We start from the raw sequence: 72089 nt of genomic DNA on the forward strand, positions 1-72089 counted from the left end.
TCTCTACTCCTTCTCTCTCTTGGCGGTGATTCTTCTCTTCTACTTCTTCTCTTGGGATAATCTTCTCTTCTTTTGTAGGGTGTCGTACACTCATTGGAATAGTGTCCGGGTCTTCCACAATTTTAGCAATTACACTCTCGACTAGAAGATCTTTTGTCATTGTAGGACCTTGACTTAGAGCTTCTCTCTTTGCTTCTACTCTTGTAGAATTTGTTGAAGTTCTTCACCATTAAGCTCAATTCTTCATTGAAGGTTTGTTTCTCACTTGATGATGTGGGGGCTTCATATGAGGCTTTGTAAGCACCACTTGACTTGTTGTGAAGTTCCTCCTTTTCCTTGAGTGACATCTCATGAGCAACAATTCTTCCAATGACTTCCGTTGGCTTGAGATTCTTGTAGTTGGGCATAATTTGGATCAATGTGCACACGGTATCATATTTTCCATCCAATGCTCTTAGGATCTTCTTGATGATGAATCTGTCGGTCGTCTCTTCACTTCCTAAGCCCGCAATCTCATTTGTGATAAGAGCAAGCCTAGGGTACATTTCAGCGACACCTTCACCATCCTTCATTTTGAACTTGTCAAGTTGACTTTGGAGCACATCCAATTTGGATTCCTTGACGGACTCGGTACCTTCGTGCATATCAATCAAAGTATCCCAAATTTCCTTTGCATTCTCAAGATGGCTGATTTTGTTGAATTCTTCGGGGCACAATCCGTTGAAGAGGATATCACAAGCTTGAGAGTTGTATTGCAGCATCTTCAACTCATCCGCGTTAGCTTCACGGTTCGGTTCTCTCCCATCAAAGAATTCACCTTGCAAGCCAATACACACAATAGCCCAAACGACGGGGTTATGTCTGAGAATATGCATTTTCATCTTATTGTTCCAACTAGCAAAATTAGTACCATCAAAGTAAGGACCTCTACGGTGATAATTTCCCTCGCTAGATGCCATACTCTCCTAGGTTGTGAAACCAAGGCTCTGACCACCAAAAGCTTTGGAAATCAAAGCGAATGGAGACCAAAGCTCTAATACCACTTGTAGGATCTTGAAGTATGTCTAGAGGGGGGTGATTAGACTACTTGACCAATTAAACACTTAACATTTTACTAATTTTAGTCTTTGGCAGATTTTAACTATCTTAGCACAAGTCAAGCAATCTTCACACAATTCAAGCAAGCATGCAAAGAGTATATGGGCAGCGGAAAGTAAAGCATGCAACTTGCAAGAATGTAAAGGGAAGGGTTTGGAGGATTCAAATGCAATTGGAGACACGGATGTTTTTGTCGTGGTTCCGATAGGTGGTGCTATCGTACATCCACGTTGATGGAGACTTCAACCCACAAAGGGTAACGGTTGCGCGAGTCCACGGAGGGCTCCACCCACGAAGGGTCCACGAAGAAGCAACCTTGTCTATCCCACCATGGCCATCACCCACGAAGGACTTGCCTCACTAGCGGTAAAACTTCACGAAGTAGGCGATCTCCTTGCCCTTACAAACTCCTTGGTTCAACTCCACAATCTTGTCGGAGGCTCCCAAGTGACCTAGCCAATCTAGGAGACACCACTCTCCAATAAGTAACAAATGGTGCGTTGATGATGAAGTCCTTGCTCTTGTGCTTCAAACGATAGTCTCCCCAACACTCAACTCTCTCTCACAGGATTTGGATTTGGTGGAAAGAAGATTTGAGTGGAAAGCAACTTGGGGAAGGCTAGATATCAAGATTCATATGGTAGGAATGGAATATCTTGGCCTCAACACATGAGTAGGTGGTTCTCTCTCAGAAATGGTAAGTTGGAAGTGTAGGTTTGTTCTAATGGCTCTCTCCATGAATGAAGAGGAGGTGGAGGGGTATATATAGCCTCCACACAAAATCTAACTGTTACACACAATTTACCAATCTCGGTGGGACCGAATCAACAAACTCGGTCGGACCGATTTAGTAAACCTAGTGACCGTTAGGGTTTTCGGTGGGACCGACATGCAACTCGGTAGGACCGATATGGTTAGGGTTAGGGCATAGCGTAATCTCGGTGAGACCGATTACACAAACTCGGTGAGACCGATTTTGGTAATAAGCTAACTAGAGAGTTGGTCAGGTAAACTCGGTGGGACCGATTCGCTCATTTCGGTGAGACCGAAATGTTACAAAAAGGAAACAGAGAGTTTACATTGCAATCTCGGTGGGACCGATCGCTCACTTCGGTTAGACCGAAATGTTACGAAGGGAAACAGAGAGATTACAATCCCATCTCGGTGAGACCGAGATCCCTATCAGTGAAACCGATTTGCCTAGGGTTTGTGGCAGTGGCTATGACATCTGAACTCGGTGGCGCCGGATAGAAAGAATCGGTGGGGCCGAGGACTTTAGGTTTAGGTCATATGTGGATATGAGAAAGTAGTTGAGGGTTTTGGAGCATATCACTAAGCACTATGAAGCAAGAAACTCATTAAGCAACACCTCATCCCTCCTTGATAGTATTGGCTTTTCCTATAGACTCAATGTGATCTTGGATCACTAAAATATAAAATGTAGAGTCTTGAGCTTTTGAGCTTGAGCCAATCCTTTTGTCCTTAGTATTTTGAGGGATCCACTTTCCTCATCCATGTCATGCCATTCATTGAGCTTTCCTGAAATATTTGTCTTGGAATAGTATTAGCCCAATGAGCTATATGTTGTTAGGAATTACCAAAACCACCTAGGGATATTTGCACTTTCAGGGCACCGAGATGAGCAATGGGAGATGATCAGCACCAGGAAGGATAGATCAATTGCAGCTTTCATCCAGGAGTTAAACCAGCACATTCGTTGCCAGGAGAACCAGATGTGCGCAGGCATGATAGATCTGAAGAAGGCATTGACCAAGATCACGGAGTTGGAGGAAGAACTCAAGTCTACGCGCGATGGATATAAGGAGGAAATAGCGACACTCGTGGAGAGGAATGATGATCTGAAGAAGAAGCTAAAAGTATTCATGGGATTCCCCGCGACTGGAGAAGAAGACGGTGATTGCACTTGCCCGGAGAACTACATCATCATCAACGACACCGACTTGGACCCAGACGATAGCGATGTGACTTTGCTGATGAAGCTGGAGCAGATATCACGGAGTCTTCGACCGAGCAGTTTTTCTAGTCGACCACCATAACAGTAGTAGTATTTCCCCCTCTATATAGTATAGTCCGAGCACTTTTGCAACGATAGTTAGACCGTTGTGTGCCCTTATTTGATTGATTGAAGTGATATTGTTTGTGTTTGTCTCATGTGCACATGGGTAGTGTTTTTCTCTCTAGACCTCATTCTATCCTATTTTCTCATATTTTCTAAAACCCTCATATGCCTCCGAGACGTGACAATGGATTTGCTTTCCTAGCGGAGCTCACCCAGTTGATCCAGCAGCAGAATGCATTGATGTAGATGCTAGTCCAGAATCAGAATCAGGTGAACAACAACAACAACAACAACAACAACCCACCACCACCACCACCTGTTGATCACTTAGCCCGTTTCTTAAGGCTGAATCCGCCGGTGTTCTCCAGTAGCACCGAGCCGATAGTTGCATATGATTGGCTCTGCAAGATGGGAAGGGAGTTGACCACTGTAGGATGGACAAATGCGGAGAAGGTGCATTTTGCCGCACATCAGCTTGATGGACCCGCAGCATCATGGTGGGAGAATTTCACAGCCACTTATCCTATCGACACTCTCACATGGGATCAGTTCCAGTAGGCTTTCCATATTGCCCATGCTTCAGCGGGAGCTATGGCCATGAAGAAGCGTGAGTTTCGCAACTTGCGCCAAGGAGGACATACAGTTGGCCAGTATGTGGATGACTTTAGCAAGCTAGCACGTTATGCCCCAGATGACGTTGCTACGGATGCAGCTAAGCAGGAGAAGTTTCTGGAAGGACTGAATGATGAGCTGAGCATGCAGTTGATGGTAGCAACATTCAACAATTACCAGGAGTTGGCAGATAGAGCTCTTATGATCGAAGGGAAGCAGCAGCAGATTGACAGCCGCAAGAGGAAGTATGGACAAGGGAAGTACAATTCTGGAGCTCAGCAGAAGCCTCGTTTTACCTCAAACTCGGGAGGACATTTTCAGCATACCCATGGAGGAGGTAGTTTGCACAACCATAGTGGCCCCAAGAATGGTAATGGGAATGGAGGACGCAACGGATAGAACCGCGCCAACCCATCAACACTAGCCAAGAGGGATCTGAGCCACATCACCTGTTACAAATGCCAGAAGACCGGACATTATGCCACTGAATGTCCTGAAGCGAAGAATGGAAACGGCAATGGAAGCTCTGGGAAGAAGCCCAACCCTTTCAACAAAGGATAGGTGAACCACGTTAGCGTGGAGGAGGTTGAAGCCCAGCCAGATGCAGTAATAGGTAAGTTTTTGGTTAAGACATTTACTGCAATCGTTCTTTTGGATACTGGTGCATCGCATTCATACATATCAAGGGGATTTGTGGATAAGTATAAACTGCCAACCCAAGCCCTTAGGTCACCAATGTTAGTAACCTCGCCAGGAGCAGAGTATATGGCTAGTCTATGGTGTGATCGGTTACCATTAAGGATTGGTAACTATGTGTTTCCCTCAGACCTAATAGTATTGGAGTCACAAGGACTGGATGTGATATTAGGCATGGATTGGTTATCTAAGTATGGAAGGAACATTGAAATGCGCTAGTAAGTCAATTTTGCTTACCACGCCAGAAGGAAGAAGGATCAAGTATGTATCCCGCCATGTGCCGAAGAGGACTCAAGTAAATTCCTTATCAGGAGTTGTACAGGAGGAAGTACCAGTGGTGAAGGATTTTCCTGACGTATTTCCAGAGGAGTTGCCAGGCATGCCACCGGATAGAGATGTTGAGTTTTTTGATTGAGCTTTTGCCAGGCACAGGGCCGATATCTAAGAGACCGTACAGGATGCCCACAAAAGATTTGGAGGAAATTAAGAAGCAGATTAAGGAGTGACTGGATAAAGGCTATATTCGTCCAAGTTCTTCACCTTGGGGATCGCCAGTGCTTCTAGTGGAGAAGAAGGATGGATCATTAAGGATGGTTGTTGATTATCGAGGATTGAATGAAGTGACAATCAAGAACAAGTACCCACTACCGATGATCAATGATTTGTTTGACCGATTGCAAGGAGCTAAGGTATTCTCCAAGATCGATTTGCGATCAGGATACCATTAGTTGAAGATTCGAGAGTAGGATATACCCAAGGCGGCTTTTACCACCAGGTACGGGCTATATGAGTATACCATTATGTCATTTGGTCTGACTAACACACCCACCTATTTCATGAACATGATGAACAAGGTGTTTATGGAGTTTCTGGATAAGTTCGTCATAGTGTTCATTGATGATATTTTGGTCTACTCGAAGAATGAAGAAGAGCATAAGGAGCATTTGTGTTTGGTACTGGAGAAGCTTAGAGAACATCAGTTATACGCCAAGTTTAGCAAATGTGAGTTCTGGTTGAAGGAAGTTGGATTTCTCGGACATGTGATATCCAGAGAAGGAATAGCGGTAGACCCCACCAAAGTTGTCACCGTGACAAACTGGGAAGCCCCAACAACAGTTGGAGAGATCCAGAGTTTTCTTGGACTCGCAGGATACTACCGGAGGTTCATTGAGAATTTCTCGAAGATTGCAAAGCCCATGACGGAGTTGTTGAAGAAGGACACCAAGTTCAAATGGACTAAGGAATGTGAGGCAAGTTTCCAGGAGTTGAAGAAATGTTTGGTTACATCGCCAGTTTTGATTCTGCCCGATCAGTGCAAGGATTATGAAGTATATTGCGACGCTTCTCGTCGAGGACTTGGAGCAGTGCTTATGCAGGAGAGAAGAGTTGTTTCGTATGCCTCACGACAGCTTAAACCTCATGAGTTAAATTATGCTATACATGATTTGGAGTTAGCAGCCGTAGTGCATGCATTGAAGACATGGAGACATTTTCTCATCGGAAACCATTGTGAGGTGTACACGGATCATAAGAGTTTGAAGTACATCTTCACGCAGGAGTTAAATCTTAGGCAAAGGAGATGGTTGGAGCTCATCAAGGATTATGATATGAGATTGCATTATCATCCAGGAAAGGCTAATGTAGTAGCCGATGCATTGAGCCGCAAGAGCCATGTCAACACACTCATGACCGGGGAGTTACCAAAGGAGTTAGCCGAGGATCTTCGTGAGCTATGTTTGGAGATAGTTCTGAGAGGCTATGTAGTAGCATTGGAGATTCGGTCTACTTTGATGGATAAGATCAGAGAAGCTCAGAAGACTGACAAGGAGATTGCTGAGATAAAGGAGAAGATGAGCAAAGGAAAAGCTAAAGGTTTTCGTGAGGATGAGCATGATACCTTATGGTTTGAGGACCGCGTTTATGTGCCTAATGATCCGAAGATCAGGAAGTTGATTCTGCAAGAGGCCCATGATTCGCCGTACTCGATTCACCCAGGAAATACCAAAATATACCTGGATTTGAAGGACACTTTCTGGTGGACCGGAATGAAGAAGGATATTGCGGAGTATGTAGTAGTATGTGATGTATGTCAAAGAGTGAAGGTAGAGCATCAGAAGCCAGCAGGATTACTACAGCCATTGCCGATACCCGAATGGAAGTGGGATAAGCTAGACATGGATTTTATCATGGGATTTCCCATGACTCGTTCAAGCTATGACTCGATATGGGTTGTAGTCGATCGTTTGATGAAGGTAGCTCATTTCATCCCAGTGAAGACCACTTACACCAGTGCTAAGTTGGCAAAGATATATAGGACCAGGATCGTATGTCTGCATGGAGTTCCGAGGAGCATTATATCAGATAGAGGAACCGAGTTTACCTCAAAGTTCTGGAATCAGTTGCACAAAACTTTGGGTACCAGGCTAGAGTTCAGTACAGCCTTTCATCCACAGACAGATGGACAGACCGAGAGAGTCAATCAGATTCTGGAGGACATGCTGAGAGCTTATGCGCTAGATTATGGATCTAGTTGGGATGACAATTTTCCATATGCGGAGTTCTCTTACAACAACAGTTATCAATCTAGTTTGAAGATGGCCCCTTTTGAAGCTCTGTACGGAAGGAGGTGCAGGACACCGTTGTTGTGGGACGAAGTTGGAGACCGTTAGTTGTTTGGACCAGACTTAATTAAAGAGTCTGAGGAGAAGGTGAAGTTGATTCGCGATAGACTCAAGGTAGCCCAGTCCAGGTAGAAGAGCTACGCTGATTCTAAACGCAAGGAGACAGTCTACGAAGTTGGAGACAGAGTTTATCTATGTGTATCTCCGCTTCGAGGAGTTAAGCGCTTTGGAGTTAAGGGGAAGTTAGTGCCACGTTTTGTTGGACCATATAAAGTTTTGGAGCGTATGAGAGAAGTTGCTTACAAATTGGAATTGCCCGAAGGTTTGCCGGGAGTTCATGATGTGTTCCATGTTTCCCAGTTGAAGAAGTGCCACACAGAGATGGCTGATATACCGCTAAGAGATACCGTGCCACTGGAAGCGATTCAGTTGGATAGTGATTTGACCTATGAGGAGAACCCACTCAAGATTCTCGAATATGCAAGCCGAGTCACCCGCATCAAGGTTATCAAGTTTTGCAAAGTTCAATGGAACCACCATACCGAGGATGAAGCCACCTGGGAGCGAGAGGAAGATCTACTGAAGGACCACCCTCACCTATTTTCTAGCCAACCCGAATCTCGAGGGCGAGATTCATCTTAAGGGGGGGTAGGTTTGTAACATCCCAAATTTTCAATTTGGAATGTTATACATTAGATCATCTTTGCATATCATTTTTTTTGTTGCATTTTGGTTTGATCCTAGAAATTCTACGCAACTCAAGGACCCACAAAGAGAGTTGGGGATTTCGTTATTTTCATATTTGAGTTTTCTCAAATTTTGAAAATAGGATCATTTGATTTTATTATTTTATCTTCAGTTATTTCTATGATAAAAATATGAGAGAGGGAATAAAATGAGGAAAAATGCTATCTCCAAAATAAAGAAATATTGAGGATTTGATAATAAAATCAAATAAGATTTTTATTTTGGAGTTTATTGCTATTTTATTTGAATTTAGGAAAAATGCGCGTTTTTCAAAATTGCATTTAGGCAACAAATAAATGTTCATCTTGTCCGTCTTGATTTTAGAACTCGGGGAAAATTTATTTCAGGATTTTTGGAGTCCGTTTAGTATTTCTTTTATTTTTTTTCTGCCCGTAATGATTTAAAAAAAACTAACCGACCTACCGGGTTGTGTCCGCCTAGGACTCTAGGCCCGGCCGGCCTTTAGAAGCCGGGGGAGCCACCCCGCAGCCCACCCAAACCCTAGCCCCAGCCCACCGCCGCCGCTGCCGGATGCCGCCGACTGCCGGACCCCCGCCGAAGTAACCCGCCGCCGCCGCCACTGTCACGCACCCCGAGGTAGCCGCCGGTTTTTCTTATAAACCCGTTCGGGTTTTTTTTCGAAACCCTAGATCCGTTTTTTTATTAGATCTGGTTCGGTTTATTTTATTTGCGGTTTAGTCTATTTAGCGGACGTTCGTCCGTACGTTCGTTTTAACGAACGATTTTCGTCATTTAGTCACAGACAGCGAACGTTCGTTCGTTAGCCTGTTTGTCCGTTTTTCTTTTTGTCGGATTTTTCGCGATTATTTCTGATCGCGATTTCTGATCCGATTTTTGTTTTTAGTATAACTTTTCGCTCGTTTATCGGAATTGGGCGATTCAAGCGCCTAGAGTTTCATCTCGAAACCCTCTTTCCATTTAACCTACTCAAACAAGTTTTTGCTACTGTAAAATTTGACTTAGGTCCAGATCAGTAAATGAAGCTTATTTCTTTCGCCGTTTGAGTTTCGTTGCTTCGTTTGATTTGATTCTTTTTGCAAACCAGAGTTCTTAAGTTGGAATTTCTGGTTAGATGTCTTAGTTGAGTTTTACCTGTGCATTAGATGAGTGCTTATTGTATGCTTGTTTGTTCGCGATAGAGTACCGGAGTGCACCGCTTGCTACTTCGAATCTCTAGGTTTCACGGATCATCAGCAAGGCAAGTACCACTTTGATCATACCTCTTTACTACCCAGTTTTATTGCAGTAGATCAATCCTCAAACAATTGCATGATTAGGATCTTATTAACATGTGGGTTTTGGGAAGTAGATGAGGTAGAACCTATTACCTGTTTTATTATCAAGCCCTTGGGAGTTACTTCTACGTTTGCTTATATTGCCATGCTATGCTAGTAGACGTGGATTGGGTGAGTGTATCCATGACAGATGTGAGATTGTTAAATTAATGGTTTACTTAAGGTGGCAACTTAAATTCACATCTGGTTGGATTGAGGCACCTGGGGAATCCAGTGTTGCCTGTATTTTTGGAAATCCCGGGGTACCGTGTGATTCTCCTATGGACCGCCACCCAGGCTCAAAGGGATCATGAGATTATTCTTGCTAGAAACTTCCGTGTGCAGCCGCAAGCTACTATGGGCTCTAGCATAGTTGATTAAGTTGCGTGAGCTCTTGAAGAGGTAGACAAGCAGATGTAGGGGATGTAGGTTGGTACTGTCTACCCGGAGTAGAGAGTTAATGCTTCTGAAAGACTGTGTCTCGGTCATCCGTTTCTCAAACACCATGTAGTGCGAGAAAACAAGCGGAGGAGATCGAGTCTTGCGGGGAAAAGTGCACAAACCTCTGCAGAGTGTATAAACTAATCATGGTTAGCCGTGCCCCCAGTTATGGACGTTTTGAGTATCTAGTACTTGGATTATCATGTGAATCTCATCATGCTACTTAATTTAATTTTGTTGGGTTAATGATGATGCTTAATTGGGATTGAGTTGGAGCACCCTTCTCAATGTTTAACAACCACCATGATAGTTAAATAAAATTTATTCCTTTGCAGTAGGGAAAAATTGGCTTTATGCAAAACTGTAACCATAGAGCTTTCCACCAGCCATATATGCATGTAGTATAGCATTATTCTGTTCATTACTCTCTATGTGTTACATTGCCAGCATGTGTTGACCCATTTTCGGGCTGCAACGTTCATGTTGCAGACTTTTCAGACGACGAGTAAGGTGCCTTAGGTCGTGATCTTATACTCAGTGATGCCGTTGGAGTTGATGGACTCGCTTATCTTCCAAGACTTCTGCTGTTATCGTTATTAGATGGCCTTAAGCCATATTTATTGTAATAAGTTCTCTCTTGAGACACTCGATGTAATAAGTGTGTGATTGCTACTCTGTTATAAATCCTTAAAGTACTGTGCGTGTCAGCATTACCGATCCAGGGATGACACTGATGCACAGAGATCAGACTGTTTGAGGTCTGGTCGCTACATCATCAACGCACCATCTATTACCTTTTGGAGAGTGGTGTCTCCTAGATTGGTTAGGTGTCACTTGGGAGCCTCTGTCAAGATTGTGGAGTTGAACCAAGGAGTTTGTAAGGGCAAGGAGATTGCCTACTTCGTGAAGATCTACCCTAGTGAGGCAAGTCTTTCATAGGCGATGACCATGGTGGGATAGACAAGGTTGCTTCTTCGTGCACCCTTCATGGGTGGAGCCCTCCATGGACTCGCACAATTGTTATCCTTCATGGGTTGAAGTCTCCATCAATGTGGATGTACGATAGCACCACCTATCGGAACCATGCCAAAAATCTTCGTGTCAACATTGTGTTTGCTCCCTCCAAACTCCTCCCATTTACTTTCTTGCAAGTTGCATGCTTTACTTTTCGTTGCTCATATATTCTTTGCATGCTTGCTTGAATTGTGTTGAGATTGCTTGACTTGTGCCAAAATGCTAAAATCTGCCAAGAATTAAAATTGGTAAAAAGTTAATTTTTATTTGGTCAAGTAGTCTAATCACCCCCCTCTAGACATACTTTCGATCCTACAAGTGGTATCAGAGCTTTGGTCTCCATTTGCCTTGATTTCCGTAGCTTTGGTAATCTTAGCCTTGGTTTCACAACCTAGGAGAGTATGGCGTCTAGCAAGGGAAACTACAACTGTAGAGGTCCTTACTTTGATGGTACTAATTTTGCTAGTTGGAAACATAAGATGGAAATGCATATTCTTGGACATAGCCCCGCCGTTTGGGCTATTGTGTGTATTGGTTTGCAAGGTGAATTCTTCAATGGGAGAGAACCAAATCGTGAAGCTAACGCGGAAGAATTGAAGATGTTGCAATACAATGCTCAAGCTTGCGATATCCTCTTCAATGGATTGTGCCCCGAAGAATTCAACAAAATCAGTCGTCTTGAGAATGCAAAGGAAATTTGGGATACTTTGGTTGATATGCATGAAGGTACCGACTCCGTAAAGGAATCCAAGTTGGATGTGCTTCAAAGTCAACTTGACAAGTTCAAAATGAAGGATGGTGAAGGTGTCACTGAAATGTACTCTAGGCTTGCTCTCATCCCAAATGAGATTGCCGGCTTAGGAAGTGAAGAGATGACCGACAAATTCATCATCAAAAATATCTTAGAGCCTTGGATGGAAAATATGATACCATGTGCACTTTGATCCAAATGATGCCAAACTACAAAGATCTTGAGCCAACCGAAGTCATTGGAAGAATTGTTGCTCATGAGATATCACTCGAGGATAAAGAAGAGCTCCACAAAAATCCAGTGGTGCTTATAAAGACTCATGTGATGCTCCTACATCATCAAATGAGAAACAAGCCTTCAATGAAGAATTGAGCTTAATGGTGAAGAACTTCAACAAATTCTACAAGAGTAGAAGCAAGGAAAGAAGTTCCAAGTCAAGATCCTACAATAACAAAAGATTTTCTAGTCATGAGCGAAATTGCTACAATTGTGGAAGACCCGAACACTACTGAGGGAGTCCTGGATTAGGGGGTATTCGGATAACCGGACTATATACTTTGGTCGGACTGTTGGACTATGAAGATACAAGATTGAAGACTTCATCCCGTGTCCGGATGGGACTCTCCTTTGCGTGGAAGGCAAGCTTGGCGATTCATATATGTAGATCTCCTTCTCTGTAACCGACTCTGTGTAACCCTAGCCCCCTCCGGTGTCTATATAAACCGGAGGGTTTAGTCTATAGGACAACAACAATCATAATCATAGGCTAGCTAGCTTCTAGGGTTTAGCCTCTATGATCTCGTGGTAGATCAACTCTTGTAATACTCATATCATCAAGATCAATCAAGCAGGAAGTAGGGTATTACCTCCATCAAGAGGGCCCGAACCTGGGTAAACATCGTGTCCCCAGCCTCCTGTTACCATTAGCCTTAGACGCATAGTTCGGGACCCCCTACCCGAGATCCGCCGGTTTTGACACCGACAAATACTCCAATGAGTGTATGGCTCCCTACAAAAGAAGAGAAGACTCACCTAAAAGGAGAAGCAAAAGGGAAGAATCACCTCCAAGAGAGAGAAGGAGTAGAGATGATCGTTATGAACGAAGAACCTCTTTAAGAAGCAAGGATTCATAAAGGAAGGACAAGTCATCAAGGAGCTACACAAACAAAGACATCAAGCTCATGTTGGTGAATGGGTATCCGGCTCCGACTCCGACCACCACTCCGAGAGAAGTTATCACTCCGACTCTGAATATACTCAAGATGAAGGTGTTGCCGGCCTAGCACTTGTGTCAACCAACTCCTGTGACATATTTGATTCACCAAATGAAGGGATCGGGAGATGCTTCATGGCTAAAGGCCCCAAGGTAACACACCCCGAGTATGTTGATTTCAATAGTGATGAAGATGACTTGCTAGGTGATGATGATTTACTTGTTGACAACTCTAGTGATGAATACTATGATGAAAATGCTATTAATCATGCTAAGCAAGATGAGACGAATGACAATGATAAGAAGGAGATTGAGCGTCTAACTAAAGAACTAAACACTCTTAAGTTAGCTCATGAAACTACTTTAGAAGATCATCGAGAACTTTTTAAAACTCATGAGAAGTTACGCTTCGAAAAGCTCAATCTTGAGTAAGAACATGGGTTCTTAAAAGCCATCAATGATGATCTTCGGAAGAAAAGTTCTTCTTACATTGCCAAGCGTTTGCTCTTGTCTACTTACATGCCACAAGTAAAATCTAGCAACAAGAACAAGAAAGATTCTTCTTCTAGTAGTAACAATAATCATGTTAAATCCAATATTGTTGCTTCTAGTAATTCTCTTGATTCCACTAATGATTCTCTTAGCCAAGGTACACTAGAGCAAGAAAATAGCTTATTGAAGGGAATTACAAAGAAAGATGTTTACAAAAGCCTTGCCGGAAGTAAGCAATTTGAAGAAATTGTACGCAAGCAAGGAAGGCACCGGAAGAATCAAGGTGTTGGTTTTGAATGAAAGTTCAATGCCAATGGAGTTGAGTGGGAAGAAGATCAATACCCCAAGACGAAGTTTGTTCCTCAACAAGAGAAGTATGATTCTACTTCCTTCATGGGGACACCAGCTCAAGATGATCTTCCCCCGCAAGACCACAAGCTAAAAGGCAAGGACAAGCTTCAAGAGGAGATTGATGCATTTGAAGATGCTCCAAAGGCCTTGGTCAAGTGGGTTCTCAAGATTACATCAAGTTCTACTTCATCAAGTACATCTACAACTCCAAGGATTCCCATCAAGATGATGTGGATCCCGAAGAAGAAGAACTAGAGAGTTCTTGAGGGTGACTCCGCCAACATACTTCACTCATATTCATTTTGGCAAGGACAAGTGCAAACAAATTCCACATCTTGCACTAGTTCAAGGAGTCATAAACCCTCTTGTTGGTAAGACAAGGGACAAGGTAACCTAATGCTTTCATGGACATCATCATGTGTGTGCTTCACTCTATGTCTATGGATATCCTTGTTTGTTCCTTGTGGGACTAACCCATGTAGGTATTGTAAGTGCAACTCACTCCAATGGATTGCTTCAAATGATCTACATCAACAATGAGCATCCACATCTTCAATATCTACATGAAGTCATCATCAACAAAACCCAAGGTTAGTTCATCCCTCTTAGGGGGATATCACATCTAGGAGGAGCTTTACTCTAAGAATTGAGCTAAAGCAACTCTAATGGTGTGAACACAACAATGCTTTATGTAAAAGTGGTGACCCCACTCATGCTTAAACGATGAGTATGACCTATGATCAAATGTTCTCATTTGACTCCTAAGTCAATATACTCATATATAGATGACCTAGTCATCGCCAATTGCTTGATAGATGCTAGAGTGATTGTGCATGCTTTGCCACATATTTCATTTGCCATTTTATTGTGTGAGCATGTTGGTTGCATATTTTTCTCATTCGAGGACATCGATTTGTTGCTTTGATTATTTGGATCTTCTTCTTTGCCAAATGGATGGACAATAATGCCTAAGAACGTCCTCTAGCTATCTATGCTTTTCTCTTCTCAAATTCTATTCATGCTACATCACAAAGTTTGATCTAAGTCAAATTCAAACCCTTTGGGTGAGGAGCACTCAGAGTCCCGATTTGTCATAGACTTAAAATTCCAAAACCTATCTGTGTATTTCGGTCTGACCGATTCATCCATTTCGATCACACCGAGTTCACTGGGTTGATCAAGTTTTCAATCTCGATGCAACCGATTAGAACTTTTCAGTCTCACCGAGTTGCAGTAACCGCTTGCGATTCTGCATCTCGGTGCCACCGAGTTGGTCCACTCTATCACACCAACAGTGTTAGGATATATATACCGATGGGTCAAATTTTGGAAATTCCTCCAAAACCTCTTCGCCCACGCGTGTCCTGCTCTGCCGCCTCGGGTCTCCGGATCGTCTTCTCGTTGCTAGTGACCTCCCACTACTGGTCTCCGCTGCCGTCAACGAAAATCCTCCCCTCCGTTGCCGCCGTAGCAAGCTCATCGCCAAGCTAAGGTGTGAGCTCAACACTCTGTGCTTTCTTTTAACTCCGATTCCTAGCACAAAGGCAATGCCATGTTTCTTTCCAAGTATGAGATTGGTCTATCCACAGAAATCATCTTTTAGATTAGTTTTGATTTGAAAATTTAGGGTTAGGTTTCCGTCAGACTCATCTCGGATTTGGCTTAGGCCATTGCACATGTGATTTTCGGTCTGACCGAAAGTTGCAAATCGGTGTGACCGATATCCGGACTTTGTGAAACCCTAGCAAACTCGGAGTCACCAAACTGTGTCTCGGTCTAACCGATTTCCCTAGTTTAGACTCCAAAGTTTCTTCGGTGTCACCGAGTTTTACAAATCGGTAGCTCCAAAATGCTTCCTATAGAAAACTAAAACTAAGTTTTTAACTCATTCTTTTTGCAAAAACTCTGCACTTTGTGATGCTCATCTACTCTATCTCATCTACAACTATTCACAGGGTCAGCTCTCAGTTTGTTGTGCAGAATGTCTGATCAAAGTGATAGTCAGAACAAGTCAGAGGAGCAGCTGGACTTGAGTGAGGGCACTAGTCCCTCTGGAAGCTATGATGAAGGTAGCAGGAGCACACCAACTAACCTGCCTAAGGCTCAGACTAGGCAGAGGAAGAAGAAAACTTCAGACTCTGAGGATGAAGACTTTGAGATTGAAGAAGTCAGCTCAAAGAAGAAGGTGCTAAAGAAGGAATATGTTGATGCTGCCTCTACTAAGCTAGGACAGCACACGAAAGCACCTGTTCCTCTGCTAAGACAATGTCTAAGGCCAGGGGATCAACTCAAGAGACCATGGTATTCACACTTGAGCAAAGAACAGGTGAAGAGGGCAAGAAAAGGGTCAGAGGAAAACCTTTGCTAGAGTGCTTGGAAATCCATCTATGAGGAGAGACTCTGCTAGTGAGGAGGAAGAGGAAGAAGAGGTTGTTGCACAAGCACCTCCTGCTAAGTCACAAAAGCTGATGAAGGATGCCATCAAGTCTACGGTTGCTCCTTCAAAGCCCAAGATAGCCCCCAAAGCTCCAGCTCAAGCCTCCAAGACAGCTCCTAAGAGAAGCACCTGGAACATCCCTGCTGTAGAGAAGAACAAGGCCCCAGTGCCTGAAGTTGAGGAAGAAGATGCTGAAGCCCAAGTACTTAGGAAGCTCAAGCCAAAAATTCCAGACCATGATGACAATCATCAGTGGCTGAGAATATGAAGGAAAGCAAAGATGCAGGTCTCAGATTGTGGAGACAAGCTGATCCATATGCAGTAAGGAGAAGGACAGTTGTGGACTACAGATTCCACACCAAAGAACAGCAAGATTCTTATGAAACAATTCTGCTTGACAAGAAACCCATTGTCAGTGACATGAAGTGGGTTGATTGGAAGTACATTGATGAGAATGAAGACCATTTCCCAGGAGTGCATGAGAGCTCCAAGCTCAACGGTGTTGACAAATTTGTGGGTCAAAAGGTGACCAAATGAAATGATGAGCTCATTATGTAGTTTTACTCTACAACTCATTTCTATCCAGATGGTAAAATAGTGTGGATGACTGAAGGAACAAGATACCAGTCAACTGTGGATGAGTGGGCAAAGCTCATCAAAGCACCCAAGGAGCATGAGAAAGAAATTGATGTCTATGCTAAGAAAAAGAAAGACCACAACTCCATGGCAAACATGTACAAGGAAATACCTGACAAAGCTTTGGAGACTCACAAGCTAGGGTCAGTGTACTACTTGATGTCTAGTCTAGCCACTATGGACACAATATTAGGGCACACCATGTTGCCTAAATCAGGAGATCACAGGATGATAAGAGGCCATTCCATCAATCTGCTTCAGATGTTTGATTTGCCACAGAAATTCAAAGTCATGAGCCTGATTGTAGAGACAATCAAGAGGACAGCTGCTGACCAGAAAAGGTCATGTGGGTATGCACCACGCATACAAATGCTGATCAACTCCAAGATGCCCAAGGGAGTGTACTTGTTGGACAAAGAGCATTTACCTTTGAAGCCTGGCTTTGAGGACAACACTGTTGTCATGACAGTTGAGGATCCAACTTCCCTAGAGGCACAAGAAAAGAGACAGAAAGCCAAAGTAGAGAAGGCAACAAAGAGGCCTAGTGCTGAAGAAACTTCAGAAGTATTCCTCAAGTCAAAGCAAGACCAGCTTGGATATCTGATTCAAGCAACCTTGAGAATTGAGAAAGGACTGGCCACCCTGACTCAGAACCAGGAGAGATTGGAGAGGATCATTGAAACCAAATTCTATGATCTTGACTTGAAGGTGACTAAAATTCAGACAGCGGTTGAAGAGCTCCAGGAAGAAGTAGAAGAGAGGAAGGGAAAAGCAACTACACATGTGTTTCACAGAGTGCCTAGAGTACAGAGGTCTATGGTAGTGCCAGTGCCAGATACAAGAGCAACAGCTTCAGCACCTGCAGCCACAGCTCCTGTTGCCCCTCCAGTGGCAACTCCACCAACTCCAACATCTTCCACTGATGCTTTCGTCCTTGGAGTCATATCAACACCTCCTCCTGAAGATCAAGCCTAGAGAGTTGAATATGAACATTTGATCATATTATGCTTAATGCTTGTGCTTGAATGATGACATTATCTATCTCTTATGTATGATCATTCACTTTGCCTTGGTGATGAGTGCTTGTCCCTACTTTTTATCATTTTGAGCGCTCCACCAAGATGTATGTGACATGGAAGAGTAACTCATGGTCCTATTTATTTGTGTATTTGCATTCAAAAGAAAATTTTAAATAATGCACAAATTTAGGGGGAGCTCTTGCTTATCACATACTTCTCAAAGCGATGTTGTATTTCATTCTTATTATCATTTGTCGAAGCTTTGATCTATATGTTGTCATCAATTACCAAAAAGAAGGAGATTGAAAGTGCAACTAATCCCTGGGTGGTTTTGGTAATTCTTAACAACATATAGTTCATTGAACTAATGCTCTTTCAAGATGTCATTTCAGAAAGTTCAATGATTGGCATGGCATGGACTAGAGATGTGGACCCCTCCAAATGCTAAGGACACATATTGGCAACAAGCTCAAGACTCTACATTTTTTATTTAAGTGATCCAAGATCACATTGAGTCAATAGGAAAGCCAATACTATTAAAAGGGGATGAGGTGTTGCTTAATGGCCTACTTGCTCAAAACGCTTAGTGATATGCTCCAAAAACCCTCAACCACTTTCTCATTTCCACATATGTCCTAAACCTAAAAGTCAAATTTGGCCCCACCGATTTGATCTATCCAGCGCCACCGAGTTTCATTTGACGCATCCACTGCCAAAAACCCTAGTCACTTCGGTTTCACCGATAGGGATCTCGGTCTCACCGAGATGGGACTGCATACTCACTGTGTCCTTTTTGTAACATTTCGGCCCCACCGAAATGAGCGAATCGGTCCCACCGAGTGTGTAATGCAAATTCACTATTTCCCTTTCGTAACACTTTGGCCCCACCTAAGTGAGCGAATTGGTCCCATCGAGTTTGCCTGACCAACTCTCTATGTGCCTTTTGTTGAAATTGGTCCCACCGAGTTTATGTAATCAGTCACACCGAGATTACGTTATGCCCTAACCCTAGCATATCGGTCCCACCGAGATGACTATGTCGGTCCCACCGAAAAGCCTATCGTTCATATTTTGACCTGAATCGGTTTGACCAAGTTTCACCATTCGGTCTCACCGAGTTTGGGAATCTATGTGTAACGGTTAGATTTTGTGTGGAGGCTATATATACCCTTCACCCACTCTTCATTCGTGAGGAGAGCCATCAGAACATGCCTACACTTCTAGCATTCATTTTCTGAGAGAGAACCACCTACTCATGTGTTGAGACCAAGATATTCCATTCCAACCACAAGAATCTTGATCTCTAGCCTTCCCCAAGTTGCTTTCCACTCAAATCATCTTTCCACCATAGCCAAATCTGTGTGAGAGAGTTGAGTGTTGGGGAGACTATCATTTGAAGCACAAGAGCAAGGAGTTCATCATCAACACACCATCTATTACCTTTTGGAGAGTGGTGTTTCCTAGATTGGTTAGGAATCACTTGGGAGCCTCCGTCAAGATTGTGGAGTTGAACCAAGGAGTTTGCACGGGCAAGGAGATCGCCTACTTCGTGAAGATCTACCCTAGTGAGACAAATCCTTCGTGGGCGATGGCCATGGTGAGATAGACAAGGTTGCTTCTTCATGGACCCTTCGTGGGTGGAGCCCTCCATGTACTCGCGCAACCGTTACCCTTCGTGGGTCGAAGTCTCCATCAACGTGGATGTACGATAGCACCACCTATCGGAACCACGCCAAAAATCTCCGTGTCAACATTGCGTTTGCTCCCTCCAAACTCCTCCCATTTACTTTCTTGCAAGTTGCATGCTTTACTTTCTGCTGCTCATATACTCTTTGCATGCTTGCTTGAATTGTGTTGAGATTGCTTGACTTGTTCCAAGTTGCTAAAATCTGCCAAGAATTAAAATTAGGAAAAGGTTAAGTTTTTATTTGGTCAAGTAGTCTAATCACCCCCCTCTACACATACTTTCGATCCTACACATATGCATGCTTACTTCTGATGGGGTTTGGTAGAGCCTAGGCCCTCAGAGTTTGATGGTTTTTACCGTACTCTAACAGTGGGGGATGAGAGAGGAGTATCGGCCACCACTGCCGCTAGCTTGTAGTTTTCTATCGTGCATTATTTTGCTTTATTTATCGCAAAGTGCTTGCTAGCGAGAGAGAAGGTGGGTTCACTTAGCACCCCAGACTTTGCTGTTTTACGTCGCGCACTTTATGGCGACAACACTTTTAGCTTGGGAGCTATTGTGGCATGTCGCCTTCACCTTAACAGATTCAAGGGTAAAATACGTGGGGGCATTTACTCTACTCGTTTGGCTACTCACTTCAATGTGCAGATACGCCAACATGATCAGCCCTTGCCCAAGGTTTACCTTGACAGAGCATCTATGTTGGACCATCATTTCCTTGTTGTCGACCGCTCTGATCTTGCCTTGCCTTACAATTTAGTTTTTAGTAAAGACACTCGTGATGTTATCCCCTTGCCAGCACCTGCTTTGTTTGATTATGTTGCCAGGAACGAATACAGAATCATGCCTGAGGACATTGTCGCTTACCGGAACAACTTGGTGGCGGCACATGCGGAGCCCCAGCAGTGGGACCCTATGGTGCCTGCTCCCCAGCACTTCAACATCGGACCTCACGGCTTCTACGACTGGTGATTACCAAGATAGGCCAAAAGCCTAAGCTTGGGGGAGTGTGTATTCCCACCGACATTACATTCATGTTCACACACTTCATTCCAGTTGTCGGTGTCTACACTTTTTCATTGTATCATCCATGTTTGATTTATGTTCTTGCTTTCTTCTTGTGTGTTTAAAAAACTTTGAGAAAATCCAAAAAATATGTTTCTTGCTTCTTTTTTGATTTTTCTTCTTAGTTTAAATTGTTGTAGCACTAAAAAGAAAACCCAAAAATATTTCCTTGTTCTTCTTTTACTTGTTGGGAGCTTTCCCGTGTAAATAGTTTTTTCGTTTTTGCTTTTCCCTTTTTCATTTGCTTGCTTTCGAAAAAACCAAAAACTCCAAAAATATTTAAGTGCGTTTCTCTGAATTTCTTTTTGTTTCATTGAGTCATACCGAGGAGAAGACCACGATGCAAATGTTGAGTGGCTCTCATTTGCATTATGTTGATCTAACAAGGAGCCCATATTACTTTGTCTTCTCCTCTTGAATAAAATATTTGCAGATTCCAGCTTAGTCCACGACACTCTTGCACTATTACTATTTCAAATCGTTCGGTCGTCCAAGTGAAAGGAAATAATGACGATATTAGATGAACTGGGCGTGGCAAGGAGAAACGGGTATGAACTCGACTTGTTTTGTTTTTGTAAATATGTTTAACCTAGTATCCATGCTTCAGCCTATTATGATTAAACATGTTTCCAATGACAATTAGAGATTATAGTTTCTCATGGCATTCACAAGTAGCTAGGAGTGAATAATGACTTATCTTGGATATCAACATTGCGTTAAAACGATTGTGATGTAGTATGATGATATGGTATCCTCCTCTGAATGTTCGAGTGGCTTGACTTGGCACATGTTCATGCATGTAGTTGAATCAAAACCAACATAGCCTCTATGATATTTATGTTCATGGTGTTCATATCCTACTCATGCTATTGTCGGATGTTACTTATGAATAATGCATGTTCATGACCGTTGTTGCTCTCTAGCTGTTCGCTTCTCAACCTATTTGCTAGCCTTCGCCTGTACTAAGTGGGAACTCTGCTTGTACATTAAAAACCTGAAACTCAAGTTATTCCAAATGAGTCCACCATACCTACCTATATGAGGTATTACCCTGTCGTCCTAAGTAAATTTGCATGTGCCACCTCTAAAAACTTCAAATAAATATCCTTTTTGTGTGCCTAGATCGTTCATGGAACGGCAGGAGGTAGTTGGTATCTTCCATGCTAAGCGGGTTATTCTCAGGACGAGTGTTTATTCACTTGCCATCGCACGAGAAAAGGGCGGTAATAGGGATGCCCAGTCCCAAACTGCAAAAAGAAAAGAGCTTACAAATAATCAAACAAAAACTCCCACTGGAGTCATAACCTTTACATTTCTGCTTGGGAACTGCCACTAGTGTGCTTAGCATGGAAGATATTGATAACTGATGGTCGTGAAGTGAATAAGAAGGGTGCATGTCTCAAAATATCATTTACCTCTGTTTTTAAAAACATGAGCTCTGGCACCTCTGCAAATCACTGCTTCCCTCTGCGAAGGGACTATCCATTTACTTTTATGTTGTGTCATCACCTTCTCAAATAAGCGCCAGAACCTGAGAGCACTGCTGTCATGCTGACGCATTGTGTATAGCTAATGTTGGGTGCATCATGACTGGATCTTTTCTACCATGAATTGCAATGTTTAGTCGCTGCTTGAACTTTGGGGGTGCTCTGCATTTATGTTTTGCGGTCTCAGAAAGGTCTAGCGAGATACCACTATTGTCATATTATATCATGGTTGTTTTGACAACTTGTTGCTATTTGAGATATCTTATTATTGCTCTATAGTTGATTATGTCATTGATATGAGTTAATATAATTTTTAAGAGTTATTGTCGACATGGTTAGTTATAATCTTTGCTGAAAACCTGGGTGTTGTTTAAGCTTATTTATGAAACAAGAGCAAAAGAGTTCGTAAAAGTTTTCTTTTTCACTTTCAGTTTATCAACTGAATTGCTTGAGGACAAGCAAAGGTTTAAGCTTGGGGGAGTTGATACGTCTCCAACGTATCTACTTTTCCTAACGCTTTTTCTCTTGTTTTGGACTCTAATTTGCATGATTTGAATGAAACTAACCCCAGACTGACGCTGTTTTCAGCAGAACTACCATGGTGTTATTTTTGTGTAGAAATAGAAGTTCTCGGAATGGAACAAAACTTTGCGAGGGTTTTTTATACTATAAAAGAGAATTTCTGGAGCCAAGATGGACCTGAGGGGGGCACCTGGGTGGGCACAACCCACCAGGGCGCGCCAGCCCCCCAGGCGCGCCCAGGTGGGTGCTGCCCACCTGGTGGCCCCACTGACCTCCAAACCGACGCTATAAAATTCCATATTTCCAGAAAAAAAGAGGGAGAAAGAATTATCGCATTTCACGAGACGGAGCCGCCGCCAAGCCCTGTTCTTCCTCTGTAGGGCAGATCTGGAGTCCATTTCGGGCTCCGGAGAGGGGGATCTTCGATCTTCGTCATCACCAACACATCTCCATCGCCAATTCCATGATGCTCCCCACCGGGAGTGAGTAATTCCTTCGTAGGCTCGCTGGTCGGTGAGGATTTGGATGAGATTCATCATGTAATTGAGTTAGTTTTGTTAGGGCTTGATCCCTAGTATCCACTATGTTTTGAGATTGATGTTGCTATGACTTTGCCATGCTTAATGCTTGTCACTTTGGGCCCGGGTGCCATGATTTCATATATGAACCGTTATGTTATCACCATTATATCCATGTTCAAGATCCGATCTTGCAAGTTATAGTCACCTACTACGTGTTATGATCCGGCAACCCCAGAGTGACAGAAGTCGGGACCACTCCCGGTGATGACTATAGTTTGAGGAGTTCATGTATTCACCGTGTGTTAATTCTTTGTTCCAGTTCTCTATTAAAAGGAGGCCTTAATATCCCTTAGTTTCTAATAGGACCCCGCCGCCACGGGAGGGTAGGACAAAAGATGTCATGCAAGTTCTTTCCATAAGCACGTATGACTATTTATGGAATACATGCCTACATTATATTTATGAATTGGAGCTAGTGCCATATTGCCCTAGGTTACAACTGTCTCATGATGAATATCATCCAACGAGTCACCAATCCAATGCCTAGAAATTTATCATATATTGTTCTTGCTGAATTACTACTGTTGCTACTGCTATCGTTACTGCTATCACTGTTAATGTTACCGTTACTACTGCTGCTATCATCAAAACTATCATACTATTGTGCTACTAATCACTTTGCTGCAGATAATTAATCTTCATGTGTGGTTGAATTAACAACTCAACTGCTAATACTTTCAAATATTCGTTGGCTCCCCTTGTGTCGAATCTATATATTTGGGTTGAATACTCTACCCTCGAAAACTGTTGCGATCCCCTATACTTGTGGGTTATCAATTGCCGACTTCCAACCCTACTCCAACCTCATTGAGATAGTGCATCAAGCTACCAAAGCGGAACGTCAAGTGCAAGATGACTTCAAGTATGCCAAGTACTCTTCCAAGAGCTATGGCTTCTCCAACAACCAAGCTTCTACGACTCCGACACCTTCTACCTCAACCAAGCCATCTACAAGCAAGGGCGACAAGTCGAGTTACAAGAAAACTTCGACAACCTCAAGTCGTCCTCCTACTACAAGCAACTTCAAGCCGCGAGCTTCATTATCTACTCCAACCGATGAGACCATCAAGACAAGTTCCATCAAGTGTTTCACATGCGGCGGCCGAGGCCACAAGTCCTTTGAGTGTACCAACAAGCGCACCATGGTCCTCAACAACGACGGAACCTATGACTCCATGAGTGAAGAGGAAATGGAAGCCCTTGAGCAAGTGACCATGCACCGGCGCGTGAACAAAGATGAAGATGATCAAGTCTTTTGTGATGAGGATTCGAGCCCCGCTCTCGTTGTCTCCAAAGTCTTGACTCTTCAACATCAACAAGACGAAGACCAAAGATGCCACAGCTTCCACACCAAGGCCGGCATCAATGGAAGGTCGCCCCCGGGGTGACTTTTTTCACGCTGGCGCCGGAAAACCCCCTTGTCGCGCCCCCAAGACGCTGAAATCCGCCGGCTCGGCCCCGTTTTTGAGCCCGGTGATCCCAGGCCGAACCCAGCACGCTGGGGGCGCTCGGGGGCTTCGGCGGAAGGGAAAAACACGCCTGGGCCACACTGTTAGGAGAAAATTCAAGGCAATAGTCCAGATTCGTCCCCACCCCTAGCGCTCAGCGACCACCCTACCGATCCCGGCGCTGCCCGCCGCCGAACACCGCTAGATAGGCCATTCCCCACTGAAAAAGAGAGAAGGTTGCGCTGCGGCAACCTCTCCACCACCTTCCAGACGAGTTTTCCGGCGCTCCGGCCACGCAGGGCGGTATACCGGCGGTTGTGCGCCCACCACGCCCGCCAGGTGTTCGGCGTTTTGCATGCTCGGCGATGGACTCGGACGAGGAGGAGGCGCTCGCGGTGTTGCTGGAGGAGGAAGCCGATGCCAACATGTAGGAGGAGGAACATCTCATGGTCCTCGCCGCCTTCGCCATCCTGCTTGCGAGCAATGAAAAGCCACGATGAGGTGGCTCGGCGCCGGAGCGGCTGAAAGCAAAAAAACCGGCATCGTCTAGAAGGCTATTGCATGCTCTACTCCAACTACTTCACCGACGCTTCATTGCACGACGACAAAGTTTTTCGACGCAGATATCAGATGAGCCAAAAGCTTTTCTTCAGGATTGTGAATTCCATCAGGGAGTTTGACAGCTACTTCAAGTGCAAGAAGGATTGCACTGGCACACTTGGATTCACCTCAATCCAGAAGTGCACGACAGTTATGAGGATGCTTGCATACGGAGCTCCCGGTGATTCACTCGATGACTATGGGCGCATGGCCGAGTCCACGACCATTGAGTGTTTCTACAAGTTCTGCAGGGCAGTGGTGGCAGTGTTTGGACAGCATACTTGCGATCACCTAATGCTGAAGACACTGCTCGGATCCTAGCATAAAATGCAGCAAGAGTATTTCCTGGGATGCTTGGAAGCATCGACTGCGTGCATTGAAAATGGAAGAACTGTCATTTGCTTGGCAGGGGATGTACAAAGGTGCCAAAGGCGGTTGCAGTGTGGTACTTGAGGCAGTGGCCACACAGGACCTCTGAATTTGGCACTCCTTCTTTGGTATGCCAGGAACTCACAATGACATCAACGTGCTACAGTGCTCCCCCGTCTTTGCCAAGCTTGTTGAAGGTCATTCTCCTCTGCTGAACTTCGAGGTCAATGGGCGGCACTACAACAAGGGGTACCACCTAGATGATGGCATCTATCCGAGATGGTCTACATTTGTGAAGACTATCTCAAACCCTGTGCCAAAAGGCAAGAACTCCCATTTTGCGAAGGTTCAGGAGGCTTGCAGGAAGGATGTCAAGCGGGAATTTGGTGTGCTCCAATCTCGATTTGCTCTTGTCCGGTACCCTGCTCGGACCTGGACGAAAGATCAAATGTGGGAGATCATGACTTGCTGTGTCATCTTGCACAACATGATCATTGAGAGCGAGCATGAAGAGCCAGTGTTTGACACTGAACCATATTGCAGGCAGGGTCCTCTTGCGCAAGTTGATCACCAGCTACCGGCAACCTGGACCGCCTTCCTCAATATGCGTCAGGAGATCCGAGACCCACAAGTGCATCAACAACTGCAGCAGGATCTGGTGGAGCACCTATGGAGGCTCAAAGGCAACGCCTAGCTCGACGTGTGATGAAATATGAGTTTTTATTTGTTGAACTATATAATTTGTATTGAATTATTTGTTGTTGAACTATTTGATTTATATTAATTTTCTGTGATGAACTATGTGATAAAAAATACTTTTGTTTAATTTGCGCCAAACCACGACGAATATGGGCCGATTTGCGTCGATATCAGGCCAATTTTTCGTTGAAACTGGGCCGAAAAGCGGGGTCATTTGTGAAAAAAATGGGGGCCGATATCAGCGCCTGGGGGCGACCTGGGGGCGACGGCTGGGAACCCAATCGCCCCAGCGCCGGCTCGCCCCCAGGCAACAATTTTCAAGCCTCCTAGGGAGGCCAACGGCTGGAGATGCTCTAAGCAAACTCTTGAGGCATGTCTAAGAAATTGAATTTCTGGCCTTCCAATCGAGGCCCTTCAAATCGAAGTCAATATAACAAAACTTCTAGCCACTATGGATTTAGAGTTCTCCATTTTATATTTCTTCCCAGTTTTTTGTTTGGGTTTGTTCCTTTCAGAAGTATTTTGGGAACTGCTATACACAACCATCCCTCACACTGCTCCTTTTGCCCAAGCGCAATGGCCACCGTGGTCTTCTCCACGACCACATCTTCCTTCCTTCACCCTGCCCCCCTCGTTGTTCCCGGTGGCTTGCTTTCACTAACGGATCTGCCATTGATGTCTATGGCCGATGTATCGTCTCGTCCCCATATGCCATTTCTTAAGACTGGCCAGGTGTTCCTTCAGGTTAACCACCAAATGTGGTGGTGGTCGCCGCCATGCTTGACAATCAGCAAACTACTTCCTCCTCCATTCGTCCTTTCCCTCCTTCCTCTCACCACCAATTGCACATCACGCAAAAAAGATATTCAGCAAATTATTGTCACTTCATGAAGACATTTTTTTTTACAAAGTTTTGGTCATATTTCAGCGAAATTTCTTGCTCACCCTCAGCACTTACCCCCAAATCCTCTTCCATGTACATCTGGGCCGATTTGCCATGGCCTGCAGCCAGACCATGCGGGCCCAGCCCGTGGCCCTCTAGTCCGGCGCCAACCCGGCCTCGTTCGTTCACGGCAAAACAAAACGCGACCACCCCACCCCACCCGACCAGACCAGACCAGACCAGGACAAACCCAGGCTCAGCAGCTGGTGCCCCCGTCCGTCCGGTCGCATTCCTCTCCGCCCCGCCTCCATGGACGCGTACCACCACCAGCGCCGCTTCGACGGCTCCGGCGACGCGCCGCCGCCGCCGCCGCCTCCGCCCTCCAACTGGTATCCCAGCCCCGCGCCGCCGTACCACCCTCCCCACCCCAACCACCCGTACCCTCCCCAGCACCACCAGTGGGGCCACCCGCCCCCCGACCTCCAGCACCAGCACCGCCCCCCGCCGCCGCAGTACGCGTACCAGCCCCCTCCCCCGCCGATGCAGCAGCAGATGCAGCCCCCGCCCCCCGCGCCCGGGAACCCCTGGCCTCCTCACCACGCTGCGGCCCAGCCCCCGCCGCAGAGCTACCCGCCTCCGCCGCCGGGACAGGTATGTCGGCGTCACCCGATTTCCGTCTCTGGGACATAAGATTGGTGATCAGTATACTGTTAGGAAGGAGCATCTGTAGCTGATTTTGTGTTAGGATTCGGGGCGTAGGCCCGTTGTTGGTCCTAGGGTTTAGGGGAAGCATGTTATAAACTTATATGTTGGTTCTGTGATCCCACTCGATTTACTGTGGATTGTGTCTGGTGTAGTCCGATGTTAGAACGCGGGTGCGTTATATAAGCCGGTGGTTTTGTGACATTGTGCAATCGGTAGCTTAGCCCCCTGCGATTGATGAGGAACTGTTTCGGCAAATTTTGTCACTACTGATGTAATTTTGTCAAGATTGTCTCCTCCGCTCTGTACAACTCGGCGCTCGCAGCAATTTTGTGATTTAGTTATCCTGGTTTGGAGTGAGGTTTCTTCAGTGGCATCAAATGTTCTGCCAAATGGCATCATGTTTTGTTAGTTTTCAAGTTTTAATCCATATGGACGTGTTTTTACCTGTGGCTTCTTGTTTCAGTTGCCTATTTTCTTCCATTGGACATGAAGTTCTGTGACTTACAATTGGACATTTCTTATTTTGTAGGCTTGGCCGAATCATTCATGGCCTCAAAATCATGGATACCCAGGTATGTCAATATCATCCAAGTCTATGTTATTATATGTATAATTTTACTCGCAAAGAAAACAGTGAGGTAATCCAAACTAGACTTACATAGTTTGTGTTGATACTGATGTGGAGCATTGTTATGATATGTGGGTATTGTAATGCAATATTTGTGTCTCTATGAATATGGATGTTTGTCAAATAACTATGAACTGTGCATGCAACTCAAGTTTCAAAACATTTATTCAATTATTTATCATGTGCGTCACTGTTATTTGGGTTGGTTGATTGGTTGGTTACACTGTTTTTCTTTTGCCTGTTACTATTAATGCATGTCCCGTCCTACGTAGCTTGCTTCTGATCATTGACTCAGTACTTCTGTACACAATCAGTCCTTCCCAAGTTGTGTCGTGATTCTTGGTTTGTGATGTAACAAATGCATTGCCTATTTACGTTATTAGTTAAAAGACTTATAATGGAATTTTAGTTCGACATCCAACTTAAAAAAGGCTCCTTGGAGCAGAAAGTTTACTTCTTCTAATAATAAATGGCTAGTTTGTTGTGACGATTTAATTTCTAAAAACAAAATAAACTCGAAGGGCTTGCCAATGAGGACGATTGGGCCACAAAGGCAAAGGAATGGGCTTCTGCTAAATCTGTTACAGAGAACCACCAGATTCAGCAGCATGCCATTCCAAGTAGAACAGAAATTCACCATTATGGCCACAATGATCAGTATCAGCAACCAGCTGGTCTGCCGACAGAACCTTTACACCCACCAATTCCACAATCAAGTAGCGACCAGTTGCTGTTTCAAATGTCAGGTCAACAGAGGGAAAGAAACTATTTGCAAGGTAACATGTCCTGTTACTCTTGCTCATTATATGTTACAGATGGGTACATAAGTTTCAGAACAAATCTGAAGATGATATTGCAGATAGAGGTCCAATGGCGCCACCACCGAAGAATTTTGGTCCATTTCCATCCACCTATGAGCAGGAGGTACCTTATAATTATTCTTCTGCTCAAGGTATGCCTTGCTTGGCAATTTAATTTGCTTGTGTGGCCTCCGTCAGAATTAGGTGTACCCTGCTGGATATGTATTCAGTTCAATTGCAGAAAGACTGAAAAGTCTAAAGCATCACTTATTTTAGAACAGAGGGGGTATATCACTTCATCTATCTTCTGATATTGTAGCTACCTTAGCTGTTTATACGTCATTCCTGTTGTATTTTGAGGCAATTCATTGGATGTCACTATTGTGTTTTCCTCAAATGGAGCAGAAAATCCAAATTATTGGTTGCATGCACTATGATGCTTGTGATTTTCTGTACCAATGACTCTTGATTACATCACCTTTTTGGTGTTAATAAATTACAATACAATACAAATGGTATAACCTATGTAGCTTTTCTAGGTTGTTCTTAATTCCTGTGGCATGTAGTTGATCCATTGTACTTTTCACTTTGAAGAGGTGGAATATTTGTGTCTCTTGCAAACACTCGTGTTTTTCACCCTTAATTACTAGGCGGGTCACTGTATATAACTATATCTCTACTACTATAGTACACCAATTTTCAAATTTGGACTAGCCGCCCACAGTGATGCAGAAGCATCTGTTAGCCGTTGATTTCTTCCATGGGATGAATTACTGCCACTCATCAGTGTTGAAGCCAACTTATCCGACAGCCAAGGTTTCTGGGATTCGCTGGGCACAACCGCGCGCCAAAACGAGGTCGATGGATCTTTCTAGAGTTAAACGTAGCTGGCATCTGACCAACCTGACACTTGCTCGAGAACTTTCCATTGGGAACCTAAACGAGTGAGGAGCAACCGAGCTAGCTTTACATTGGGAACTGGCCCTATTAGACAATGTAGTACTACTCCAGTGTAGGCTAGAAGCCTAAACGAGTGTGCTATAGGAATTTGCTCCTCGCATGAACACTGTTGAATGCATGCACGGAACCACTTTTTATTTTTCTCCAAAGAATTATTATGCTGTTGAAAAAATTGTACGCATGGCAATACTCCATTAATTTCATAATGGAGTGCGTATAGATTTTCTGAAAAGTCAAACATTTTAAACTTTGACCAAGTTTATAGAGAAAACTATTTATATCTACAATACCAAAAATATAAAACTATAAAATACATCATACGATGAATCTAATGATATATGCTTGGAATTCTAGATGTAAATGCTTTTCTCCACAAACTTGGTCAAAGTTTATGAGGATTGACTTTTCAAAAAACCTATGTGCATTATATTATGGAACGAAAGGAGCATTGCTGTTTGTTGAGAGAAATATTCAAACAGCCTATAAAAAATTCAGATTTAGATTTTAATTTATTTTTCTTCATCGGATGCTAAGTTATTTGAAGTTTACAATTTGAAAAGTTGAAAATTATCATCAAACTAACTTTATTTGTATTTTCAAGTTTGAACATGAAAAAGCTAAAAGACTTCACAAACACATCAATAACATTTCTTTTGGAATAAAAGTATATATTTTTTAAAAATCTTCTTATAGAAATTCATTGTGCTACCGTGATTTGATACGAATTGTAAAAAACAATCCACAAGTTCCCATTTTATTATAGCATATAATATCATATTTTTAATTTACATGATTTAGTATTGTGATAACACATAATAATCTAACGTGCAACGCATGTGCAAATTACTAGTACTATATGGTTGATGCTGATATGTATTCTGCTCAGGGTTTGATACTGGTAGATTTTGACTATGCCATGTAATAACAGGTAATGGGAATGCTATGCTTCAATATCCAAGCCCACAAGCTCAGCCATCTCTGAGTGCTTCATCAGTTCAAGACGGATTTCCTCGCGGGCCTCCTGGTGTGCCTGGGCATGGTTTACAGTCTTATAGGATGATGGCTGATCCCAGTGACCAACCCTTGGAGTTCAATGACAGAAAAGCTCCTGATATGGCAGTACATGAGACGATAAATATCAGATCTAGTGCTCCAACAGCAGTGTCTGAACATAGCACAATTCCAACATCAACTCAATCATGGGGCCCATCTGCTCCAGTTGGATATTTTCATCCAGCTCCAGTACCACAACAAGCATCACAGGTTTAGTAATCTGTTATAATATCTTGCGTCATTGATACAGTGGTACTTATTTTTATTCTGTTACAGATGGATCCTTCTTTGCATGCTGGACCACTCTTTGGAGCACTCTCTGGTTCGAGCTATGTTCCACCTGCAGCATTTGGTGTTGGTAGTGTAACTGAAGCATTCCCTACAGACGCAAACACTCTTTTCAATGTTGCAGAACGGTCAAAGAAAGTAGGTTTTGTGGTTCCATTCATTTCACTTGCTTATCACCATAGCCGTTTAACTTTAACTGATTCTTGTGCTCGATTATGTATCAGCCTCCAGTACCTAACTGGCTTCGAGAAGAGCTTCTAAAGAAAAAATCCACTCCAGTGAGTGCTTCAGTGCAGCATTTGACAAATTATGATTCCATGGATTCTGAAGATGCTGCGGAACCACCAAAAAGAGCTGACCAAACTGATAGTAGAAGCATTGGTTCAGCAAAATCAGTTGTAGCTGATGAAGCTGATGAGGTGCTCTTCTTTATTTTTAATCACTAGTGCAGTACATATTACGCTATTAATCTGCCTAACGTGATTCACTTGCATGCGTCCCTAATGATTTATTTCAGTACGAGTAGTACCATGTCCAAGTTAATGGGTCTAAAGCTAAATAGTATTGTGGAGGGCTTTAAATGCATAATGATTTTTGGACAACTTTTGTAAATCAAAGTGAACTAATTAAATCAGCGGCTTTGAGAAACTAAATAATTTACCTACTTACGTATATAGGTTTTTTCCAATGTTTTTATGGTAATTTCTGAAGAACATTGATTTCATAATGGTGAGAGAAATGGCACAGCTATGTGTCAATTTTTTCCAGATTTGATTTGTCAGTGAAGCACTTGAGACTTTAGGTTGATTGTCATACGGTATTACTGTACTGGCAAATCCCCTAAGTTCCTATAATCAGTTTTCCGGAGCAGCATCTTTTTTCCTCTGTACACATGTTTGCTTCTTTTGGATCTGGTCGAAACATCGGATGCTAGTTACTGAAAAGTTGATCCTTTTTGTTCCTGTTCATATTTGACTTGGATATTAACATGACCCGCATTTCAAATCGATGTACTGGACTTGAATCGTTTGCAGGATGAAGTTGAAGCGGCACGGACGGCAGCAATCAACAAGGAAATTAAACGTGTGTTGACAGAAGTTCTTCTAAAGGTTTGTTCACAGAAGTTCTCCTAAGGAATACAGCAAGACTGCCATTTCTTACTTTTGTCCTTTTTTCATTTCCAGGTTACTGATGATCTTTTTAACGAGATCGCAACCAAAGTTATGAATGAAGATGATTCATCAGCTGAACGTGAGTGAACTAAACTTAAAACTTAATGTAAATAGGACGTTGCTGATTATCGCCTCTGTGTTGCAGCAAATGAGACCACTGGTGTCTCTAGCTCAAAGGACCTTGGTCTGGGAGAATCAAAAGTCAAGACCACAGCTAAAGTTGTAGTCCCTGCTAAGCCAAACAATGTTAGCTCTACTGGCCGTTCTGATGGTAATGGGCTAAGTTCTCCTAAAGGTGCTCTTCTTGGTCTTGCTAGTTATGATTCAGATGACGAGGATGATGAGGGTGACGGTGATGGTAAGGATTTAATTTCAAATTTATCATCCGAAATTAAAGTTGATGCAGCTCATCCTAAAGAAAGTAAGTTCTTGAAAAACACAAAGCAGACATGGTTTCCCTGAATTTATTTTCTAAAGAAGGAAGAGCTTATTATTAACTTCGACACATAACAACCATGTAGGTGAGAACGTTGATGGTGAACTGCACAATAATAGTAACGGAAGTATTGCTTCAGTCCAAAGTGTTTCATCCGGAGATGATCCTAAATCCAGTGACAAAAGATCTCAGAGTAGGCCAACTGCAGAATCTGAACGAGAGCCAAGTATTCATGACACACAGAATGGAGAAGCCAAAACTTCTATTCAGCCAATTGGTGTGATTCATAAAACGAATGAGAAGGCACATGGACATGCAGAGGTGGATTTCCAAAATGGAAAAACCTCTTCCGGCCATCATACTGAAAATAATAATAATAATAATGCGGAGAGCACTCACAGGCATTTTGAAAGGAGCAGTCATGAGAAAGATCTTAAAGAGGTGAAGGTTGTCAATGGAAAAGACTCTGAGCCTTCTAAAACTGACAAGTTTAGAGATGGTGACAAGCATAGCATGCCTGAAAGTATTGATAAAAAGGGCACCTACAAAGAGGAAAGGGGTTCTGGCAGGTATGCAAAACATGGATTGGATAGATGGGATGATGCCAAAAGAGATCGAAAGGACCTTCCAAAGGATGCAAGAGAGAGAAAGAGGGATTCTGCTGATAGAAGAGACGTAGGAAAAGATGGGAATGACGATAGGTCAAGGCAAATTACTAAGAGCTCAGCTAGCCACAGCAGTAGAAGGTCACGGTCACGGTCACCAAGTGGGAGAAGCCGTACTAGGAATGAGAGTTCTTCACGTGTTCGAGGGAGTGTTTCAAGCGACGAGCCTTCTGATAATGCAAAAAGGAGGTAGTTATTCTTACATTTTGATGTTTAGCCTGTCTCAGTTTATGAGTTGCCCTTTCTCTTGTGTACTAATTACTCCATTTTCTACTGCAGAAAGAGCCATTCTCATAAAAACAGCATGTCTCCCTCACCTCCAAAATCTAGGAGCAGGTATATCAATATTCCTCCCTTCTCTGTAATATATGTTAAATAGTGGGAAATTTTTGCTAGTTAGCTCCAACATGTTCACATAACTATTGTAAGGTTGAGATTGATAGTTTTGCTGATCATGAATGCTCAGAATCATGCTAAGGTGGCTCTGAAACATCAGTAGTATTTTGATGTGGTAGACATCAATCTCATTTCTCACCAGAAGGGGTAGGGCATTTATGATAAGGTGGCTCTGAAACATCAGTAGTATTTTGATGTTATGTTTTGTAGAACTGTGTTGCACTACATCTCTTCATAATAATTCTCTTTGCAAGCAAATGCCTCAAAGCTAAATAATGTTGGAACTGTTCTACTTATATTATTTGTCAATTTGATATGAATAAGCACTGAGCAGGACACCTCTGAGTGAAGCAACATCAGGTTCATATATCGCTTATCCTTAAACTTACCCATTTAGTATTATGTTTCATCTCTAGACGAGTTTCGCGGTCTCCACATAGCAAGCATTCTCACCGCAGGCATTCACCTTATTCATCTGCTGAAAGGTAAGCGCTTAATTGGTTCTTTATTTTTCATTACATTGTTCCAGGTGATATTTTGGTGTGAATTTTCAGCAATTTATAAATTCAAGTTGTTATCTATTCAAACTTGCTGTAGCTGATTTCTGGGAAGTGGGTTAGTACAACAGGGCCAAAAAAAGAGGAGATATCAAGGATTTTCAGGATAAAAAGGGTGAACCTTTAGGTGTTACGAAAATTTGTGTTTTGGATTTTGTAAGAACCTTGATTAGATCGTAAATTTGCATAGTTTGCCATAATGTCTTGTGTTGTGTCAACTTAAGAATTTTGAAAATAGTTTCACCTGGAACTTCTTTGAATTGTAACTTGAGAAGTTAGAACAAACATTCAAGCCTCCATGAGGTTATCAAGTCCATAACTTTCTGAATTGTATTTTGTCGTGGAGTGCAATGGCAGGGTCGGCATTCTATCCGTGCTTCATCCTAGACCTTTTCAGGAATGCGGACCCGTGTTAATCTGGAGCCCTGTGTGTGCTACAGCAATCACACTCCATTTGTTAAACTATTTCTAATCATCGCAGGAAGAAGCGGTCCAGATCTAGAACTCCGGTCAAGAGGAGGTAGAAGAAGCTAGGTGGTTTTGTTTGTTTCAACTAGGGATGCTTGCCCTTTGCCCTTCCGATGAAGAAACAACATTTGCACGCCCACGAAACAAGATGCTGGATCTAGCCTCCAACAAAGGGGACGCCTCGACGACTCACGTGATGGATGTTGTTCGAAGGATGATGCACGGTGCCCAGCGGAAGATATGTCCGGTTTGCCAATATTAGGATATGTAATGTTTGTTACAAGCAGGGGACTTCATAATTTGTAGCTCTAGCGTCCCTTTTTAACTATTTTATTACCTGTATTTTCTCTTGGGGTCATGTAGTACTAGTATGCAAGGAGACTGGCCGAGTTTCGTTGGGACATGCTGCGATGTACTCCCTCCGTCCCAAAATAAGTGTCTCAACTTTATACTAGCTCTAGTACAAATTTATACTAAGCTCAAGACACTTATTTTGGGACGGATGGAGTAATTTTGTATTGTTATATATGCTCATCGCTTATCCCTGAATCATAATTAGGCCGGGAAAAATGTGTTGCAGGCCTCCACATGTAACTTGTATTGTCGTATGGACACGCTAAAATGTGTTGTGGTGGCCTCGAATGGACGAGGAAAAGGCAGATTGGTTGCACCATGATGTCGTGAATATTTCTACTGAATTACGTTTTGTCCTTAATTGTGGGTCAGTCAGTAGTTGGATGGTAGAGAAATGATGCTGATGTGCAACGTGCTGATTGAATGCTACGTGTATTTCAGTATCCGAGCACACACAAGCCCAGACATCTCCAACTGCCTCATCAATGATACAGACGTGAACTTTCCTACAGATATCGCCAGGATAATCACCTGTTTGCTGTAATTCAGTAATTTACAGCAACCAGGGATACCGCCTGGCCCTCAGCCGGCCGACGAGCTCCCCGCAGTCCACCTCCCTGAGGCGCAGCAGCAGGTGCAGCACGACGCCCGCGATGAACCCCAGCGCGGCGCTGGAGCCGGTGAGCGACACGCCGGCGCAGACCAGCATCACGAACGACTCCTCCTTGCTCCCCATGTCGCGCGACGCCATGGCCAGCTCCACGCCCGAGAAGAGCAGCATCACGCCCAGGATGCCGATGGGGAACTTCCCCAGGATCGTCACGAACGAGTTGCCGAACACCAGCCCGAGCACCAGCTTGCCGATGGCCAGGAACACCACGGACGCCCCGCTCCGGCCGCCGAACCGGTACTGCCCGGCCAGCCCCCCCGCGCCGTGGCAGCACGGCATGGCGCCGAACCAGCACCCGATCAGGTTCATGAGCCCCACGCTGACGGACACCCTCGCCGGCGACAGCTCCGCCTGCTCCGGGAACAGGTCGGACGACAGCTTGCACACGGCGATCACCGAGTTGAGCACCGACAGCGGGAGCTGCGGCACGGCCGCCTGCCAGAACCCGATCTTGAAATCTTCCCATGTTATCTTCACCAGCCCCAGCGGCGCCGGCCCGAAGCGGAGGCCGCGGAAGATGGAGGGGTCACGCACGAAGCAGAGCACCAGGCCGACCGCGAACACGATCAGCGCCGCCGGGACGCGGCCGCAGGAGCGACGGCGCGCGGTGGCGCGGCCGTCGGCTGCGTTGATGGCGTCGTCGTCGTCCCCGGAGCCGGTGGTGAGGAGGATGAACAGCAGCGCGGCGAGCGCGAGCAGCAGGCCGTCGAGGCCCAGCAGGGGGCGCTCCACGGAGGTGGAGGCGGAGGACGAGCGGGAGAAGTCCTGGTCGTAGCGGATGTACTTGACGGCGGTGAAGGCGAAGGAGAGGCCCTGGGAGAGCTGCACGCCGCGGACGACGGGGAGCGGGAGCACGCGGTAGAGGCGGGTCATGAGCCCCGTGGCGCCGAGGAAGAGGAGGATGGCGGCGACGGCGATGCCGGCGCCCATGATCTGCGGGACGGTAAGGTGCGCGGAGGAGAGCGCGACGGCGGCGATGGACTTCATGGGCTGTACGGGCATGGGGATCCCGAAGAGGACGCCGCTGGCGAAGTTGTAGAGCGCGGTGAAGATGAGCGTGGTGCCCAGGTCGAGGTGGGAGGCCAGCGACAGCGCCAGCACGATGGGGATGTAGGTGCCCAGGTCCCCCACGGCGCCGCCCAGCTCCGACCAGACGGACGTCTTGAGCCGGATGGACGGCGGCAGGAACCGCCGCCGGTGCGGCGGCTCGCCCGGGAGCAGCGGGTCGCTGGCGGAGGATGCCATGGCCGGCTGCACCTGCACGACTGCTGCAGAGTACTATTACTGTGGGTGTGGGCTGAGTATAGAAATGGGTAGGTGGCGTGCGAGATTTGCAGTGATTATAGATGGCGATGCGTCCGATTGTTGCTTAGCGCGATGGCGACGTGCGTGGTGTATATATACTCAGTGAACGCTTCCTATTTTCTAAACGCAACTTTGTCAGATATTGGGAGGACACGTTGTGTTTCGAGGCATTGGATTTTTTTCGCCTGAATGGATCTTTACCAAGTTGTTTCTAGATGTTCTAGTCTACATCCACACTTTTCGGCCATAATAAGTTTGCTCCGTTGAGATGGAGTTTTAGAGGAGACAACGAGCTTTATTCACGGCATGTCGCGGATCGATGCAACAGGAGCAAGACTTCCACACTTCCAATAATTTAAATGTAGTTTTAGTTTTGTAAATGTTTTTTAAGTTTAAGGATACATACTACTCTAATCGTCCTATAATATAAGAGCGTCTTTGACACTACATTATTAGTGTCAAAACAATTACATACTTATCGAAAAAATACTAGCCAATATATACTTCCATCTAGAATTATTTGTCGGAGAAATGAATATATCTGAAGGGTATGCTGGTTTGACTTTTGGGGCGATGTAGGGACGAAACAAACTCAGATTCTCTAGGTGAATTGTTAAAGAAATATCGGAAATATTCAGGCGAGAACATGCATGAACGAAAATAGACAGCCTACATGCTGGTGCTCCCGGGATCGATATGAGAATATCGTTTCGTTGCACGTATACGCAATGACTTTTGAAGTTGCGTGGCGAACTGCACATCCAAGGATACGCTGCGTCGACGTGGACGTCAGGACAGGGTCAAGTGTCTGTTGGGAGTGACCAGGGGACTGCGTGACACTTGTTTGTTGGGCGACAGGATTGTTTGCGTCGGCATCGATCTGGGATTCCTTCCTGCAAAAGTAACAGAAATTGGCACTGTACACACACACGGGCAACATTTCTTTTCTTAAAAAAAACTTCCGATCCATTCATACAAAGAACACAAAAATTACATCCGTGTCCACGGACCACCTAATGGCGACTACAAGCACTGGAGCAATCCAAAGCGTGCTACCATCTTCACCGGAGCCGATCAAACTTGTTGTAGTAGACAGTCAGAAATCATTTGTACTAAGGTCTCGTAGGAACAGCGCATCAGAACACAAATCGTCGCCGACGAAAAGAAGTATAGATCAAAAGAATCCAACCTTTCCACGCACGAACAAAGACGAACAAAAACTAGATCAAAAAAATCCACTTGTTTGATCTCACGTGTGACACTATCTAAGATATTTGTCCCTCGAAGGAAAACAAATCTATGATATTTGTGACAGCATTCGAAGTTGATTCTCAGTGTGTCACACGCACGTATGTACGTGCAAGGGAACGTATCTGGTGCATCAAGGCAATTTGTGCTACCGGTGCATCGGACCCTGTTGCACATTAAAAATATTGAAAAAAAATAGCAAAAAATTTAGTGTATCGACACAACATTAATGTATGTTGTCGCAAAAATTTAAATGATTCAAAACAATGCTCAAGATACAAAAATGACAAATTTGACCTCGATGTGCTAATGGGCCAAAAATGAAGCCCAACTTGTGTTATGTACTATTCAGTGTCAAATTTGTTATTTTTGTATCTCAAGCAATGTTTCAAATATTGATTTAAATTTTTGTGACAACGTACATAGATGTTGTGTCAATGCACTAGATTTTTTTCTGAATTTTTTCGAACATTTTTGAATGTGCAACGGGCGACCGGTGCACCGATAGCACAAATTGCCACAGTGCACCAGATACATTCCCGTACGTGCAAAGCAGCGTCGAGCCGGCAAAGCTCGAGCCCATGTGCCAAACTCTAAAATGGGTATATCTCATTAAAAAATAAAATTATATTAAATACAACTATAATAATATGTACTCCCTCCGTCTCATAATGTAAGACTTTTTTAACACTAGTGTAGTGTTATGAGACGGAGGGAGTAGATAATAATATCTTGCATATTAAAATAAAAGAAATGACATAAATAGAACTAAAATAATATATACTCCCTCCGTCTCATAATGTAAGACGTTTTTCCACACTAGAGTAGTGTTAAAAAACGTCTTACATTATAGGACGGAGGGAGTAGATAATAATACCTCTCCTTACATATAGCAATGTAATATATGTAAAGTATATAACTATAATAATACCTATTCAACATGTGGTTGCATAGTCTTTCTCTTTTTTTTTTCGCGAATATGCAAAATTTGCGTATCTTTTTATTAATTTATAATGATAGAAGAACAATAATTAACATAAGGATCTGTCTAGATCTCAGTCGACTGAGAGTCTCAGCTGGCTCAGTCAGCTGACGCCACCTGTTTACTTTTTTTTGTTTATGTCCAGCCCCCGTCGTGGCCTCTTGTGGCTTTCTGGGCTGGCGGCTGGCGCTTCTTTTGTCTTTGTTTTGTGCGTTTTCTATGTAGTGCCGGTTCAGATATTTTGGGCAGTTTTTCTGTTTGGTGCTGCTGCTCGTTGATTATGTAAGCTTTAGCTATTGTTCGAGCATTTTTACCGAAACTTTTAGCTATTGTTCGAATATATATATATATATATATATATATATATATATATATATATATATATATATATATATTTGCGGAATATTGTTCGAATATATTAGCTGTGTGGTGCACCAGCCAGCTATATTAGTTGGTGTTCCTACAATTTTCTTAACATGCTATTTCTTTCGTTTTGTCCGGATTTCTTTTTCATTTTCATATACATTTTCATATTTTGTTTCTAAAAATTGTAAGCATTAGTCAATATTTTTTTTATAAAATGTGTTCGTGCATTTTCATAAATACTAATCGTGTATTTGAAAAATATCTAGCATGCAATTAGGAAATGTTCAATATTATTTACAAATAATCATCATGCTATTAGAAAAATGTTCAACGTTAATTATCACTGTTTTTAGCTTGCATTTTCTTTATCGCATTGGGTTGAATCGGCCATTGTTTTACTCGTTTGTTTGTAATTTCTCTATCATCCACAAATTAAAAAATGGTACTAACAAAAATAGGAGATCTCATCATATGCTGTTTCACATGCAATGCGGACGTGCAACTAGGTTGGTGTGGCGTGTTTTAAAAAAAATCCAAATGTCTCTTTTCAAAGAAAAACCACAAAAACATAATAAATTAATTTAATAATAGGATGTGGATATGGCTTGGTCGATTGAGACTTAAAAATAAGTCTCAGTCAGCTGGCATCATGGCGGCATGCAGTTGTAGTATGAGGCGACACTTTCAATTGCAGGTCTAGTGGCAGGCATGCAATTGTCCATCTCCCGACAAAATACCACGAAGTTGTAGTTGTGGGCGACACATGCAGTTGCATGCCAAGTGTCAGACATGCAACTTCTCCCTTCCCGACAAAACACCACAAAGTTGCAGTCACGTTGAAGATATGCAGTTGCAGTGTAGGGCAACACTTGCAATTGCATGCCTAGTGTCGGGCATGCAACTACCCTCTCCTCTTCCCGCCGCTCTCCAACAAAAACACAAAGGACATTTATAGTTCGGAGGGAGGCATGCAATTGCAGTTGAGGGCAACACATGGAGTTGCAAGCCTAGTGCCGGACATACAACTGCCCCCTCTCGCGTCGCCCATCGACTAAACAAAAGGTTGGTTGCAGTTGGGTGTGTGAACATGCAGTTGCAGTCGAGGGAAACATTTGAGTTGCAAGACTAGTGTCTGGCATGCAACCGCCCCTCTCTCCCTCCGCCCTCAAATAAAAACACAAGGCCAATTGCAGTCAGGACGGAGGCATGAATTGCATTTGAGGGCGATACTTGCAGGTACAGCCATGTTGGGAGACATGAAGTTGCAGTCGGGTGACACTTGCAGTTGCATGCCTAGTGTTGGACATGCAATTGCCGACCTCTCTCGCCGCTTATTTGCAAAAAAGGGCCAGTTGCACTCGAGGGCGACACTTGCAGTTGCAAGCCTAGTGCCGGACATCTAACTACCCCCTCTCCCGCTGCCCACCATAATAAAAGGTTTGTTGCGGTCGGGGTGTATGGACATGCAATTGCACTCGAGGGCGACACTTGAAGTTGCAAGCTATTGTCGGCCAGCATGCAACTACCCCCTTCTCCCACCGCCCTCCGACAAAAACACTAGGCTAGTTGCAGTCGAGAGGGAGACATTCATCCAGGGGAGAGACTTGTAGTTGCATGCCTAGTATTGGACATGCAACTCGCCCTCCACTCCAACCGCCCACTTACAAAACAAAGGTCAATTGCATTTGGGATGTGTGGGCATGCAGTTTCAGTTGGGGGCAACACTTGCAGTTGCATGCCTAGTGTTACCCCCGCCTCTCCCCACCGCCCACTAACACTTACAGTTGCAAGCCCAGAGTTGGCGCTGCAACTACTGCCTTCTCCTGATAAAAAAAGAAAAAAAAGGAAATACACGCAAAAGCCAGTCCTTCACCAGTTGCATGTGGAGTAAGTTGTGTGTGGTTGTGCATGGATAAACGAACATGCTACATACAATCAATATTTCCTTCGAGGCTAAAAATAAAGAATAGATAAAAAACATAGTTACGCACGGATTCGATGTGTGCGGTCACATGTGGATGGATGTACATGTGGCTCATAGTATGATTTTAAAAATGACGAAAATAAATGTGAAAAATTAAGAATTAATAAAAGCCAAAAAAATGAAAACACACACAAACATACTTCAAAGAAAGAATTATGAGAGAAAAGAGAACAAGAAAAGAATAAAAACAATGGAAATAAGTAATAATTTTAAAAGAAGCAACAAAAATAAAATTCAAAAGAACGACTATAAATCCAAAAATGAATTGGCTCAAGCCATTTTGAAAAAAATGTACACAATGTTGCGACCGGAAAAAGTAAATGCAACACAAATTTGCACGATTCGTGGCACATAGATTAAATGGTTTATCATATTACCAAATCTTATATGAGCAAACCTTGACACGCAGCATAGATGAAAAAAAAACGTGGAGAAAAATAAGAGTGTGCATTGATTATGACATGCTAAAAGATATAGGGGAAGACACTGACCATGGAGGACACACATGCTGGTCTAGTAGAAAAAATTAGAAAAAACAAGACAAGACGCTCGCTCTTTGCACTTTGCACAGTCTATCTCTAACCACAACCCAACAAACAAACAAAAAGAAAGAAACAGGCTGGCTGCATCATCTTAACAGGCCGATTTAAAGGTGACAAGCAGCTAGCGTAAAAAATATTCAATGGAGGCATGGACTGAGACTTGGATAGAAATCAGTCGACTGAGATTTACTCGCTACGTTAGTACAATATGGGGGTACAACACATGGCATGAAAGCAAGGAGGCATGATCATGAAACCCGACACATAGAGACAAAGGATGCTTAACTATTCTCATGGCACCGAGAACACCTAAATGATCTCACACACTGCTGCATGGTGTCAGGAAGGAGGCATCTGTAACATCTACCATGAAGCCAAGCGGGAACAGGGCGGGGACCAATACTTGGGCTAGTGACGCCGAGCATTGCATGTTGCGCCGCGACAACACCTTCTGCCAACCTCCGCGCGAATATGAATCACACGCCATTCGTTCCCGGCCAAGCAGCCAGAACCGAGGATTTGGTAGCTGACACCGGTGTCCGTGGGGCCAGCACATCGCCCTCCTCTTCTTCATCGCCAGTGAGGGAGCTCCACGAAACACATTACGCTGTGTCCAGACCTGACACAGTACTAGATGGAGTTGAGGACAACACCATTTCCATAGACGTCGAGGACGCTGTAGCCGAATTAGCAAAGACTCCGAACATCTTCAAATCCAACAATGTGGATGCCGCGAGCGAACAAGATAGCGCCTTCAAGAATGGGTGCGACTGATACGTCTCCAACGTATCTATAATTTATGAAGTATTCATGCCATGTTTACAACAGTTTTATATGGTTTTGGTATGATTTGAATGGAACTAACCCGGCCTAACGTTGTTTTCAGCAGAACTACCGTGGTGTTGTTTTTTGTGTAGAAATAAAAGTTCTCAGAATGGGTGGAACCTTTTGACGATGTATTTTGGAACAGAAGAGACACTAGAAGCTTCGGGAGGAGACCAGAAGGCGAAGGAGGTGGCCATGAGCCACCAGGGTGCACCCAGGGGGTGGGCTTGTCCTGGTGCCTCGTGGGACCATCTTAGCTTCTTTTCACGTGAGACCGACGCCAAAAAATCTTATAAGTAGAGAAACCCCCAGAAATAACTCTAGAACTTCGACTCCACCGCCGCAAGCCTCTGTACCAAAGAGATCCCATCTGAGCCCTGTTCCGGCACCCTGCCGGAGGGGGAAATCATCACTGAAGGCCATCTTCATCATCCCGACGGTGTCCATGACAAGGAGGGAGTAGTTCACCCTCGGGGTTGAGGGTATGTACCAGTAGCTATGTGTTTGATCTCTCTCTCTCTCTCTCGTGTTCTTGATTTGGCACGATCTTGATGTATCACGAGTTTTGTTAATATAGTTGGATCATCTGGTGTTTCATCCTCTCTATCTTCTTGTGATGAATTGAGTTTTTATCTTTGAGGTTTCACTATTATCGGATTGAATACTTTTATGATTTTGAGAACACTTGATTTATGTCTTGCATGCGGACACCCATGATGACAATGGGTTGTTCTATTGATTCACTTGATGTATGTTTTGGCACTCAACTCACGGATTCCGAAGGTAACATTGGGATAATCTATGCATAGGGGTTGATGCATGTTTTTGTCCTTCTTTCACTGGTAGAAATCTTGGGGAACTCTTTGAAGTTCTGTGTGCTGGATTGAATATTGTGAATCTGAAGTTGTTTGATGCATATCGAATAATCAACTCACGGGTACTTGTGGTGACATTGGAGTATCTAGGTGACATTAGAGTTGTTGATGCGTATCATATGGTGTTATTTTAGCATGAACTCTAGGGCTGTTTGTGACACTTATAGGGATGGCTCAATAGATTGATCAAAAAAGATAATTTTGAGGTGGTTTTGTACCCTACAACAATTTCATCTTATGTTCTCCGTTGGATAAGAACTTTGGAGTGATTAAAAGATAATTTTGAGGTGGTTTTGTACCCTACAACAATTTCATCTTATGTTCTCCATTGGATAAGAACTTTGGAGTGATTCTTTGTCGCATGTTGAGGTATTATTATATGATTCAATTATGTTAGCACTGTTGAGAGATTGCACTAGTGAAAGTATGAACCCTAGGCCTTGTTTTCAAGCATTGCAATACCGTTTGTGCTCCATTTTATCACTTGCTACCTTGCTGTTTTTTATTTCCAGATTACAAAAACCTATATCTACTATCCATACTACACTTGTATCACCATCTCTTCGCTGAACTAGTGCACCTATACAATTTGCCATTTGTATCGGGTGTGTTGGGGACACAAGCGATTTCTTGTATTTGGTTGCAGGGTTGTTTGAGAGAGACCATCTTCATCTTACGCCTCCCACGGATTGATAAACCTTAGGTCATCCACTTGAGGGAAAATTGCTACCGTCCTACAAAACTCTGCCCTCGGAGGCCCAACACGAGTCTACAAGAATAAGTTGTGTAGTAGACACAAGCGACGCCATGACACCACCACCATCCAATCTGAATAACCGGACCTACATTTTCCCTCGATGCTCGAAGTTGGGCACAGATAAAGGCCATGACAGCGCCTCCAAGAAGGGAATGACACCTGCAAGTGTCACCGCTGCCAGCATCGGCAAGCCTAGCATGGATTTTGCTTAGCCCTAGTCTGAGCAACCCCATAGCCACCAGATCAGAATCCAAAGGTGAGGAAGACACCACGTCGGTCGACCGCCACCACAAAAGGGAGGGGGCGGGGCTACACCTGCTATCGAAGCAAAAGAGGTTTGGGAACAACATGCCGTGAGGGTGGACGTGGTCGGGAAGGCAGTGATACATCCATTTTGCATCATGTTTTCCTATGGATATTTATGATGTTTTTATGCATAATAATTCTTTTTGGAGTAATTATAATGCGTTTTCTCTCATAATATGCAAGGTACACACAAAGAGGGAGAATTCCGACAGCTGGAAATCTGGACCAAGAAAAGCTACGTCAGTCTGCCTATTCTGCACAACTCCAAACAAGATGAAACTTCACGTAGATTTTTTATGGAATATATGAGGAATATTGGAGCCAATAAGTACTAGAGGGGCCCACAAGGTGGGCACAACCCACCTGGGCGCGGTAGGGAGCCCAAGCATGCCCTGGTGGGTTGTGCTCCCCTCGGCCCACCTCTGGTGCCCATCTTCTGGTATATAAGTAATTTTGACCTAGAAAAAAAATAAGGAGAGGACTTTCGGGACAGAGCGCCGCCGTCTCGAGGCGGAACTTGGGCAGGAGCACTTTTGCCCTCCGGTGGAGCGATTCCGCCGGGGGAACTTCCCTCTCGAAGGGGGAAATCATCGTCATCATCATCACCAACAACTCTCCCATCTTGGGGAGGGCAATCTCCATCAACATCTTCAACAACACCATCTCCTCTCAAACCCTAGTTCATCTCTTGTGTTCAACCTTTGTACGGAACTATAGATTGGTGCTTGTGGGTGACTAGTAGTGTTGATTACATCTTGTAGTTGATTACTATATGGTTTATTAGGTGGAAGATTATATGTTAAGATCCATTATGCTATTTAATACCTCTACGATCTTGAGCATGATTATTATTTGTGAGTAGTTAATTTTGTTCTTGAGGTCACGGGAGAAATCATGTTGCAAGTAATCATGTGAACTTGATATGTGTTCGATATTTTGATAGTATGTATGTTGTGATTCCCTTAGTGGTGTCATGTGAACATCGACTACATGACACTTCACCATATTTGGGCCTAAGGGAATGCATTATGGAGTAGTTATTAGATGATGGGTTGCGAGAGTGATAGAAACTTAAACCCTAGTTTATGCGCTATTCCGTAAGGGACCGATTGTATCCAAAAGTTTAATGCTATGGTTAGAATTTATTCTTAATACTTTTATCGTAGTTGCGGATGCTTGCGAGGGGGTTAATCATAAGTAGGAGGTTTGTTCAAGTAAGAACAACACCTAAGCACCGGTCCATCAACATATCAAATTATCAAAGTAGCGAACATGAATTGAACCAACATGATGAAAGTGACTAGATGAAATTCCCGTGTACCCTCAAGAACGCTTTGCTTATTATAAGAGACCGTTTTGGCCTGTACTTTGCCTCAAAAGGATTGGGCTACCTTGCTGCACTTTTGTTACTACTATCATTACTTGCACATTACAAATTATCTTGCTGTCAAACTACTCTGTTACCTACAATTTCAGCACTTGCATACATTACCTTACTGAAAACCACTTGTCATTTTCTTCTGCTCCTCGTTGGGTTCGACACTCTTACTTATCGAAAAGAGCTACAATTGATCCCCTATACTTGTGGGTCATCAATGCTATTTTCTGGCGCCGTTGCCGGGGAGTGAAGCGCCTTTGGTAAGGAAACATTTATATAGTGTGCTGAAATTTAATGTCACTTGTTACTATGGAAAATAATCCTTTGAGGGGTTTGTTCGGGGTATATTCACCTCAACCGGAACCACAATTAGCTAGCCCTCAACCTACTGCACCTACTGAAAATATTGAATTTGAAATTCCTTCGGGTATGATAGAACAACTACTAGCTAATCCTTATGCAGGAGATGGAACCGAACATCCTGATATGCACTTAATATATGTGGAACAAATTTGTGGATTGTTTAAGCGTGCAGGTTTACCCGGAGATGATGTTAAGAAGAAGGTTTTCCCTTTATCTTTGAAGGGAAAAGCATTGGCATGGTATAGGCTATGCGATGATATTGGATCTTGGAATTGGAATCGACTAAAATTGGAGTTCCATCAATTTTTTTATCCCATGCATCTAGTTCATCGTGATCGGAATTATATATATAATTTTTGGCCTCGTGAAGGAGAAAGTATCGCTCTAGTTTGGGGGAGGCTTAAGTCAATGTTATATTCATGCCCCAATCATGAGCTCTCAAGAGAAATTAGTATCCAGAATTTTTATGCTCGGCTTTCTCATAATGATCGATCCATGCTTGATACTTCTTGTGCTGGTTCCTTTATAAAGAAGATTATTGAATTCTGGTGGGATCTTTTGGAAAGAATTAAACGCAACTCTTAAAATTAGGAACTCGACGAAGGTAAAGAGTTAGTTATTAAGCTGAAGTATGATTGTATTAATTTTTTTATGAATACCGACGCCTTTCAAAAGTTTAGCACTAAATATGGACTTGACTCTGAGATAGTAGCCTCCTTTTGTAAATCGTTTGCTACTCATGTTGATCTCCCTAAAGAGAAGTGGTTCAAATATTACCCACCTATTAAAGAAGAAATTAAAGAACCGGTACTAGCTAAAGAGGAAACTATTATTTATAATGTTGATCTAGTTGTTCCTACTACTTATATTCAGAAACCACCTTTCCCTGTTAGGATAAAGGAACATGCTAAAGTTTCAACTGTGGTCAACAAAAGTTATATTAGAACACCTAAACCTAATGAACAAATTAAAGTAGAGCCTAGTGTTGCTATGGTTAAACATCTCTTGGAAGAAAATATAGATGTGCATGTTATTTACTTCTGTAATGAAGCTACTAGAATTGTCAAACCCAATAGAACGGATAATAAACCCGTTGTTGGCATGCCCGTTGTCTCAGTTAAAATAGGAGATCACTATTATCATGGTTTATGTGACGTAGGTGCTAGTATGAGTGCTATTCCCTTTACCTTATATTAAGAAATTATGAATGACATAGCGCTCGCATAGATAGAAGACATAGATGTTACTATTAAACTTGCTAATACAAATACTATATCACCAATTGAGATTGTTAGAGATGTTGAAGTCTTGTATGGGAAAATAAAATACCCTACTAATTTTCTTGTTCTTGGTTCCCCACAAGATGACTTTTGTCCCATTATTTTTGGTAGACCTTTCTTGAACACCGTTAATGCTAAGATAGATTGTGAGAAACAAACTGTCGGTGTTGGCTTTGGTGATGAGTCTCATGAGTGCAATTTCTCCAAGTTTAGTAGAAAGCTTCATGAATTTTTTCCTAGTAAGGATGAAATAATAGGTCTTGCTTCTATTGCTATGCCTCCTACTAATCCTCTAGAACAATTTCTGCTAGACCATGAAAATGATTTACATATGCATGAAAGAAATGAAATAGATAATATTTTCTTTGAACAACGTCCTCTGCTGAAACACAATTTGCCTATTGATACTCTAGGAAGGTCCTCTTCCACCTAAAGGTGATCTTGTGTTTGAATTAAAACAATTGCCAGATACTTTGAAATATGCTTACCTTGATGAAAAGAAGATACATCCTGCTATTATTAGTGCTAACCTTTTAGAACATGAAGAAAAAAGATTATTGAAAGTTCTAAGGAAGCACCGAGCTGCTATTGGATATACTCTTGATGATTTAAAGGGCATTAGTCCCACTCTATGTCAGCACAAGATTAATATGGAACCTGATGCTAAACCCGTTGTTGATCACCAACGCCGGTTAAATCCGAAAGTGAAAGAAGTGGTAAAAACAGAAATATTAAAACTTTTGGAAGCAGGTATAATCTGTCCTATAGCTAATAGTAGATGGATAAGTCCTATTCATTGTGTCCCTAAGAAAGGAGGTATTACTGTTGTTCCTAATGATAATGTTTGGGAGGATGGTCGTGGGTAGAAAGGACGAGACTCATCAAAAGTCACATCCCGGGAAATACGCATCCGACGACCGACAAGACCCCATCACCGATCATCCTTATGCTCATTGCCGTATCCTACAAAGACACACTCAACAGACCGAGCGGTTATCTTGGTGCATTCACGTGGGGGAAGAAGAACATAGCAAACACAACCAAACAAACGAAGCGCCAAATAATTAGGAGAACGATCAGAAAGATGTTCGAAAGGAATACCACCCTGCAAAGCAGTAGATGGATGAATATTGATGAGATTGGTGAAAGTGGAAATAGCCTCAGCCCAAAAGTGAGGCGGAAGAGAGGAAGCAATCATCATATCATGCGCCGTCTCAAGAAGGTGACGATGCCTGCGCTCAGCCACACCATTCTGAGCATGAGCACCAGGACAAGAGAACTGGGAAAGAGTACCTTGTTAAACAAGAAATCCTCGCAATACACGAGAGATATACTCACCACCAGAATCTGCGCGAAAAATACCAATAGGAGTGGAGAATTGGGTATGAACCATGGCAAGAATTTTTTTGTATATAGACAAGACCTCGCTACGAGTAGACATGAAATAGATGCGGGGTGTAGCGAGTAAAATCGTTTATAAAGAGAATATAGTAGCGATGACCCCTTTCAAAGGGAAAGGAGCAGGACCCCAAACATCTGAGTGAACCAGATCAAAAGGACGCTTAGATATTGACTCGCTGTGAGGACATGGTAGCTGAATCTGTTTACTAAGCCTACAACCTAGACAATCCAATGAAGCGTTGCCGAAGACAGAACCAAGAACACCACTATGAACTAAAGACGAGAGATGAGAACCACATAAATGGCCAAGACGATGATGCCACTGCCGAAAAGAGCTAGCAGATGCAGCAACAGGGGACACGAGACAGGCGGCGACATCAGAGGGAAGACGAAACTAGTCAAGCTCCCAAAGACCATCATGGTGTTGAGGGCCAACACCAAGCAGAGCGCCTGTGCGACAATCCTGAATAGAACATGAATCAAAGTTGAGATTGACCCTACAATTAGAGTCAACAATCTGACTACCTGAAAAGAGTTGCATGCTAAGTCGAGGAACATGAGCAACAGAGGGAACAAGAAAAGAAGATGTGCTAAGAGTGCCTCGACTAGCGACAGGGAGGGAAGTACCATCAGCAGTATGAACACAAACAGGAGACTCGATAGGTCGAACGGATGTCAAAGTGGAGGAATCATAAGTCATATGAAAAGATGCTCCATTATCAAAAATCCATGACGATGTACAGGCGTAGAACCAGCAGAGCCTATTGATGAAGAATCCAAAGTATCAAGAAGGCATCGGAGTTGCGCAATCTCATGTGCAGATAGAGACACAGTGGTAGACATCAAGGCAGAACCATCTTCTGACGAAGAGCGGTCGCCACCACCCTTGAAGGCCGTGTGTAGAGTCAACTAAGAGTAGCGAGTCGACGTAGAGCGGTCACCGACGCGCGCGTAAGCGGCAATGAGAGTCGGTGTAGAGGAGGCACCACCACCACCACAGGCAAAAGCCACGAGAAGAGTCGACGAATAACGACCATCACAGCCTGCTGAAGATGCCATAGAGGGCAACATCAAAGGCGGGAGAGCACCAAGCACCAAGCAGCAGCGCATATGCGAGACTGTTTCAATATAGGGAACACCATCGGTAGTGTGGGCATCGATGGAAATGTAGACCCGACAGAAACGACATGTCTCTCTTTTCCTTTTCTCTTTTTTTTCTCTCTCTCTTTTTTAAGAACTACCAAGTCAGTCCTCAAAGCAGGTAGCCGATCGAAGGAGACCAATCAGCCTACTACCAGCAGCCCAATCCACCCGGGCGTAGCAGCTAGCAAGCTAGAAATCCACACGGACGCAAAGGCTAGCAATCCACCCGGACGCAACAGGTAGCAATCCACATGTATACAGCCGTGAGGAATAGCATTGACCCGTAGGAGAGGAACCGACAGACGGATTTGACGGGGCTGTTTGCGGAACAGAATTCAGCAGGACCGACTCAATCCAGGACGACCGGCTCGATCTGGAATGAAGTCCTGCGGTGGCTTGCAACTGACAGCCGGTGCGGATAGAGAAATCCAATGGCAGCCCGCGAAACCAGTGGCCGGTGGACGAGGACAACAACGGGAACCGGCGGATGCGGGTGACGGCGGGAGCCGGCGGACACGAGCGACAGTGGGAACCGCAACCGGCGAATGCGGACGGCGGCTCGCAGCCGTAGGAGATGGAATCGATCTGCTATGGCGGCGGCCAACTGCGAGTTGGATCGTTGGTGTGCTGGCTTAGATGAACACACATCAGATCAGGAGACGTGCATATAGCAGAGCAGCGGCAACAATCGGCCGAAGATAGGAACTGCGACGGCCGAAGCGAGATTTGGATCGGAAAAGCATGAGTTGCAACATGCGGAAAAAAACCCTAGGGCTCTAATACCATGTTAAGGAATCGAAAACACTAACGCCCACACATGTGGGCGTTAGCCATCTCAACCACACGCCTCCATCGCCATCCAGCAGTCTCTGCATGAATCTTGGCACGTTTTGGCTGATTTTTTGTGCCACGTAGGACAAGGCGCGTGTGTGGTGTGTGACATAGTTCGCCCACATGCCGGTTGCCTCCCCGCGGTCAGCGGTTGCCACTCGGGGGCGTGCGGTGGAACTGCTCTGCGCCAGCATGCCACGTCTGACCGTGGTTGCCGTCAAACACGTCGCACACTTTGCCCCCCTCCCCTCACGGTTCCATTTACTCCTTCCCTCAGTTACTCGCACAACCCACCCTGCAGTTTAGTCGATTGGAGGAGAAGGCGAGAGGAGAAGGCGACGGCGGAGGCGGAAGAGTCAACGACATTTACGACCGTCGGTGGGACTCGCCGGACCGGAGCGTCTTCGCCGGAGCGCTTGTAGATTGAAGGTAATGCTCCCTCCCACGCTCAAACTCCTTGCCTGCATTTCTCCCCTCCCATCCGTGGTCGATGCTTCGCTCGAGATTCATAGAGATTCAGGCGGGTTCGCGATGCGCCGGTGTTCCCGCCGGCGGCGGAGTCTTGTGCTTTGCCGTTTTCGGTGGCATTGAGCAGTTTCGTCGCTGCCGCGGTGGCGGTCATGCCGGTGTGGTTCCGCCAGTCCGGAGCCACATCCTGGTTGTGCCTTGGGATTGGGCCGCCGTTGTTTCTGTCCGATAGTTGCGCATTGCCTCGAAATGCTATTTGCGATCAGTGCAGGGAGAATTTTGTCGATGAATTTCAAGTTATGATAGTTGCCATTGAACCCTAGATCTAGGTAGTTGTTTTCCAAAGTGCAGTATGAATGCAAACATGGTAGTTTGAGTAACTATCTGCACCGTATGGCAACTAATTTCCTGATCGACTGTGATAGTTGCCACAAATATGTTTTCCATGTGACAACTAATTTCGTGCACATGCTATGGCTGTTGCCACGCTATAGGCATGGTAAAGTGTAGTAAATAGGTAGTTATGGCAGTTTCAGCAACTATGTGCACTGAATGGCAACTAATTTCTACATCAACTGTGTCAGTTGTCACATATATGCTTTCCATGTAGCAAGTATTTCTGTGAACACACTATGGCTGTTGCCATGTTGTAGGCAGGATAATGTGGCAAATTCATTGTACTATAGACCCAAATTTGTGTTTTGCCACGCTGACTTGTGGCAACTGACAGGATAATGTGGCATGGTAAAGTGTAGTAAATAGGTAGTCATGGCAGTTTCAGCAACTATGTGCACTGGATGGCAACTAATTTCCACATCAACTGTGTCAGTTGCCACATATATGCTTTTCATGTGACAAGTATTTCTATGAACATAGTATGTCTGTTGCCATGTTATAGTAGGATAATGTGGCAAGTTCACTGTACTACAGACCCAGCTTCGTGTTTTGCCACGCTGACTTGTGATATCTGAACATATTTGGCCATACTAAATGGCAACTCATTTTTAATATGAGGCCAATGTGTGCATTGCAATTACATGTTGTTCAGTAGATGTTTTTCAATGCTTTTTGAATTTGTGTTGCATTTTAACATGGCAATTTCAACCTAGCACATTTTGCCTTTGAACACATGGCAACTCATTTTTGTATGAGGACAGGGTGTGAGTTGCCACATTTTATGTTTGTGTAGTGGAAGATTTGTGCCTTTCTTTCATAATATCTTGTGCTAACATGGCGACTTCTACATTTTGTTTTAAGTGCATTACGATTTGTACATTTTTCAAATGAAGCCAATGTGTTTAATTGCCACATTTATGTTTTCGACAATCATAGGGGTGCATGTGTATTCATATGATATTTGCCTTCACTATTTGCCATTTCAATTGAGCCCATGTGGCAAGCACATTCTGTTAGGTGGAAACTGCTTACTTCATACATTTCATCACTACAAAAAAATACACTTCCGTGATGATACGTGTTTGTCACAGTAGGTCGCGTTTTTTGTCATGCATGTACATCCATGACAAATTTATGACAGAATCAAGATAGTCATACCTGTGCTATCGTAGAAGTGTTCCATGACATTACCAAAATTATCATCACGGAAGTGTCCACTTCCATGACGATAAATCGCGCGTCACAGAAGTGCTTTCGTCAAGGGTGACCGACACGTGGCATCCACCATAACGGAACGCCATTAAGCTATCGGGTCGGGTTTTGGATCTGATAACCCGTTAACAGCCCCGACCAATGGGGATTTTCCACGTGTAAAATCATCATTGGCTGGAGGAAACACGTGTCGGCTCACCGTTGGGACAGATGTCATCCACTCATTGGACAGAAGGCGCCTATGATACGTCGACACGTGGCACGGCCCAACAGAAGCCCATTCTTGTGAAAAGGCCGGCCCGTTTGACTTGGTCAAAAGGTGGCGGCCCGGCCCATGTAAAGCCTGTTAACGGCCTGTTCGCATATAGCCCATTTACAGCCCGCTAACCCAAGGCCCGTTACGCCCTATCCGAATTAGGCCCAATAGCATCATCTGGGCCACCCAATATGATTCCAGCCCGTTTTCACTTCTGGCCCATGTATGGCCCATGACGTCTTTCGGCCCATATGAGGCCCTATGTAACTCTTGGCCTATTAACGACCCGTGGTGAAATTGGCCCGTAATGAACAGTGTATTACTTTACACCCATTAACGACCCGTGGTGAAATTGGCCCGTAATGAACAGTGTATCACTTTATTCTGTTGGGCCGTTTCCAGCCCATGTTATCTTTCGGCCATCTCAGAGCCCATTTATTCTTGGGCTCATTTCCAGCATTCGTTTACTTACGGCCCATTACTGTCATTTTCTGCTTATGGGCCAAATTCAGCCCATGGTCATAGTCGGCCCGTTTGTGGTCCGTTAACACGTTGGACCGTTTTCATAGCGTCATGAAATACGACCTGTTAACGATGGCCCATTATGGTCGGCCCATGAACGGATGATTCCAACTCTAGCCCGTTTACGGGCATTATGCGGCCTGTTATTGGCCCATGTTTGGTCAATCGATCATACTGCCCGTATAAGGCACATTGATGATACGACCCGTAGAAGGCCCATTGTTTCTGCGGCCCGTAGAAGGCCCACTGTTTATACGGCCCGTAGAAGGCCCACTATTTCTACGGTCCGTAGGTCCAGTGTCACTATAGTAAATATTAGCCCATGGTTATTGTGGCCTAGTTTTAAAAAATAAGTTATTGCAGCCACTAGCAAACCACAGAAAAAGAACTGCACTGACTACAAGCAAACAAATAAACAAGACAACAAGGAAATAAATAAGCAAGCAACTTACACTAGGCTATCACGGCTATTACACATATTACATCCACTGGGCATCAAAGTTCGCCACCAGTGCAAATATAGGGAACACAACAGCATATAAGCGCCGCAGTAAAACAAGTCCAGAACTGAAACCACTTCATAAGAGCTCAAGAAACAATATCCTGGGTACCCATAATGCTGGCAAGATGCTTAGCAAGCTTATTAACTTTCTCTTGTTTGGCGCTTAAGTCCTCCAGCGCTTGCTGTTGCACCAGAAAGTATGCATCTAAATTATGCAGGGACTTCCTCAGTCCTTCGGCTTCCTGTCGCATAACATCTGATCGATGTGTTTCAACTTGAAGTTGAGACTCAAGAAGCCGAACTGATTCAGGCAACGAGTTCGAAGAGCTGGTGCCAGCAGTGGTAGCCAGTAACTCGAACACTACATCAAGAAAGGACTTTGGGGTTGTCTCAGTGTCCTCAATATAGTTTTATCAGCTTTCTTGGAGACCAACAAGGATGTCTCACTATCTTGAACCTTATCTGCATTACTTCCTTTACCATTGCATAACAGGGTACTCTTCTCGAATATTTTATCCGCGTTCTAAAAGAGAAACAAACAAACACATCTCAGGTTTACAATGTAGTATATGAAACTCATTTTGGTAAACCAGTTCAGTAGTAAGGTGGACAGGATAACAACATGAAACAAACATATATCTATGTAGTATGGTCACTGTATGGTCTATATCATTCTAGTTTATGTTGCCAAATCAAGATAAACATAGTTTGAATAATATCTATTTAAGACAAAGCAGCATAGATAGAATATAAGTGTGGGAAACTACACAACAATAACAACACTTGTAATGTGCATGGCATGAGAACATAACTGTTTATTCAATTGAAACTGAAATCAACATAGAGCAAGTTACAACAGCAAACAGCCAAACACGTTGAAGAAACAGGTTTAAAACATACCTGTTGCGCCATTGGAGTTTCAATTGCATCCTTCAAATTTGAAATTGGTTGGTATCAGTAAATACAGTGATGCAAGAGCAAAGTAGTATGAACCATATCTACGGAACCTGACCTGAGAACAATTCTTCTTCTGCTTTAAGCGTTGACTTCGGGTTCGGAGTGGTGGTCCTCGTGATTTGGGCACTGCAGTTGCCTTACTAACTGCTCATGTTTGGGTGCTCTGTGGTGAAGACAATGCTGTATCAACGGGAACTGGGTGTCTATCTGCTGGGGTTGGGGTTAGAAGGGGTGTAGCTGGTTCTCTGTCCAACTGGGTAGGGGTACAATCTGCATGAGTGTGGGTTATGTGTGGTGGGGCTGATTCTTGGGCAAGTACAACCGTGGTTCTATCTGCATCGACAGGTAGCACGATCTTTTCTGAAGACCATGTTTTTACTCCCACAGATACTACCATCACTCCCTCCAATTGAAATGGCTAATAAATAAGAAAAGTAATTGAATGTACAGACATTGTAAGATAGACAGGTGCAATGGATAGTAGGGACGAAAACAGGGCATGAAATAATTCACATTTATGTTGTCTAAGCAAACAGAATAACATGACATAATTTCACATATATGATGGCTAATTAAACAGGATAGCATGACACAATTTCACATGTATGATGGCTAACTAAACAGGATAGAATGACATACTTCAAAATATGATGACTATGTAAACAGGAGCTATCTGTAACCAGCAATATATCTGCTTCAGCAGGTAGCATTGTCTGCTCTGAAGACCTTGTTTTCATTCCAGATTTCTCCATCACCAATTCAAATGGCTGATGCACAGGAAGAGCAGTTGAATATACAAACATTGTCGACAAAAGCAATGAGAAATACAAAAAAAGAACGGCATAATATAACTCACATATATGACGCTTGCCTAAATAGCATGGCATTGCATAATTCACATACATAATGCCTTGCAACAAGATAACATTGCATCATCTATTATATAATTAAGACAGAAGCCAAATAAGACACCACGTTCTTCCACATAAGCTAAAATAATATAGATCGTTGATTAATAATACTTACGGCTGAGATTTACTGATATTACGTTACACGCCTTAAGTTATATATGTGGACAAACACGTACACGTTGCTTTAGTAAAAAGTTGAAAAGAGCCAGCTCAGAAGAAAAAAAGATGGAAAGAAGAGAGGAGTTTTGATTGGCATGTACTGACTTACACAACACGTACAGATAATTATGGCTGACCAGCGATCATAAAAGAAAAAAAAAAACTAGAACTACCGTGGAATCCTAACAGAAAAAGAAATCATGGCTATTCGTATCGATTCCAATTGGAGCCTCATCCGGCTTCCTCCACATGGTCCATATTCTCTATATTTTATGAAGCCCATTATGAAGCCCATTAGTACATCCATCTATTTTAATAAAGCCCAGTAACTAAAGCAAAAAAATTTCTAGAGCAAAGTCACGTTCATCACTAATTATAACCCTGAAAAGCAACATCACGCTTTCAATAGATGTGTGGTATGTACTAAAAAACCCACAGAATAAAAATATATTTGCAGGGAAAATCTTGCATGATCCTAGCAAAAAAGTTGCATGCCTTTTTCAAAATCTATCTATTATAATATAAAACAGGGATTCAAGGCTTCACAGGTTTGTTTTTCATCCTTTTCTTTACTATACCTTTTCTATTCTGAACAAATATAACTGAAAATTTATGTGCCGCTGATACAATTTACAATGGCTGTAATCTACAAGAATTATATGTTATGCACACTTATATTCATGTACCATAATTTCACTGTTGTAGAAAACATAAAAAAGTGTATGCGCGTCTAAGGACACGGCTTGAGACATAAGAACAAGAAAACGACGAGGAATAGAGAAGAGGAGTTTGACTGTTGACTAATTATATCATATGTAGTTTTCTGCAGAACACTAATCATATCATGTACGGGTAGATACTATACGGAAGCTACAAAACTTCCCTTAATAAGAATACCTCCCCAGGTTTCAATACGTGGAAAATCTGAAACTTACTTCCGGCCGACTCTCACGTGTGATCCCTTTATTCTTTTAGCCTAACTTTTTTATTTTTTCAAAACATAAATATTTTCCTTTACCTAGAAGAAGACAGTTGATACCAAGCAGTAATACAGGTCATAGCTAACCCCATACATGTTTGAAGCGGACATGAAAAGCAACATATTTTCCATTACAGGTTGACCCGTGGAAGTGTCGAAATAATCAGCGGTAAGTTGGTCTGGCGTTCACATGTGTCATATCAATGAAAAACGTACATACTATGTGTGTATGATCCAACTCTAAAAATACAACAAGACGTGTTCTGTCACTTTCACAGAGTATTAAGTCACTAGGTTCGTCCACAAATGCAAAAATATATACATCAATTGATCGTGGTTCATCCAGAATATAACAATGTGGATGTTTTTTAGAGAAGTTCATAATACGTACAAATGAGTGGTTAAACAGTGTGGCAGCAAATAATATGGATCTAATTTATATGTGAATTTCAAATAAAAATGATAAAGGTTCTCATATAAACTTTATATTACGTAAAAAAGAATTAATTACTCTGGAAATTATTTCAATGAAATGTAGCGGTCATATTTCCTAAGAAATTCAACTGAAATTTAAAACATAATTAATTATTAAAAGAAACAGAGGTAGGATTAATAAATGTATGTAAAAGCTAAAAAAAGGTTAGGAATTAGTTATTGTCAACCGGCATGAACAAAACAAGCCCGAATAGACGAAAACTTTTTGTAGTAGAAAAAGAGATCGGCGAGAGGAATAGATATGAGAGCTGACATGCACGAGTTAACAAAATGAATTCATGACGCCTAAAAGCAATAGAGAAGTGGTAGACCAAAAAAGTTATACTATATAAGGATTGAGTAAAAAACATGCAAGATCATTTGTAAAAACAATAGTCAAGCTGGTGATCATGTGCTATGTCGCAAGGTGGTGTATAGCATAAAGAAAACAAAGAAATACCATAGCTGGAATAATAGCAGTTGCAAAGCAATAAATCCTATCAAATGTGACAAGTCATTAAATTTGTGTAGATGGTCATGATAAAATAAGAGCAATATATAGAAAGAGATTCTTAGCTATGGTAAATATACACCAACAAGTATATCACACATGATTAGAAACACAAAGATGTAATTTTGGAAAGATGTGTATTGATGCAGTCCCAAGAATTGCACAAGTATGGTAAAAACAACAAATGATATGTGTCCAAAATCTGAGCATGGAGGAAAGAGATCAGTCAAGATTTTGTTAAATCCATCAACATTTGAATTTAATCTTAAATAGAAGATTCTCCAATATATATATACCACCATACAACTCAAAAGTCTTTCATGATGGTTAACCATGGACCATAATGTGCTTTGTCTACTCGAATTTCTAAAGAAATTGAATGTGAGATCCTATTTATTATATGTTGAGAGTCACCTTAGACTTTTAGAAGTACACACAAATATCCTTATATACTTAGGGCCTACTTAGCCTATATGTAGTTTAGTTATGAGCTTCATTATTTGGTTTAAACTAAAATTCAATAAGTACACAAGGTCAATAAAGAAATCGGCTGAATCCAAAGACTAGCCCCTTAGCGGCAAGATTTCCATTGACGTGCGTATTCCCCCCGGGATATTAGCAAAAAAATGCTCTCTCTCTCTCTATATATATATATATCGTATATGAATGCCAATCGTAGCATCAAATAAAATTGAGTTATGATTGATTTCAGAATTCTATGTGTGTGCGCTAATGATATATAACATCCAACAGCCAACTATACAAAACATGCAAAAACACATCTAGTCGCGCAAATGCGTGGGTCACACTGCTAGTTCACATATATAATGTCTTGCAACAAGATGGCATTGCATAATTCATATATATGGTAATTAGACAGTAAACATGTGGCATTCACACAAAGCATGTCTAAACTAAGCAAATGACATAGCAATGCAAGATACCATATGCATGATATGAGTAACATAACTCTGCCAAGTTAGGGCATGCACCTCAGGGGGGAAATATGACTGGTCATCTGTCTCTGAATCCTCCTCTAAGGAGCTATCGGTAACCAGCAAGACATGCGCTTAATCAAATAGCATTGTCTGCTCTGAAGACCTTGTTTCCACTCCAGATTTTTCTATGACCGTGCCGAATGGCTGATGCACAGGAAGAGTAATTGAATGTACTAAAATTATTGACAAATTTAACACATAATAAAAAAAATGATGGCATGATATAATTCACATATAAGATGACTGGCTAACCAGGGTGGCATTGCAAAATTCACATATATGATGCCTGGCTAGACAAGATGCCATTGCATGATTCACATATATGATAAAGAAACTAAACAGATGGCATTGACACAAAGCATGTCTAAACTAAGCAGATGCCATCTTTAATGTATACAGTAAGCAATGCAAGGCACCATATGCATGATATTACCAACATCAGCATGCCAAGTTAGAGCGAAGACCTCATGGGGTAAATAGGAGTGGTCTTCTCCTTCTGACCCCCCCTCAGAACAGTTATCTTTCTCTTGATTACGATCCGAAATGGGTGGAGGGGGGGGGGCTGCCTTTGCGCCCACCATGGAACGACGTCTGCATGAAATTTTATTGCCATGCAAGGCTCGTCTCTTTTGCTCTACATGATCAGTTCCATTATGTATAATAACTAGCATGCATAGGAATAAAATATAGTGAGATTATGTAAGGAGTGCATGCACAAATCCAGAGTGATGGTAGCAAACTGTGGATAGACCCAAAACCAATGGTAGCAGGCAGATAATAGCTTTAGTTAAAAAATACAGATAATGGCTCCTTTAATGTTTGTTTGCACCCAACATGAAACTCATAGTAGACACCGGAGATTAACCAGATAGTAGACAGATAGTACTGATTGCTGCCCCAATATGTACCCCACAACCATTTAAATAGTCAAGTTTCAGTATTAGTTTGGACCTGACTCGGAGTCAAATAGGTGAACACGATGATAATGTAGCATGTCATCATATTAAGCGACGCATAACATAAGCAGACACAGAAGAGTGCGACCTCTCTTGCGGACCCATGTAGTCCTCAAGGTCATCTGCTCAGTTGATGATGGTAATGCAGTTGTCGTGGCTGGCGGCGGTGGGGAAGAAGATCTGAGGCGGCGAAAGACAGTCTGGAGAGCGGATCCTTGCTGTGGTGAACCCTTCCATTGTTGGAGCAGCTGAGCTGGGGTGGAACACAGCGCCGCAGGAGCAGGACAAACCACACAAGGTTTTCTTTGACACATATCTGTAACAGAAGTAATTGAGTAAGGGCTTGTTTGAATTTGAGGATTCTAACAATGCAGGGATAGGAAATAGACATGAATAGGAAATAGACAGGAATAGGATAGGAATGCACGTGCAAAACAGATAATTTAAAAACACAGGATTTCTGCCAATCTGGGTGTTTGATTTACAACAATTGGAAGATCATAGGATGCAAAAAAAGCATGGTGAGATTAAGTCAAACCACAAGAAAATGTACGGTTATAATGCTATTATCCTACTATCTCTTAGTCTTGTGCTTGATGAATAGGAATATGAAAAGGAGGATAAGTGGAAATTAGAATTCCTACGGTTTTTCTTTCAAGGAGACACTAAAGGAACAAATCCTACAGTTTTCCTTTGCTCCATTCCTTTGCACCAAATTCATGAAATGTAGTACCATAGGAAACTTTCCAATTCCTATGTTTTTCATTCACTTTTCCTTTCAAGCACCGACGATTCTAGTAGGCAAGCTTGAGCAAGGAAAATCCTACACTAAAAAAAATGTTTTTGTGCTACTTCTATTACTTTGGACCCAGGCCACTGCCATACTAGCTCAACTCCCAGGCCCATCGACAAATGCACAGCTCAAACGCGCAGAGATAAATAATGATGGCATTCAAGAGAGTCCATCACGGATAGCTAAGTTGCCTGGTTCCTCACTGCTTGTCATATAGTAGGATAAAATAATCGTATTTCCCGTTAGTACGAGTGCTCAGTGGACAATATATATAACATGTAGAGTAAAAAAGAGATGCAACAAGTGTACAACCTCTTTGGCAAAGCCATGTCGATCTCAGCGTGATTGGGTTGGCCGGTGAGGATGCTCCGGCTGACTTTGCTGTCGGAGGAGGGGAAGAAGATCTTAGGCGTCTAGAGATGGAGCCCGAGGTACTGCTCCGCCGTGATGGAGGGTTTCGTCGTTGGAGCAGCTCCTGTGAGTTGTACGACGCCGAGGTTGAAGCAGGACAAGAGAGACAAAGAACAACGTCAACCTGAGTGGAATTCTAATAGCATCTCCAATACATGACGTAAAATACATAACCACAAAGTGCTAGATGTAAAATACATCAACCGCTCATCTTTGAACTTAACTGTCGAAACTGAACTTAACTGTCGAAATTGAACTTAACTGTCGAAACTGAACCTAACTGTCGAAACTGAATTATGCTGTCGAAACTAAATTTTGCTGTCGAAACTGAATTTTGCTGTCGAAACTGAACGCACTAGCAAGGTAAGGCTACACGTCGGTCGACTGACTTTTTCATCTCTGGTCAGTCGATTTTGTAACCGTTGGATACGAAATCAAGGGCCTGCGGTTCATCTTCAACCTCCACCCCCTGAGCCGCCAGCCACCACCGGCCAAATAGCAGCCCCCAGCCGCCCACGGCCGGTGGTGCGCCGCCCCGCCCGCGCCGAAAACACTCCCCACCGCCGGTCCGCCGCCGCCCCGGCCATCCCTCTAGGCCCCCCCGTGCCGAGCTTTTTCTCCGACGATCCCCATGCCACCGTCCCGCCAACGCCCCGCCATCGCCGGCGACCACCGCCCCCATCCTGAACCCTAAGATAGATAGTGGGGTACCTCTCCGGCGTGCCCCCTCCCCGCTGCGGCTGGTTCTTCCTTCACCCCGACAAACCCACCCCTTGAAAATCGACTGACCCAAAAGTCGATTCAGTCGACTGAAGTATAGCCAAATCGGAGCAACATCGCAAGCAAGAGCAAGAGCGAGAGCAGCAGCGCGAGCAAGAGCAATAGAAAGAGCAGACCAGGCAGGGGACCGAGAGCAAGAGCAGAGCAACATCGCGAGCGAGAGCTAAAGCAGCAGCAGCTCCTACTGATGTGGACGTCGCCGCCGAGGGAGCGACGCCGTGGAGGAAGTGGCAGGCGACGCCGTCGTGGATGGAGCCGCGCCGTGTCGGCTCGGGACCAAGCACCAAGAGCACCGTGAGATCGAATCAAGAAGAAAATGCGGCAATTAGTGTACAACCTCTTTGGTGACACCGATTAGGCCGCAACTTCATCCGAGGAAACGGTGATGGTGATGCTCTTCCGGTGGTGTAGGTGAAGACATCGGTGTGGGAATGGAGGTGGCGCGAAAGACGAGGGGAATGTCGGAGAAGCTCCTTGGAGGTGGAGGATGGGGTGGCTGAACCGGCGGGACGATGAGATCGACGATGGATCCTCATCCGATACGGTGGATGAGGGACGTCGAGGTGTTGCTGTGGACGACATCATCGAGGAAGAGGCTCCAACCGGGTGGCGGATGGAGCAGGGTGTGGGCTTTCGTCGCGGGTTTTCGTGGCCTCGGTGTACGAATGGGTGGGCAGATGGGATGGCAGTGGGGAACCATGGCTTAGAGACGCGCTTGTCCGAAATGTGGGGTAAGTTACGAAAGTACACCCCACCGATTTGAGGCGGTTCTTTCGGTTCAGGGGTACCACGGGCATTTCACGTGTCGGGATTTCACAGGAGGTGGGAGTTTTCGCGCGCGTTGTAATTTCGGAATAGCAAGGCGCGGGTTGATATGGAGGGAGTTGTCGGAGCACAATGAGACAATGATATATCTTAAATATTTCGGGCTAACAAGGCGTGGGTTGAAGAGGCGGGAGTTTCGCAGCATGATAGACAGAGACGCTAGCTTCAATTTTCGGCATAACAAGGCGTGGCTTGAAATTTCGGAAGAACAAGCTTAACGTGTACCAAAAAAAAGACAATTTGCACCTCAACACGCACAACACACACACAAACACCATTTAGACTAGAGTAAGGTACACGTGCATTGCACGCATGAGATTTTGCAATCAAATTATGAATAAATACCACATTATAGCATGCAAGCTTTGAGTCATATATGCATGATGTAGATGTTCGTTTAATTCTTATAGTTCATTTCAATCAAAATCATCTAGTTTTTATAAGAAAGCTAATCTATTTTAAGATTCATGGAATTGTGTGTTGTAAGACATAAAGTAAAAACAAATAATGGCAAATCCTGTAGCAAAACATTTGGGCAATTCTGATAAGGAAGATTCTAGAACAAATAAGAAGTGCTTGTGTTTTGATGTTTGTGCATTATGCTTAAGTTCAACCATGGAGTCTTCTAGATTATACATGTGGCGAAATCTGGTGGAATCTAGATGATATCCAACAACCAATAGTGCTCAAATTTGCCATCTTTGGACCATCGGATTCGCCTCATCCAACGACCATCTTTCAAAGTTAAAGTTGCCCGCACACAATATATATATATATATATATATATATATATATATATATATATATATATATATATATATATATATAGGGGTATAGATATAGATATGTGATGCGAAAGCCGCCCATCATCTCCAATTAGAATAGTGTGTCCATGCATGGATGCAACATGGGCAAATGATGTCTGCCATCGGTATCTCAAATTCAAATCAGTCTGACATTGTTCAATGTGTATACTTTACAACATGCTCGTTTCCAAACCACACCACGCAAATCTCCGTTATATTCATGCATGCATGGGTTTCAAACATCAAGATCTCTTATTCAAATATTTGAATTCAACTTTACATTGATTATGACCTCACCTATTCTTTTACACCCACACAGTAGTCTTCTCTTTATAATTGTACCACTAACTTTCTCTCGTGCATGCATGCACACACACTACCAGTCGGCATTATCTATCACACGCATGCAATCTTTTTCTTCAGGTCGGTCTCCCATGAAGGCACACCCCCACACACATCCCCCTCTCCATCATACCGGGCATTCTTTATCTCTCACGCGTGCACGCGCAACGATCGATGTTCCTCTATGTATGTGTGTATATAGCTAGGTCTTTCATAGTTTTCCACACAAACCGATCAATTGATATATCCAGTGAGGTCTCACCCTCTTTCCCACGTCCACATCGATCAATCTATACCTCTCTATATAGGATTAACATAAATAGCTAATACACCCACATTAATTATATATCCAACGCCCCCCTCTCATCATCCATGCCTTCCGCTTCATCTCTCAGACGCGTGCACAATGGCGAAGACAGGGGCAGTAAGGGCCTTGCCCCCCCTAACATCACTATATATCGAGGCTAATATGAATGTGATCATTAGACAATTGCTGCTAAAAAAGGTTTAATTTCATGAATTGACCCTCCTCGTAAAGGATTAGCAATGCTTGGCCCCCTAGCTCATTTATTTTTCATGGCTCCGCCACTACGTGCAACAACACACGTGTTCGCCCCCTCTCTCTAAATATCGATCTCGCACTCGTGCATTTCTTCATAGTCTCCCTCCACTCGGCCCCTCGCACCATCTTCTAGCCCCCCACCGGATTTTGCCACATTACAATCTAGCAGACTCCATGGTTGAACTTAACCATAATGCACAAACCTCAAAACAACAGTGGTTCTCTTTTGTTCTAGAATCTTCCGTATCATAACTGCCCAAACTTTTTTTCTAGTTGAATTGCCATTATTTGTTTTTACTTTATGCTTTACAACGCACAATTCCATGAATCATAAAATAGATTAAGGGCTTCTTTGATTCAAAGGATTCTCAAAGGAATTTTGGAGGATTCTAATCATTAGGAATTTTTCCTATCTTGGTTGTTTGATTCGTAGGATTGTAAACCATAGGAATTTTTCCATATGATTCATTTGCACTAGATTTCATAGAAACATCCCATCCACTCAAACCTCTTTGAAAGAATTCTGCGTTTTTTCTATGCACAATCAAACACTCGTACAATCCTGTAGGATTCAAGACGATATTCCACTATAATCCCATGTTTTTCCTATTCACGCATTCTTAGCTTTTTTATAAAAACTAATTGAATTTGAATGAGATGAACTATAAGAATTAAACGAAGGGCTACATCATGCATATATGATTCAGAGCTTACATGCTGTAGTGTGGTATTTATTCATAATTTGTTTGCAAAATCTGATGCGTGCAATGCACGTGTACCTTACTAGTACTTCGAGTATGTGCAAAACACGTCAATTAGAATACCAATGGGACGATACACAGTGTCTCTCTTACAGTTCATGAAGCCAGTGGCACATGTGGAGGCGTTGTCGCGACCTCCTTGCGTGGATTGATCGCAGTGATGTGCTGCTCGTTCCAGAAGAATGTACTCGTCCTCCCTGAGCTATACTGGCGGTACATGCACGAAGCGAAGATGTGCACGCACGCCACGCACGCACTGATTCCCTTGCACGCACACGCGGGTACACGGGCGGACGCAATTTTGTACCAAGATCCACCCCATGTGATAATTTGACGCGTGTAAAGTCGTTCACTTCACTGATGGTCAATTAATACAGCGCATGCAAATTGAGTGGACGTGAGGGCGGAAGAAAGACATTATTACTCCACTGCGCGCATGCGAGTAGTTAAATCGTGGGTTGCTAGTAGTACTTCCATTGGTCTCCTTCGTATTTTGTGCCAATTTTTGACAGTAACATAATATTTACAAATTTGAGTAGTGTAGTACTTGAAATTTATGTTCCGCTAAACTCATCGGGAGCCGTTTCGGGCCTCGAAACCAAAACCATCAATTAATCTTTACCTTGTTCCCATCACATTCGAAAGCCTGCTCACACCTACTAGTAGGTACCAAACCTGAACGTGTTCCCACTATGCAAGTATTAGTACTACTAGTGCTAGTACTTAGGTTATAAAAAGGGGAACTACCTAACCGAAAATTACTCTACCTTTCCTCCTCATAAGTGCTTCTTCTTCGTCCATCGTTGCCATGGCCGGTGAGCAGAGCTCTAGGTCGAGAACTACTCGTAACAAGGGAGCGGCAACCAAGGTTGGGGAAAAAAGAGAGGGATCGCCGCCACGCAGAGACCTCGAAAGATCTCTCATGGGCAGGCGATGGCTCCCAGGAGCGCCCTAGCTGCGGAGGCGAACATGACGAGCCGGCGGAGCTGGAGTCGTTATCCCGCGACGGCATGCTCGATCAGCTCAAGAAGCACCTCAATAAGCAGAAGGAGTGCATCCAAGACTTGACGGATTTGCTGAAGGAGAGCCTCAACGACATGCCCGTTGAGCTCGATCAGCAGGGGGAGTTGACCGCCGGCTTGGTGATGCTGCTGAAGAAGAGCATTGCCTTGGAGAAGAAGGCGACCGGTGAAATCCTGCGACTTCAGGAGGACACGGCGAAGCTTTGCCACGAGATCGACCTGTTGAAGGAGAAGAACGCCGGCTGGAAGAAGCTGCATGAGAATAGTAGTTCCTCGATGAAGATGCTGCAGGCCCTCATCATGGAACATAAGGAGGAGTTGGCGAAGCTCCGCATCGAGCACCCGGCTGCTGTCAAGGTACGTAATGCAGCCGTGGAACAGATGATGAAGGCTCGCGTCGAGAAATTCCGCGTCATGGACAGAATGAAGAAGATGGCAGAGGAGACGCGCAAGGAGATGGAGGTCGTGGAGGCGATGAAGAAGCAGTTACGACTCCGCGGCAAATTAGATCATTTGGGGTGATAATCTTCCTTCTTCTTTTGCTGCTGTGTTTCATCTTTTGCTTCGGCTGTTTCGCCGCACATGTCACGTTCTCTGCGAGGCATGAATAGAACAATGGTTTTTGTTTTTTGAGGGAATGAATAGAACAATGCTAACAATGAGATGACTAGAAAATTAGATCATTTTTTATCGTCATATGGCACTGGGCTGCCGTGTTTCATGCTCCTCCGTCACAGTACTACTCCAGTGGAAAACTTGACTATACCACACGGTTCTTTGCTCCTCCTCAATCTGGTCGTCGGCGCATTTATACGAGCAGTCAAATCACAAGGCCCCGCCTTCCAGCAGTAATGAGCCGTCAAATCACAAAGGCCCTCGCCTCTCGTGAACCGACCAAGCTAGACTGCCCCGCCCTCTAGCCTTTTAAAAAATGTATACTTTTGTACAACAGTAGTATTGATGGATTGCGCCATGGAGCAAAACTTGAAATAAAAAAAGGTGGTACATATAGAGAGCGCTCATCGCCAAATTATGCATATAGTACTATTAAAAAGGCTAGTCACAATAATAGTGTCCAGCACAACCCACCCCTCAAATAAAACTAAGCACCCTGGAATTCTTTGACAAAACTAAGCACCCTGAAATTCTTTGACAACTAAACTGCTGGCTATATGATGTTGGCCATATATATTGTACGTATATAATGTGAAGAAACGAGTGGTAGTACTATACCAACTAAAAGATGAAATTTAAGAAATACTAGTATGTACTTACTGAAGAGTTAAAGTAACAAGAAGAAACATAACATAGTTCTGCTGGGGGCTCAGCACAACACACCCCTCAAATTAAATTAAGCACACCCGAAATTAAACTTTGCAACTATTCCGGTAGACACTGCATTAGAACCACCATGAGCAACGACACTGCCACCTTACTCGGAGTCCTCGTCCACGTCCTCGACTTCATCCTTGTCCCTCTTCCTCTTGTCCGATACTTCTTTGCTTGAACCGCCAACTTGGCTGTTGCTTTTCATCCAACCCTTGTAGATATTGAAACAAAGGTAGCCATCCATTGCAGCATACTGGATGTGGTCTATATCTAGTATATTCTGCTGCCATGCATGACGATGAAACGTGTATGGAAGTTTCTCCAGTTTACCGTACGAAGGATGAACCATGGCTCCTGCCAGGGTCAACATTGAAGGCTAACGGGAGGACACCAGCCGATTCTTTTGGAGGTCGAAGGTGTTGCCTACAACAAGGCCTATCCGACGCAGGACTTCTTTGTCGTTACCAAAGTCTACAGTAACGAATTTGACTAGGTTGCTCTCGAGGAAGTCCTTAAAATCCTGGCACTCAATGTCGGCATGGCATATGTGGTAGACCAAGCATAAGTCATGCACACAAACCTGGATCACGGCGGGCTTCTTCCTCTCTTCGTCCTTTAGATCCTTCTCTCGTCCCACGACTGTGGTGTACTCAACATCTAGCCCAGCGACCCACTCATCATCTGAGTCTTCGAACATGCGTCTGAAGCGAGAAAGGCATCCTTTCACCGTCGTGGAAGAACGGGTGTAGATGAGGTCGAACTCATCGCCGGTGATGGTTCTAACCTTGTACTCACCGTCGATCGGGGAGATTTGGGACGCCATGGATTTGGGAGGAGGGTTAGGATTAGTGGAACTGCCGTAATGTACTAATGTGAATGGACGGGACGACTAGGAGGGAACCGCCGTAGTATTAAAGGACGTGCAGGGACGAGTAGGAGCGAACTGCCAGCGTGCGAACGGCAGGGTAGTGGCCTTCCATTCTCCCATGATACGGGCTTCCGAGAGCCCTTGGATCGGAGATCAAACGGTTGCATGGCGTGATTCTAGACCTATGGGTGAATATCCTATCCTGGAGGGTTATTCTACAAATTTTCAACAACTTAGCATGCGACCATTTGATCTCAGATCCAAGGGCTGCCAGCAGCCCGTATCATGGTCGCGCCTACCACAACCGTCGCGTCGCTCGCGTGGTTGCGCCCTTGGAGATTTAACATGGTGCGTTAGGCTATCTAATGTTGGCATGTCATACATAGTCATCACTTAGTCACTCATACTACAACAAGGTTGGCTATAAGGTTGGCTATAAGTGTATTTTTTTACTCCTCTCTATCTCTTTCTTCGTACTCCCTCCGTCCCATAATATAAGAATGTTTTTGACACTATCTAGTGTAGTGTCAAAAACGTTCTTATATAATGGGACACAAGGAGTACTAGTATTTATTGCATTTGCCAAGGAGTGACCTCTTCCAATGAAATGGTGTTGCTAAGTTTGCTTCATTTAATTAGCTATAGACTCAAAATTGTCTTTTCACCTAGGTACACGCGCTTAGCACCGTTTCTTCCTTGGGTCACCAAACTAGTCTCTCTCTTCTTGATTAACTTGCCACATCAGACTTTATGCCTATGTGGCAATCTTAAGCACCTGTAGGAGCAAGTAAGTACAATAGTGCGCTTTACATGGCATTTTTGCATATGTGGAGGAAAGAGAGGCAAGGAAAAAGTGGAGAAGTGGGCTCTCATGCAAGAGCCAACCTCTACTACATGGTGGAGCATTGGGAGAGGCACCTGTATGGAGGTGGTCAGGAATCGGGAGACTCACGCCGGTCGTAGTGCCGCAGTTCAAACGATAATGGCAAGTCAAATCACGGGGCCCCACCTGTCCAGCAGTAACTCGCTGTCAAATCACACAACCCTATGTTTGCAGTAGCCTACTCCCTCGTCTTCTTGCGTCTCTGTCGAACCGACTAGGCGAAACTGTCCCGCTGCCTACCAGGCAGGAAAAGCCCCGCCCTCGACTTTTAAATAGTATACAAATACTAATTTTGTATCCATGGATTGCGCCCGCGCCATGGAGCAAAGCGTCTAGAAAACAACGGTACACATGTACAGACTATACAGCACGCCCGTCGCGTTCGCGTAGCACCCCAGACGGTTGGTCGGTATGGCACGCTGCTCTCCGAATGGAATGCGCGTCATATTGCGTTTGCACACACATGTGGGACGACAATTGCGAACTAACCATAGGCACACTCCCGGCCCCGCAAGTCGGTGACTTAATAGAAGAGGGAGACGAGCGATAGTACTAGAGAAGTGTTGTACTACGTTGGTGCCTGGACAATCCCTGCAAGACACGGAAGATCAGTTCGTCCATGCATGGACCATACTCCAGCAGACACGCCTGGAGTGGCTATCGTCTACATATCGTGCAGGCTGTGTTGTACATGGCTGTAGTTGTGGTGAGAAATCTAAAAAAAGGTTTCTTGTCATCTCGCAAAATTATGTGTCATGTGCTTCGGATCACTGCGAGGGTTAAACAGCGACAACTGAGTTGGGCTAGTCATTGGGGGCACATGAACGAACAATGACTACTCGGCTGCCATCTAGGTCAAGCCGGCTATGTTAATTAGGACATCTATTGACGGACCCCTTTTCTATGAGTTTATCTTTAATTTGAGCTTTGTTCCTCGTCTAGTTTGTCCGTCGGGATTCATGTTGTCTCCTTTGGGCAGTGAGGTTATGATTTCTTGTCATATGGCATTTTTTTCGTGTTATATGTTATAATACGGCGCTTCAGATCAAAATGACGACAATTGCGCCTCCAGGCCACGTGCATGAAGACTTCTCGACAGTCATTGACAAGGTCAAGCCGGCTCCGGTAGACAAAAGAAAACTAAGTACTACTCCACTATATAGGCAGGAGCCTCCGCGCTTGCTTGCTAGTGTTGCTCTCTTCACACTGTCTCGGCCTCTCCAGATCTAAACATGACAGCGGTGGCCACTCTCTCTCTCTCTCTGCTCACCGCTGGTCACAGATCCAACCGGATCCTCTCTGCCGGGGAAGGTGAGAAGGTGCAACGTTCACGCGGTCGTCCTCGGCGACGGCTCTTACCCACTGCTGGGCACGTCCCGATCAGCCTGCCTTGACGTTCTCTCCCAAGCACCGCTGGCGAGGGAGGGCCTCCGACCCCTTCTTCCTCGCTGCCGTAGTGTGGGCAGATTCGGCCTCCCGCCGCCCACCTAGCGACATCCCGGCGACCATCAGGTATAACTTCCTTCGAAACCGGCCTTGCTCTACTTCCCGAGCTCCTGACGTCGCTGCATTTGTAACTTTTACTATTTCTCAGGCCCCCTCATAGATAGGATTGATCGGCTGTTCGAAAACCACCTATTTTTTTTACGTTTAAGAGCTAAAACTAGTTCATGCACTCGAATCTAGTACTACTTGGTTCAAACAAGGAAGAAAGGGGGTGGGGGAGGATTTGTTACCTGAATCTAGGACTTGGTCGAAAGAGGAAATAATGGGGGCGAAAAGTAGCAGAGACTGGCTATCCAACTGGTCTCTAGGTCTAATAGG

General features: G+C 43.8%; 2 protein-coding genes across 4 annotated transcripts; one reads left to right on the forward strand and one right to left on the reverse strand.

Moving 5' to 3' along the window:
- Positions 1–27069: 27069 nt before the first annotated feature.
- On the forward strand, positions 27070–35375 carry LOC123046983 (pollen-specific leucine-rich repeat extensin-like protein 2). 3 transcript variants are annotated; one of them, XM_044470451.1, is made up of 14 exons: positions 27070–27495; positions 28079–28121; positions 28699–28953; positions 29037–29129; positions 30866–31200; positions 31267–31416; positions 31503–31697; positions 32313–32387; positions 32463–32529; positions 32596–32871; positions 32972–33740; positions 33831–33887; positions 34364–34432; positions 34986–35375. In XM_044470451.1, exons 1-14 carry the CDS (start codon positions 27154–27156, stop codon positions 35026–35028), a joined length of 2769 nt encoding a protein of 922 aa, XP_044326386.1. In that variant the 5' UTR covers positions 27070–27153; the 3' UTR covers positions 35029–35375. The 3 variants fall into 3 exon arrangements, with proteins under 3 accessions (XP_044326386.1, XP_044326387.1, XP_044326388.1); XM_044470452.1 differs by having other exon boundaries at positions 32596–32808; XM_044470453.1 differs by lacking the exons at positions 28699–28953; positions 29037–29129.
- Positions 35376–35742: 367 nt separating this feature from the next.
- Positions 35743–37353, reverse strand: LOC123046984 (molybdate transporter 2). The gene has a single exon (XM_044470454.1). It carries the CDS (start codon positions 37239–37241, stop codon positions 35880–35882), a length of 1362 nt encoding a protein of 453 aa, XP_044326389.1. The 5' UTR covers positions 37242–37353; the 3' UTR covers positions 35743–35879.
- Positions 37354–72089: the final 34736 nt, after the last annotated feature.

The sequence above is a fragment of the Triticum aestivum genome, chromosome 2B (assembly GCF_018294505.1).
Source record: "Triticum aestivum cultivar Chinese Spring chromosome 2B, IWGSC CS RefSeq v2.1, whole genome shotgun sequence".
Classification (NCBI taxonomy): Eukaryota; Viridiplantae; Streptophyta; class Magnoliopsida; order Poales; family Poaceae; genus Triticum; species Triticum aestivum.

Bases quoted from the DNA above. Each gene is read 5' to 3' on its own strand.
- LOC123046984 (XM_044470454.1), bottom strand. From the start codon at position 37,241: ATGGCATCCTCCGCCAGCGACCCGCTGCTCCCGGGCGAGCCGCCGCAC.
- LOC123046983 (XM_044470451.1), top strand. From the start codon at position 27,154: ATGGACGCGTACCACCACCAGCGCCGCTTCGACGGCTCCGGCGACGCG. The intron at 31,417-31,502 runs GTAGGTTTTGTG...ATTATGTATCAG, and splicing joins TTGCAGAACGGTCAAAGAAA to CCTCCAGTACCTAACTGGCT. The intron at 32,530-32,595 runs GTGAGTGAACTA...TCTGTGTTGCAG, and splicing joins AGATGATTCATCAGCTGAAC to CAAATGAGACCACTGGTGTC.